A 72,089-nucleotide genomic window follows, 5' to 3' on the forward strand; every position below is an offset into this window, starting at 1 on the left:
ATGAAATCTGAATCTTAAAATAATCTTATAAAATTAATAAATGATTATGATTTAGACTCCTGATTCCACTTACCTACTTGGTTTAACCAATGCAGCTCAGGGTTCGCTTATTTTTACACCTGTAGTACTTGCGTGTTTCTACTACACACATGGTATGGATAGATGGAATTGGTCATTGCACATCTTTTACGCAGATGAGAAAGGCTGCTTCTCATTAAATAACCCTTTTTGCGGTAAAACTAAGGGACGCATGGGGTTCACATACTTTGAAGCAGCACCGTATGTACAGTATATGTGTATATATTTTTGAATGCGCGTGCCTTGACCTAAAGTACTAGACGAGCGCCGCGTTAAGCACACGGCAGTGGTGTAAAAATCAGAGTGTTCTACTTCGGAACGCAGCTCATGTACACGAGTAACAAGCAGAGTCCTGCGAACGGAGGATCCTGCAGAAGCAGCCGAGATCACAGCCTGGGAATAATGCAAGTTGAAGGCACCTTTTCTTTAAAGGCGTGAGAGAGATTAAAATTATGAAATGTGTAGAACATCTTCGAGCCCCCTGACGCTCTGAGATAAACCGTGATGTGCGGAGGGGTGGGGGGGGGGCATGCAAAGCGAGCGACGAGGAAACACACAGACTTGGGTAAATGTGGCCTCTTCAGGATGTTCTGGGCTGGGATACCTTCACTTTGACTGCTCGCCTTTTTTTCGGCGCCTGGTAAGCCTTCAATTAAGCGACGGCTACCTTTTTCAAGTCGCTAATCCTCTTAGCGCGGAGCCTACCCTTTGCCTCGTGCCGGTTTCTGTGCGTGGCAAGAAGCCGAAACTCCGCGAGAGGAATTATCCCCCTCCGCCCTAATGCTGTGGCGTCTCCACCTTCCAGCAGGGTTCACTCTCAGGAATTAAACCGGGCCGGGCCGGCCGGGGCGTACCGCGGGAACGCCAGGTACAGGGTGTACGGTGGACGCGTGGCTTCGACTGAGCCGCCGTCCCGGTGGCGAGGACCCTGTCAACAACGGTCAGTAGGTGGCGCAGCGGTTAAAGGTGCCGCCTTTCCCTCGAAGGGCCCCGGTTGACACCCCACCTCCTGCTCGTACCCCAGTTTACTCCAGTAAAAGTTGCCCAGCTGTATAAATGTAAACGGGTGAGTCATTCCACATCCCTTTCTAGAGAAGCATCAGATGAATGAGTAAATAAATGTTGTCATTTTTGACACCGGGTCATCCCAGTGAGGCCTATGAATGCGCATGCTACACGCTAACTTAGCATTAGCTTAGCGCAAACCGCAGCAGTATTGGGGCTCCTGTGGTCACGATGAGACACTCTTGGGGATATAATTTGTGCTGAGTGTAAGGGAGAGGGTGCAGGGGGATGTGGACGGTGTGGCCGTGCATGGGGTTCCAATCCCGCGGGGCGAACTGTGCGGCTCCCGCCCAATGACCCATGACGCTCCCGCGAGCCCCGCTGCTTCTTGGCGACCGCTCAACAAGAACCGCTTAACGCCGAACCTCACTTGGCCGAACGGCTGCTTTTACACTTTGCTCTAAATTGCCTTTTCACAATTTCCAGTCCTCTGCAATTTAACCAATTTGGCAGAAGAAAACGACCGTTGTTACGTTGCTCATTTCCTTTGATCTTCCGTTAAATGTTTGGTTCCATTTTCTTCTCGTCAAACTCATTATACAAAAGCCGCACACAAAGAATTACAGAAATAGCTACGAAACAGGCTTTCCGTTTCTTTAAAATCAGACAGAAACAAAATTGATAAAAACATGGCAAAACATTTTGTTAGAACCGGTGGAAAATCTGAAATATTTTTTTCCCTAACAATTCAAACCCGTTTATAACTATGCATATCTTAAAAGAATTGTGTGTCTATATGCACATATATAAACAGATATTAATATGTATATGTATGATTATCTGTATATATGCAAACAAATGTTAATATATAAAAGAACAATACACTAGGTTATATATGTACATATATGACAGCTTTTATATGTGTATATATGTAATCCTAGACTTCAAATATTTTAATAATACAAGCAATAATATTATAATAAGTCATCAATCACAATCAGAAAATACACTGGCCATTTTATTACATAAATAAACTGTTTAGTTTGCACAATGAGGGAAGAGGAATGCCTCATCAGGCAATAATTCATTATTTCTAATAGCCTTTTGTCAGCACCATGCACCTTAACACTGATTTGGCTTGAGATCTCTTTTCTTAGCGGTACAAATATCCAAGCAAATAACACCCTGAGCTGCCCAGAGGATGCCGGAGCCGCAGCTCAGTCGCACGGTCCCGAAGGTGTGTGGCATCGGTCATCACCATCCTCCTCATCCTCACTGAGCAGAACTGGGTCTCCTCTCTCTGGAGCTGGGAGTGACGGCAGCAGAATAAAACACCACCGTACACACTGCAATAACAATGCCTCCTCATCTCGGTGACATCATTTGCTTTTCTTTATGTATATGATTCTTTTCTCCAAAGTGACCGACAGCATTAAGCTACTTACATTCATGTACCCATTTATACAGCTGTTTTTTTTTCTTTTTTACTGGAGCAGTTCAGGGTAAGAACCTTTTTCAAAGGTACTACAGTGGGAGGTGAGATTCAAACCTGTGTCCATCAGGTCTGAAGGTGGTAACCACTGTGCTACCTCTCCCCCCCAACCCATCAGCATCCAGGCCCCAAACCATAAGCAATGCCTGCGTGCTCGGAGGAAGATCACAGCTGCAACGAGAATGAGCCACAGTCGGGATCAGAAGAGTCGCGGAGATGCTGGAGTGAGTTGTGAGATGGAGCCACCGAACCAACACCAGGACCCTGAAAGGCATCGCATTGCCGCATCATATCACACACAACCAAATGGACCCAGCAACCCCCCTGTGGCTCACACAGGGCCCAGGGAAGGCAGTGGTGTAAAATGAACCCCAGGACAGTCAATCCCCACAAGCAGAGGGGGTCCGCTGAGCTGGAGACGGAGCAACGAGCAAGAGGGAGACAAGTGTCTCCTCCATGTCAGAGTAAATGATTCCCAGCAGTTTCGAGCTGCAGGAGAACTGCTCTTGGCCGGGGAAGCGGGGGGTGGGGGTTACGGGGCTCGAAGAACAGATGATGCAGACCGAGGGGGGTCGCCCAAGAGCACCTTCACCCGCCCCGCCCTCTCACACCCCCCCACAACCCCTCCACACCCCCCCTCCACCTCCCACACCTTTGAAGGCCACCGTTTCTCTGAAGGTGTTCCGCCTCGGCGTGTGACCCGACGGCCCCCTGCCGCCACGCTGACATTGGGGCAGGACGTGGGACCTGGTGCAGCCGCTGCCCCGCAGCCAAACAGACTTGCACCGCACCGACACGCTACTCTCAGAGTCTCCAAAAAACAACCCAGCGGGAGTCCAGGTTTAGCGCTCCACCGGCTGCACTGGTCAAATATGAGAGATGTAAACCTGACAAAGCGCTATAGTGCAATAACTCACTGTAGACCAGAGGCTCACTGTAGATTCTATTTGTTCACAAATCTGAAAAAAAAACTAACATTACTTACATTACAAACATATACGTCCTCAATGCACAAACACTTTTTCGAGAACAATACATAAACTTTTCATGACTCATCCTACAGCTGTTATGGAAATGGAGTATGAAGCAAATCATGGAAACGAACAACAGAATCGCCTGCTCATATTGAAACTGTATTTGGGATTTAAGCCCATAAATGGATGTGGGGGGGGTGGCATGGAGGTTACTGCATGGGCGTTTCTGTCCTCTAACCTATAGACCATCCAAAAGCACTTTAGGCTCAAGTAAATGTCTGGAAAAGGTGGCACAGCAGGGAGTGCTGGTGCCTCACAGGTTCTAGGCTGTGAATTTGGACATGGGTTCAGCTCCAGCTCAGACTGTGTCATGTTTGCATGTTCTCCCTGTGTTCATGTGGCTTTTCCTCCAGTTTCCCCCCACAGCACAAAGACACATGTTTCAGCTGAATTGATGACTCTAAATTGCCCGTTGTGTGTGTGTGTGTGTGTGTGTGTGTGTGTGTGTGTGTGTGTGTGTGTGAGAGAGATTCCCTTGCAATGGACTGGCTCCCCATCCATGGTGTTCCCTGCCTAGTGCCTTGTGCTTCTGGGATGGGCTCCAGACCACCATGACCCTGTACTTATCAATACTGTACAGACTGATATCTGAGTACCAAGCTGAATGCACCTCCTGTGTTGGCACAGTGAGCAGTGCTGCTGTCTCATAGTGCCTGGGTGGTACGAGAGGGTATAGGTTCAATCCCCGCTCAGTCTGTCTGGAGTTTGCATGTTCTCCCTGTGTCTGTGTGAGTTTCCTCCCACAGTCCAAAGACATGCTGTTCAGGTTCACCCATAGTGTGTGAGTGTCACAGAGAGAGTGTGTTTCACTGATGTATGGATGAGTGACGTAGTGTATCGAGCAGTGTAAGTCACCTTGGTGAATAAGGTGTGTGGGCTGGTAACACTACATAGTATCCATTGGAAGTTGCTTTGGATGGAAGCATCTGCTGAATAAAAAATGTACTCAGTCAAAATGAGTGTGAGGTTATAAACAAATGTTATTGTTGTTATTGTTATTCCTCTGTACAGGTGTGCAGCAGACAAACACCCCCATCATCCACTGCTACATGCAGACAATAGTTTTGATCATCGCAATTGTGCTCGCACCGAACGCAGCCGCTCTCTCGCTCGCTCGCTCACCAGTCGGGCATCATTTTGACTTCTGGACACAAGCGGAACAAAAGGAGGAATCTGCATATTCCAAAAAGCCGTCGCCTTTATCAGCTGGCTGTGTGACACGGGATGTGGGATAGTGGCGCTCGCCGAGGCCCTTCAGAACCGGGCAGTAATTTGTAGTTTTTTAATCAACAAGCTCGCCATCCTGAAGCCAGCAGAGAGATGCTGATGGGTAATGGCTTTCTGTCAACCGCGATTGGCTGTTACAGGACCCTTATTTTCATTACACATCTATTTTTAGCATCCTGTGCCGTGAGAGCAAATGTGATTTGTTTCTTTTTCATTTTTGCTTCAACGTTCCTTGCTTCTCGACCTTATCTGCTTGTTATCTCCGCTGCGCTGTTTATTTCCATTCATTGTATTTATCCTTTTTATTTCCCCCCTTTTTTTTTCATGTTGCACTGTTTTGGAAAGCAATCTTCCCTTAATCCTCCACCCCAACCTGAGCACACCGAAATTATTCCCTTTTCGCAGGCAACACAGATTTGCACGCGCTCAACTTGACTTATTTAAATCGTAAGCGTGCTGGCTCTCATTTAGCTGTGAAAGGGAACGACACAAAGGGTGGATCAGTGCCGTCAGTGCACGCTGGAGCCCGAGGGGGTTGCACAGGGCACGGGGGACAAGTAAAAACACAGTTTACGTGAAGAGAAGTATCTCTCACGGAGTGTGTGGTCACCATGCTGGACCTTTCCTTCCCACAAATAAGGAGGTGCATGGGCCCCGGGGTAACTGAGCGTAGACTTGCACTGCAAGGCACCCTGTGAGCCACTGTGTCCCTCCTGCCTCACATTCATTTATTTATTTAGCAGATGCTTTGTTCAAAGCAACTTCCAATGGACTCTATGTAGTGTTATCAGCCCACACATTTTGTTCACCATGGTGACTTACATCAGTGGAACACACTCTCTCTGTCACTCACACACTAGGGTGAACCTGAACAGCATGTCTTTGGAGTGTGGGAGGAAACCAGAGCACCCGGAGGAAACCCACACAGACACAGGGAGAACATGCAAACTCCACACACACAGAGTGAGGACTGAACCCATCTCCTCTCGCACCACCCAGGTGTTGTGAGACAGCAGTGCTACTCAATGTGCCACCATGCTGCCCTTACCATAAATGATACAGTAAAACATTACCCATCTGTATAAATGTGTAAATCACTGTAGTGACTTAACACTGTAAGTCACTTTGGAGAAAAGCATCAGTTAAATAATTGCATGTATATGTAACTGGGCCTCTGCTTTCAAATCCAGCAGCACCCACTGAGCGCACTGGTTTTGTTGGTTATTCTGATGCCAAAACATGTTTTTTTACATATTAAGAACAGCTTATAAAATATATATTATACCTAAATGAAGAGCTGAGATGAAGGCGACTGACCCACGCAGTACTGGGATATGGTGCACAGAGCATGAAACTGCACCCCATCTGCGTTCCTATTGGCTGTTCCTGTTTGTTCTGCTGACCAATCAGAGGTGAGTGTGGCTGCAAGGAGTGATTATTTCTTGAATACCAGAGTACGATAAATATCAAGGTCCTGCAGGGTCATTACTGTATTTGCTGAGAGGGTGTCTGTCACAGACATAACGCTAGTGTAGATTCTGGCATATATTTCCATCCATCCATCCATTATCAATAACTGCTTGTCCAGGGCTGGGTCAGGGTGGACTTGGGCCTATCCTGGCAGCATAAGGTGTAACACAGGATACACCCTGGACAAGACACCAGTCCATCTCAGGGCAATCACACACAAACACACACACACACACACCCGAAGGGCAATTTAGAGTCACGTGTTCATGTGAAACACATGCCTTTGGACTGCGGGAGGAAACCAGAGCACCTGGAGGAAGCACTCAGGAATATGCAAGCTCCACACAAGCTGAGCAGGATTCGAACCCACAGCCCCAGAGCCGTGTAGCACCATTGCCACACACTCTAGCAGACCTCAGATGTACAGCTATAAATTATACAAGAGACTGCCACAGATCTTGCCCACAGGGCATTATGGGTCCTTGCTGGGGAAAGTGGCTGGCAACACAAACTCCGCAGCGCAGACGCTGTCCTTCAGCTGTTCGTTCTGGACTCTGCTAAACCCGGCAGCCCCGTGCACTCGCTGTCCATCTGGAAAGAGACTGCGAGGGACTGGGACACCTAGTGGCCCTGACATGTAACTGTCCGGACAGAACAGAGAAAACAAAGAAGGGCTGGGACGCTCAGCTGGCCGCTTCCAAAAGTGTCAAATCTGAACACTTAATCATTTGTTAAAGTGCTGTATATTATTTTGGTGCATACTGTACATGAAGTCTTATTTTCCCGACTGTGATTCGCGGAATCGTATACCGCCGGGTTCTCGGCGGGACGGAGATGCGCTCATCCGGTAGTGGCGCAGCTCGTGGGAGGGCAGGAGGGAGGCGTGGAGCGCCCAGGCGGAGGACGGACACGTGTCCGAGGAGTGGTGCTGTTCCAGTTCACACCCTTTTTTCACTCCTAACTGCATCAGCCAGCGGAGCACGGTAGTGATGGACACACGCAGGGACAAGGTGAACCGCACATTAACGCCACTCTTAACCTCTTAAGGACGTTTCGGCCGAACTGTCGCGGTCCTGCAGGCCTTCCGTTTCAGTCATGGTCGTCATGACCCGCTTCGATCAGCGATTGCTGATCGATCCGTTTCAATCCGATGCCCTCCCTCCTGGCCCCGTTGCCGGGGACACCAGAGCGACGGGTTCAGGACGTGGCGCCGCCGCTACGGCCCAGCTCCACAGAGCACTCAAACCCCGGCTGGCACACGCTCGCCGTCTCCTCGGGTCTCATTAAGCACCCCGCCGTTACTTACAACTCAGCGCGCCGCTACATCAATTAACGGCAATTAGCACGAGCCACTCGGCATCTGCGCCGCCGTTCACGGCTAACATCTGGGCTAAGTGAGCTGGAGCGTGCCAGGGGGGTCTGCGCTCTCCGTGTGCCTCCCCTCGGCGACTCGTCGTCTCGGAAACGCGGGTCAGCAGCTCCGGGCTGCGTGCGCATGTCCTCCTCGTCAACAAAGACAATGTGTCACCCAGGTCCGAGCTGGTCTCCATTATGGCCCGTGACCGCAGCGGTCCGAATGCGCTCAGCACGTGGGTCCATAGGGCCAAGTGAACCAGAATCTATCAAGAACACCTGCCTTCTACACACACACACACACACACACACACACACACACACACACACAGACACACATTCACAAGCACACACTGCAAGCAATGAAACACATGCACCTACGCTGAGGAACACGCTGAGATACACTCACACACACCCACCAACACAGTAAAGCACGTGCATCCACATCCACTGAGCCCTACCCACTGACACACAGGGCCACACACACTTCAGCCCACCAGCACAAATACACACATATCCCTACCCTTCAATAAAGAGAAGCACACACTCATGCCCGCCAACTAACACGCTATACCGCCTGAGACAATTCTACAAAGCCCTACACGCTGACACACTCAATCTCACACACACACTTAAATCCACGTAGAAAAATACACACCAACCAAAGGTGACACACAGAACCCCTCGACAGGCCGAAACACACACCTATCCCCCAACGCATTAAAACACAACTACACCCACTAGTGCTGAAACACACATACTCAACTGTACAACAGCAAAACTGCATAAAAACACACACTTGCACCCCTCTTCTCCGCACCCCACACAAATGTGCGAACAGCCCCTCCCAGATATCCTGTGAGTTCAGGCTCAAACAAACACCTGATACAGCAGCAGGGCAGGAAGTAAGACCCCCTGGGTGGTGCAGAAGGACACCTCAGTGAAACACAGATGCTCCTGGTGAGCAGTTGAATCTAATAGGACGGCAGTGTGCGTGTGTGTGCGTGTGTGTGTGTGTGTCAGGGCTGGCCCTCCGCCACCCAGTAGGTCATGGAGAAGAGGGACATTTACTCCCGTACCGTCAATCACTCACTGCTGCATATCGATATTCCGCACCATCCGAGCCAAGCCGTCGTTACGTGATTCAGAGTGGAGCGGCGTGGCCTTATGATCCAATCCCGCCCTGCGCCGGGAAAAGTGCAGAGAAGGCTGGAACACGGTAAAAGTCACATAAACTGGCCAAAAAACGAGAGGGCATAAATAAAGTGTGAGAGGGGTGAGAGCGGCAGAAGTGGTCTTGCATAGAGACGGGTGCGTGAGGGGGGATGGGGGTGGCTGATCAGCCTTGGATCCAAATGTGCCTGGGGGTGGACGGGGAGGGGGGCTGACGACGGCAGGGGGCGAGGGGCCGGGGGGGGTCACGGCGTGTAGCTCAGAGAGGGGCTCGCGCCTCAGCGACACCCCCTAGTAATTACACACTCGAGTGGCTGGGCTGTGCGGGAAATTGAAGGCCCGAGCCGGAGCCCAGCTGCTCGGCGTCCTCTCCATCACGGCGGCCCTGATTGCTGCCCGGTGCAGCCCGGCCGCGCACCCCGCTCCCTCCCAATCCTCCCAGGGAAAGCCGCTCCGTGCCCCGGTAATGAGATTCTCACACACCCAGCCTTATTTACAATCCCAGACATGGGGCAGGGCGGGTGGGTGGGTGCGGGGGCACTGTTGGGGGGGGTAACGTGGAAAGCAAGGGAGAGGGTACTGTACGTAGCCTTATTTCACCTCCCAATTATCAGGAAGGGTGGAATTGAAGGGGTTCTCTGCGTCAGGGGCGTCAAACGGGGAAGGCAGGCGTGGGCTTGCGTCGCGCGGATGCTGTTTCCTTTTGAAAGTTGTCACAGGTCCGGGCAGGTGGCGATGGGGGATGGGGGTTGGGGGGTGGGGTCGCTGGGAATGAGCTAGGTTTATATAGTGTTTCATACAATCATATTAAATTGTTGTGGCTGTTGTGCGACCCGGTGTAGCCCTCTCAGCGGCGGAGCCTTCAGCGCCGGAGCCAGGTCACCAGGGGCCGTGCGACCTCCGGGTTCTCCCCGTGACCCGAGCGTGCGACGAGACACAGGCGGCGAGGCTCCGCCCCCCTCCACCCCCTCTCGCTCGTCGCAGTGTCCTGGAGACGCACACAATTAAACACGTCAGCGTGGGGTACCTGGGCGCCCGGCAGGAGAGCGGGTCACACAACTGGCGACACACTGAGGCTGTGAAAAAAAAAAAAAGAGAAATAAAAAAAAGACGCAGAGGCTCTCGCCGCACACCGGCGCAGCGGGCCGGCAGGAGGCGGCTGATTAAGAAGTTAGTCCGGGTCGGGCACCAAGCAAAGCGTCCAGTTAGTGGTTCGCGAGCAACGGCGAAGGGGCTCCGCCGACGCAACGATGCGCATCGTATAGAATATTGTTGCATGAGCAAAAACACAGCTCACGCCTGGCCTCCGCGTGGCATTCGGCCCAAAGGCCCTTAACCGGCCTTTGCTGCTGACCGACGGACCTGTCTCTCCGGACAAGGTCCCGGGTCGCCCGAAGTCACGAGACCCACGATGGAGGCCGGCGACTCTGTAAGTGGATCGAACCGCGAGGCCGTCCGCGCAAGTCAGCCGAGTGTTTGCTGCACGGCCGGCAGTCGCAGGAGCAATGTTATTCTTGTTTGTAACAGAAACGGAGACGGAATTACCTCTGAGTAGATTATGTGCGAAAAAAAACTCAATTAAATTAACTGTGAAAGGCTATTTATTTTAACCCGAGGATACGTTTTTTTCTCTCTTTTTTTTTCCAAGACATTATGGGAAAACAGCATAACACAGATATTGGCAAGAGAACAAAGGGGGGGGGGGGGAGGTGCAGCCCTGGAAGAGTGGCTGTGTCATACTGCCATCATGTGGTCAGAAGGAGGCACTGCAACCCCTGGAAACACACTTCAGCTTGCTGCATGAGCAGCTTTCCAAGGACACAGTTCACATCCAGATGGCAAAGGAGGACACACCACGCAGAGAGTGGTGCGAATCTAACGATCCTTTAATATTAATAAATTCCGGATAATTTTGGTGTGGCGCTTTTCCGGCGCTCGCCTTTCTGGAATTTGGCCTCCACCCTCGGACGCTTTGAGATCAGGCTCTTCGCCACCAGCTTCATGTGCCTGCGGACCTCGCTGCGGTCCCCGCCGAAGGGGCCAGCGGTCGCCCTGCGAAAAGGATGTCTGACAGCACATCGATACACAGGAAAGGCCATCTTCACCCTGAAAGGGGGGTACCTGACAGGTCTGACATTCAGTGTGGTACATTTGGTAAAACCAGGTATAAATATGAATCATGGTGTGCTGAAGCCCTGCAGAAACCATTGTGTTAACCCCAAGACAGAAGACTGAGCCAGTTCTGTTCTCTGACCTGTGACTGCAAAGTGACTCACCTGCGCGCCAGCCGAACACTGCACCGAATGCCCGTTGTTATCCAGGAACACTGCGGTTCTGGTTCAGGTGAGCGACAGCGAGCGTTTACACCCACGAGGGTGGGCAGAGTGTGAGCCAAGGAGGCTGTGTGACACCTCCCCTCTTCCCATCCGGCTGCCCCCCTGCTGCCTGGGGACCCAACAAAGTGCGGAAGTGACGCTGCTGGAGTACTGATCTTTTGCCGAACGGCCCGTGAACTTCTTCACCCACTCCTGCAGATGGACACACACGCACAGAGTTGCTCATCACACCCATGACTCATAGTGTAAACACGGATGCCTGCAGCACTGGCTTTGACTTGTACGTGGCATACAGATAAGTACCGTGCACCTAGAGCGTGCGTTCTGTCTTTATGTTTCTGATCGCTATTGCTTGTTTGCACCAGGGGCCACTGGAGACCATATGCACTGTTTGTAAAGGAAACGTGGGATCTGTAGGTGTACCGCGGTAGACTAAGCGTCTCTGAGATGCCTGAACTGGGTGAGACATTGGTCCGCGAGGCTGTCACGCTCCTGCCTTTCAGGCTTGCAGTGTGGTCAGTGGTGCATTGTGGGTAGGAGAGGACGCACCTGGTGTTGAAGAAGAGCTCAAGCAGGCAGCAGGTGGTTGCCAGGGCAATGGAGCAGCCGAGGGTGAGGGTGGGGTGGGGTGGTGGTGGTGGGGGGTGGCGGCAACTGGGTGTCCCTGATTATCCCCTCGGCGTTCTGGAACACGCAGCAACTACAGACACAGCAAGAGACGTCGCGCAGCAGACGTGGGACGCAACAGTCCCTTCGGAAATCCCTTTTCCCATTTTCACATTCATCAAAAAACACGTTGGAAATGGTCCCACAGTGACGGAAACGCTGCATCTGAGAACATAAACTTTGAGACAAATAATTCCGCACTGGGTTTTTGTGGAAAAAAGCTCAGCCCTTCAGTTCAGCACAATCACAGACACACGTAATGTCATTTATGGAACGGTATTAAGTGATTTAAAAATGAGGTTTACTTCACCTCAAGCATGTTAATGTTTCTAATCCTGGGATTAAGGGCACATTTTCAAGGTGCAATTATATCACTCAGTGTGGGGATCACCATAATAATGGATTCTCTCCAGCATCTCCACACAGTCCCGCAGGATTTACATGAGCCTGGGTGGTACTTGGCCCTCCCAGCCACTGTACGAGGAGGAAGGCAGCGCAGCAGCGATGTGCGTCCCTTCACCCAGGGCAACAGAGCGCCACCCTTTGTGCCTTCTTTGAAAAACACGCCGGAGCCGTCTGATGAGTGACCTACATAGCTCGATCACGTGACCGTGAGCCCCACAGTGCCATTCTCCATGTTCGAGCATCCCAGCGCTAGCTATTCGACCCTGCTTGTTACCCTAGCAACTGGCCCACCAACATAAACACACAGTGGCGGTGAGGAGGTTCTGGCAGATGGGTCTGTGAGTCTCTGAGGCTGCAGAGCAGAGAGCTCCTGGGTATTTTACACAGCTGATAGCAGGGCTCCAGTAGAGATCCCCTCCACACACAGACACCCTGACTCGCCTGCAGCTGGGTGGTAGACAGGCCGTTTCCATGCAGCGATGGTCCACCTGTACGCAGGAGTTCGCTTCTGGAAAACGGGGGCCAACATCTCAGCTGCAAGCGCTGGTACGACTCCTCATCTTAGAGAGCATGTAGACTCAGAGCTGCCAAACGCGAAGAGCAGAAGTCAAGACACTGGGGTACTGTTCTGTGGGATCCCTTTCATATAAAACAAATTTCAGAGGTGCTCCACATGTGAGGAAGCTGGAGAGATACAGATTTAGAACAACATTTAGTTTAGACTAGTTAAAGCCAGGTGGATTCCATACCTTCTCCATTTTTTCAGCCACCCTTGAGGTGGTGATGGTGATGCAAGCTTCCTCACTGGCAGCAGAGTGCCTACATTCATCCATTTATCTGACGCTTTTCTCGAAAGCAACATACAATTTTAAGCTACAAACACCGATTTACCCATTTAGACAGCTGGATAATTTTTACTGGAGCTATTCAGGGTAAGTACTTGATTCAAGAGCCCTACAACAGAAGGTGGGATTCAAACCTTGGACCTTTGAGTGGAAAACCATGCTTCATTGTTTCACCATTCATTGTGATCAATGGACAGGATAATGTTGAATAACAAAAACAATACCCATGTGCAGTAGATCCATAACTTAGTGCATCGTGCTGACAGCCCAAGCCTTGTGCTTTATGTCAGGTCAAGCCCAACAGTACAGGCTGAGACAAGTTGGGCCTGCAGGAGATCCCTGGGTCCCGGGTCTGATTGTTTTAACACAGTCTGCTTGTTCTCCACCAGCAAATGCTCCGTCAGCGTCTTGTACAATGGGATTTCGGGCACTGAGCACTCACACGGTGCACAGCAATGCCCTGCACTGGCACTCAGTTCCAAAGGGTTATCATGAAGCTGAATTGGATAATGCTGTCCTCCAGGAAAATCCAAGACGTGTCGTAATGCATATCTAATCAGAGCAATGATGAACTGAAGAGGACGGAGATGTCAGCAAAATGACAAAGGTGACGGCAGTCAAACGCAACTACAGAAATGTTTAAATCTAAACACACCTACCTCCTGATCCAAACTCAACAGCCGCAGCATAAACTCATCAAAGACAATGACCAAAATGCTATCAAGATCTCAACAGTATCTAGTAAGATTTTTCTTGACCACTCATGAGAGCTCACCCTTCTGTCCTTCTCAGCTGTAACTGGCACCTGGATGTGTGTCAGACTCCATGGCGTCACGATAGCGAAATCCTTCTGCAGGTCGACACTATATGGGTTTGGCCCGGGTAGGTCCGACAAGGCAGAACACAGGACATGTATGTTGAGTTTGTTCTGGTTGGATATTCCAAGCATCTAGCTATAGATACCATAGTGGCACAGCAGATAGCACTAGTGCCTCATGGCACCTGCGTTGTGGTTTTGCATCTGGGGTTCAATCCCCACTCAGTCTGAGCATATCTGGAATGTTCTGCCCATATTCACATGGGTTTTCTCCCACGTTCCAAAGACGTGCAGAAAAAGGTCTTGTTTGAACCATTTCCCTACCCTCCCTTATCTTGGAAACCATGTAAGTGGTCTCCATGAGTCAACGTCAACTCAGTAGCACCTACCATGCTGTAGGTATGGACTGAGAATGTCGGGGGGGGGGCTGGTCCATTCAACTTTCAGAAGGGCATCTGTCCTTCCCACATTTTTCAGAACAGATAGGTGCTCCGTGACTTGTGCTCCCTCACCACACACATTTTGATAAGTGAGCTACCTTGGCTTCATGCATCCACTTTATCAGAGGAAGGAGCCAGAACCAATTTGCGTTCCCCTTGCAGCAGCAACAACATGTTATATAATAATGAAAACATTGTCCTATGAATCTGCCGCGGAGAGGAGAGCGTGAAGCATTCGAGCAGCGCGTGCAGACTGGAGACCGCAGCCAGTCACGATCCGCGTCACCTTGTCCTCAAAGTGCAGCTCGTCTGATAGTGTCAGCAAGGGCCGCGTTCCTCAAACTCACGTTGATGTCAGGGGATGAAAATGCGAAGAAAAAAAAGTTTGCTGCTGGCCGCTCTTTCTCCAGCCATGCATTTGACAGCTCACGCTAAACTCAATCTCATTTCTGTCAACTTACCTCAGCATCCCCGTAGCACTTTGCCTCACATCCTGTAGACAAATTGAGTCCTAATGCCACCAGACAGTGCTAAGAGGGCGATCAGAGTAAGTAATGACAGATCAGGGCATCCCAGGTGAGGCAGCGTACCTGCCAAGTGTTAGACATCCTCGCTTCTCATTAAAACTATATCTGCTCCAGCAGAACAGGCCTTTTCAGCATTCCAGTTGATGAGAGAAGAGCAGCCAAATGCTGAAGAAAAAACATGAAACAGCAGTGTGTTGTCTTTCACTGTGACATGAATTCAGTGCACAGAGGGGAAAATTCTCCAGAAATCCATGTATGTCAGCTAAACGGTTGTTTATCAGATCAACATGCATGCATGTTTTTGCTCTCTCTTCATCATCCACTCATCCCTTATCAATAATTGTCCAGTCTAAAGTCGCAGTGGTCCAAGGTGTATCGAGGGCCGCACGCGGTGTGAGGCAGGGTATTCCCTGGATGGGACACTAGGGTAATCATACTAACATACTCACACGCTGAGGGCCATTGAGAGTTGCCATTTCATCTTAAACACATGTCTTTGGTGTGTGGGAAGAAACCTAGGCAAACACAAGGAGAACATGCAACTCTGAGGCCATGCTGCCTTCCCTGTTAATGAACCTAATATCATACCATCATGTATCACTGACAATACAGAGCAAATCTGCACCTCTCTACACATAAAAGTTACATCCATATAAGGATTACATCTGCATGCTGGCTCACATTTTCTTAAACAGAGGGACACCTAGGGACAGTTGGTAGTGTAGTGGTTACAGCTACTGCCTTTGGATCCAGAGGCCAGAGGTTAGATCCCCTCCACTGGCTGTAGTACCCTTGGGCAAGGTACTTACCCTAAATTGTTCTGGAATTACTCAACTGTGTAAATGAGTGAATAATTATAACCTTAACATTGTAAGTTGCTTTGGAGAAAAATTTCAGGGGAATGAGTAAATGTAGGTGACTATGTGAAATGAGGAAGTTTCATTGGATACTGTTGAGGGGGCATGCTAGAATCCTTGTCTAGCCTGCCTGTTTACCATGTTTCATATGTTCTCTCAGCACAGTGTGACATCACAGTTGTGCAGCCTCATGGGTGTCCCAGAGAGTGAGTGCAACAAGGAACTGTGGGTGTGCATTTATGTGGTGATGGTTGTGCAATGGTAGGTGGCTGGCTGGCTGACTTCCAAGTGTATTTTAACAGCTCAGGACTAAAAACAAACAACACCAGTGAAAAACCTCACACTTTACCTGCTGTGTAGGAGCAGCATCCAAACTATCCTTCTGTTCCAGTCAAATGTGATGGGAAACACACACACACACACACACATTTTCAGAACCGCTTGTCCCTTACGGGGTCACAGGGAACCGGAGCCTACCCGGCAACACAGGGCGTAAGGCCAGAGGGGGAAGGGGACACACCCAGGACGGGACGCCAGTCCGTCGCAAGGCACCCCAAGCGGGACTTGAACCCCAGACCCACCGGAGAGCAGGACTGCGGTTCAACCCACTGCGCCACCGCACCCCTTCGTGATGGGAAACAGTGTCCTGTAATATTATGACAAGTTGCATGTAGTAACATTTTGGAAATTGATTTTTACACTAGAGCAGTAATGTTGACATTATTAAGTATAGAATTAAATACTTTGAGTTACATTTAGACTTTAGGTCTAAAAAATTTCAGCCAGTAAGTTTCAGCTGGGGTGACACAGCGAGTAGTGTTGCTGTCTCATAGCACCTGGGTGGTGCGAGAGGACATGGGTTCAATCCCCCCTCAGTCTGTGGGGAGTTTGCATGTTCTCCCCATGTCTGCAGGGGTTTCCTCCCACACTCTAAAGACATGCGGCTCAGGTTCCCCCATAGTGTGTGAGTGACACAGAGAGAGAGAGTGTGTGTTCCACTGATGTATGGATGAGTAGCCCATTGTAAGTAGTGTATCTAGCAGTGTAAGTCACCTTGGTGAATAAGGTATGTGGGCTGATAACACTACATAGAGTTTGTTGGAAGTTGCTTTGGAGAAAAGCGTCTGCAAAATAAATAAATGTAAATGACACGTCACATTTTGTATATTGATTTTTACACTGGAGCAGTAATGTCGACATCATGAAGTACAGCATTATTTGAAATACGTTGAGTTGGATTTAGACTGCAAGTCTAAACTTCAGCTGGGAAGGTAGAAAGCAACCTCCCGCAGACCTCACATTAGGCAGGTGAGTACCATTCTGCTCAAAGCCCAGTTGGAGCCAGCTGTCAGTGGTGCTGGAGGTGGGTGACAGCAACTGCCCTTCATGAACAGATCTTCTTTCCCAAACTCCCACCCTCCCGAATGTGGACAATGATGACACAGTGGGAGCCTAGGGCTGTGCTCACAGGCAGCTCCATGTCACGAGTGACTTTTCTCTGTCATGGCAGGAAAATCCAGTGGGATGGATGACTGACATGATTGAGAAGATCTGCAGGGACCTCAGAATTCCCTCACACTAGAACCAAGGCCATGGTTCATGAGCTCAGAAGAGCAGAGGAAGGGCCAAAGCCCCCCCACCCCTTCTCTGCATGGTCCACCAAGCTGCTGAAGGAGGGGGTCTCTGCCAGCGTCAAACGTCCAGATGTTTTTCTGTGACCTCCCTTGTCCTCGAGTGGCAAAAAAATGTATGATAAGCTGTGTAGCTGGGGCCACTGTAAAACAAACTGTCTAAAAATACATTTCATAATGTTCAACAATTTTGAATTTTGCAAGCATTTTCTTATACTTTTTTTACCACAAAGTTTACATCTATTAGCTAAAATCCTTTTTTACATATTTCCTCTGTATTTACCCATTTATACACAATGAATATTTGCAGAAATAATGTACTTCGGGCCCTAAGTAACAGAAGAAACATGCTTTTCACCGTTTTCATGTCCTCTTTGGCCCTAAACTGCTTTTTAGTGTTTGTAATAGCAGTTTTCCTGTTTTAATGACTTGCCAACTGTAGCCAAAAATTATATGTTGGGCAAAATATAGAAACAAAGAAATATTTCTGAATCATATCAATTAAAAAAAAGAAAAACTTAAAAACGATCCAAAGTGAAGTCTTATTGGCTTTTAGTAAGAATATTTGTGATTGGCTGGGGTTCGGGAGCTTCTGTTACCTTGCTCTCTTCTTCTTTTTTATTGGTTGGTAGAAGTTCTTTGCATGGCGGGAATCTGCTTTACTCTTGTGTGTTTATATTCTTAGTTTCGTGTGTAGTTGAAGGTAAGTATGAGTTTAAAAATGAATTTTCCTTTAACATTGATAAAGTATATCAAGAAAATATAAGCTTTAAGTGTTCTATAGCTGTAGCATGCTAGCTAAGTAAACAGTCTGATAGACAGACAACCCGAGTTACTTCTGTCTCTCTGTGTTCTGAGGTAAAAAAAACATCATGACAGTGTGTGTTCCGATTTTCTTCGAACATGATAAGATTATCATATGATATATATGTCATCTGTGTATGAATTGTAATTTATTGGTTCTTTGTGTAACTACATACACTTTGTCACGTTTGTGTACAAATTCATACCAGCTCGTATGTGTATGGTATGTCCACCAACAACAACAAGTCGTCGAAATGTCAATGAAATGTGTGATTTGAATGATGAAATCGGATAATTTCACTTCTAGAAAAAACACCTTGGATTTACACTTTTCTCTCCATTCACTCACCTTTAGTTTAATACACTGTTTTGAAATCATGGGCTGCAAGCGGAATTATAAATTTTATAAAGTCAAGTACTATGACGTTTATGAAACTTGAAAGTAGTCATTTTTCAGATTCAGTGGAATTATTTTTCTCAGTATTTATTTGTGGGCATTAAGTTGAAGAAGTCCTTAGATTTCATCAGATTCTTAGGGGACCATGGCCTACAAAAGGTTAAGAACCTCTGAATTAAGCCTTAAGGTCACACATTGTAAGAAAACTGGATTTTCCTAGCTGGTAAAAAGCTTTGAAAGAAAACAGGGCTAGATGCAGAGAAACATATAAAGTATATGGTGATAAATCTTGAAATGTAATAAGGATTTTTTTGCTCAATAGTTGCTGATAATACAGTTGTTCACCCATGTTTTTCCTCAGCCCCGAAGGTAGGACCCCATGGCTGCTACTGCCGTCGAGTACACCATAGGAGGTGTGAAGATCCAGTTTCCTTGCAAGGCCTACCCCTCTCAGCTGGCAATGATGAATTCAGTAAGCACTCAGATTGTGCCTTGGCTTGTGACTTCACACCCTGCTGATGAACAATATCATCCGTACCACTGTGACATTTAATTATACTGAATGAAACATAATTAATTGCTCTGGCCAACTGCTCTTTAAAGACTGGCTTGACTGTAAACTATGCGGTACAGTAGGTAACGCTGGTGTTGCACGGTGTTTGGGCTGTGGGATGATGTGGGTTTGAATCCGGCTCAGTCTGTGTGGAATTTACATGTTTGTTTGGGTTTCTGTCCACAGTCCAGAAATGTGTTTCAGGTGAATTGGTGACTTAATTGGCACTAATAGTAGCACTGTAGTGTGTGACTTTGAGTGTGTGTTGCATTGTTCTGTTGTGTAGATGAGTGAATACTTATAAGTAGCTTAGTGTAGTGTGTTTAACATTGTAAATCACATTGAACAAAGGTGTCAGCTAATACAAATTAATAATAATATTCACTGCCCATTGTACAGAAGACTTTCCACTTGCAACATGTTGGTCGGCTCTACTTTTTTGCCATTGCCCATTTAATAGAAGATATGCAGATTCTACATTTTGGTCCCTTGATTTGCACCCTCTGTGTCCACTGAACACTAGTGGAGCTTGTTTCTCATACAGCATAGACTACGGAGGCCACATATTTGTTTGAGTTCAAACAAAATAGGAAAATAAAGCGACATTAATTCACAAAAAGCGCTGAAGTATTTTTCTGGACCTCAACAGATCGTGCGTGGCCTGAACCATGGTCACCATTGCCTGCTGGAGAGCCCCACCGGCAGTGGCAAGAGCCTCGCTCTGCTCTGCTCAGCCCTAGCTTGGCAACAGGCTCAATACGGTACGCCCATCAGTCAGTGCATATTTAACTTTTCATATCCGTGTTTCAATATTTTTTTTAATGTTACTGAAAGTATGTCCTATGGGTTTGACTGCGTGCATGTCTCTGTTGGTATGAAATTGCAAATGTTCTCTGGTGCCTTTAGCAAAAGTATGTTTGTGTGCTGTGTCTTTTCAGCTAAGGCAGAGAAGGAGGGAATGTCTCATAATGAGTTCAAGAAGCCAGAGGTCACTACACCCTGTCAGTGTGCCTGCCATGCTTCGAGAGGGCACAGTATGCCCAGATCTGGTGTTACAGAGGGGTCAGTAACCCCCATTGTGGATCTTACAGGCCTGGACACAGTGACACAGCACACACATCCTCCTGTCACAGGTGACTGTCCTTTCCATTTGGATGTGGCCTGTAGGATTGGACTGAGATTAACAGAGTGTTTTGCTGTCAGCAAGGAGGGCAGTGAATCTAAAAGTATGGTATTAAGCACGTTAACAGTGTAACAGTATGTTATTACTTTTGCTTCAGACAACTACAGGCCCAGGAGCAGCACCCTGGCCTCCCGGCTCTCAGAGAAACGGCAAGCTTCCCTCAGTGCAAACGCTGATGATGACTTCATGCCAGATAGGAAGCGAATCCGCAGTCTTGTTGTTGATCAAAAGGTACTGCTACATTCTTTTCTACCAGTGGTCAGCATCCACCCCTTGTAGGAGAACTGCAACTCTTTGCTCTTGTGAACCACCTGTTGTGAATCCTTAGGAGAGGAAGAGGAGATGTCTTGAGCAGGGAGTGATCATCATCAGTGATGATCTTCAGGGTGAGACGCCAATAACAGAGGCCTGCACCAGTACAATAGAGGTGAGAGGAGGCTACTGACTGTGAATTTTTGTCTTGTGGTCAGATAGTATTCATCAGTTCCTCAGGTTTTTTTTATTATTATTTTGAGGCTTTTATTTTTAAATGAGGCTTAAGCACACACTGTAATTTGCAAAAAAAAAAAAAAAAATTCTTTCATCTTTACATTAGGTGAGCATTTTGTGTGTAATACTAACTTTGTTACACTGGGTGGCAATAGAACCTTCCTAACAGCATGGTGGTGATTTAGCCACGTTATTTGTTTTACTGCTTGCGTTTAGAGAGACTGTGAGTAAGCTCCTGGCAGCTTGTTCTCCTCATTCTGATAATTTGTGAGAGAAACATTAATGAAAGTAGGAATAACATACTGTTTGCTGACATGTACGGATCCCGTTTAAGCCAGTTATGTGAAATTGCTTTTACTTTATTATTATGGTGTTCTGACTTGTAGACTTTTTATATATATATATTCTGCATGTTGTATTCCCTGGCCATCATCCACAGCTGTGAAAAATGACTAATAAAGTAATGCTCTTCTGGTCTTACTGGAAATGTGACTATCAGGGGAATTAGAAACAGGGTTACATTGACATACTTGTACTACAACACACTTCTTTAAGGGGTTAGTTCTGGGTGATGACAAAGCGTTTTTTTTTTTTTTTTAAAGGAAGGTACTTTAAGCTGTGTCCATAACTTTGAGCTAAGCTAATGACAACTTTAGATGTTGCAGCTTGCTCGGCTTCTGTGGAATTTTTAATTCCAGGCCACCTGCGGTCACTGCCATGCGTCTGTTCATTTGTTGTTGAGCTCGTCTCTAACCCTGGGGTACTACATCACCGGCTGGGCTAGGTGTCATTTATAATGTTGAAAAACATTCTCTGGTTCAGTCACCCACCTTCGACGCGATCTGCTGAGAGCTCCACCAAAATCAGATGCATTGTAACAAACACCTTGGGTATCGGGGACCCCACAGTGAAAAGAATCTGTGTTAATGTGCTTGCCCGTCTCACAGAGGAACATATTGCTTACAACCCCTACAATGGGCTGGGAGTAACTTCTGTTACACGTTCCTGGAGACTGGCAGACTGTTACAATGGGGTCCTGGGTCGGGCCGCTGGGGCCAGCTCCCTTTCAGCTCTGACGGGGGGGAAAGTGGGCAGCTCGGGTTTCGCACCCCCACCTGACACCGCTCTCCATGCCGTACTCGCTGACGGACATCTTGAATGGACCCTTTGAAGCAAGCTCCAGTTTAATTAAAAGGTTTGCCTTGCCTCGCAGTGATCTGTGAAGCCTGGGATAAATATTGAATGGGGTTCACCCGCTGGTTACTGTGTGGGGTGGGGTGGATAAACAGGTGCTTTTCAAATGTGAAGGGGGGCTCTGGAGAGATTGGGGGTCCAAAAGGTGCAGCAAAATGACCCCCCCCCATCCCCTAAGTTCCTTCATAGAGACCCTGTATTGGGAGTATGTTGGGAGTCGGCTGGCAGCAGCGATAGATCCGCTCTCCTACTGTGCTGCTGGCCGTGTGAGATTTCACTCTCTCAGGTGTCTGCTACAGTGCTGGGAAGCCGAGAGGGCTGGCAGGGGTGACTCACCCCCCACCCCCACCTACAGAGCTGTAATATCGGGCTACCTGTGCAGCCAGGAACAAGGCACCAGCACATCTCACTCCGCAGGGTTCTTTGTCCAGGTTTTACACCACATCCTGAAGTATTTCCATACATCATTATGTCCTAAAGACTGTCCATTCCACATCAGGGGGTTGGTATGCAAAGCAGTAACATGCTAATAAAAGTCAAAGAGCGGCGGCATTATTGCTGTTGATTAGTCCTGGCTTTCTCTGCATTTTTAAAATTTTTATGATATACTTAGTTGACGCCTTTGTACAAGATGACTTTTAATGTTAGGGTTGTGCACTAAGCTATTTATAATCTTTATACAGCTGGGTAATTTGTCCTGTATCAATTCAGAATAAGTACTTTGATAAAGTGTACTACAATAGTAGTAGGCGTTTGAACCTAGGCCCTCTGATTGCAAGGCAACAGTCTGAAGCACTGTGCTGTCTCCTAGCCTGTTTAAAGTGGTAAACGTTCTCCTTTACTGCATGTATGGCTTTATTGTGGTTTCCAGGTTTTTTTATTAGCCAATTGATGTCCCATTAGCAAATTGAGTGGAATGTTTTTTTGTTAATATGTATTTAGTATAAATACTACTATTACAGCTTGAGAGGGTGGTGGAGGGGGTCCTGGGTTTTGCGCAATGCTCGGTTGCCTTGTTCAAGCTGAGTACCGGTAAGTACAGATCTCTGGGGCAAATTTTAAGGCTACACCGCTATGATGGAGGTGCTTAAGATGAGGTAGAGGAGAGTGACATTGAACAGATTTTTATATAAGTTCTCATTAAAAAAAAAAATAAAATTTCCATGTGTAGTGTGTGGTGATTTGCTACAGTCCTGTTGGGTTCTTGCTTGCAGTCATGTTTTTATGAATACGGATTGTTCAGAGACATGTGGAACAGGAGTTTGTGTGGGTTTGTGTGTTTCCTTGTGGTGCAGTTTCTAGTGGAAGGAATGGGGGTGGTAACCACTGGTTGCTCTTATCTGCATTCCTGGGTTTGTTTCCCCTGCTGCCTAGAGCCAAGCAGAGCCAAGAACGTGGGCATCTCACAGCGTGTAACGGATACTCTTGTGTCAGCTGTTTCCTGCGCTGCCTCTGACAGGGGTCCTCATTCACAACTCCCCCCTCACCCTCAATGAATAAGTAATTATTCCATACAGAAGGCAGGATATTTGGACCTGCCTATTTAATGTGGCAGCAGTGGGTAAAACGATCCTCACTCAACCGCCCCCCCCCAACCAAGGCAACCGGAGCCTGTTCATGTAACCGTCCCACCAGGAGTGTCACCCTACCCGATTCCTGAGCCCCGTTTGCTGGACACATCAGCACGCCCTTTATGCTGTTGAGTGACAGCTCGGCAAGACCTCGCGTCCGCCCCATTCTACCATGCATTGTAATATTTAATGGCAAACAAGGCTGAGAAGGGCCTGCGGGTAACCTGAGCTGCCCCCGCACAGAAAACGGAGGGTAAGAGACAGCTTGATCCCTGGTATTGTGGCCTAACATGCTGTGGCTTAGCGATTGTTTATCAGGGATAATCTTACCGATCACAGTTAGCCAGGGAAAGGACAGAAAGGGACAGGGTCTGAGAGTGTCAAGGGTTTATTATTAGGGCTTGTACGGTATTAGACAGCCACTTTCTTGCAGAGGCCTGGCACTTCTGTTTGAAAAGGTTAGGTTACATATTGTAGAGGGAGCAGCATTTTACCTGAATTCTTACCATCGGTAGGACTGTTGTGAAAACCCAAAAATATTGACCACTAAGCTTTCATCGTGTTCCAGTACTCATGGGGCAACAGAGAGCAATGTGGGTGATGATTGGTGTGGCATGTTTATTACTCAGGTGTTGAACACCACAGAACTGGGACATTTTGAGAATTGAGGTCTCAGTTTCAGAAATGTCATAGGCTTTGCTTCCCAGATTTGAATTATAAGTACTTCTAGTTCAGTGAAGCAGCCCAGTGTTTATAGTGCAACAAAAATATTACTTTCTGAAACGAACCACAGACGTGGCTTTCTGTTGACACAGAAGATACATAGATGAAAACTTTATTGATCCCGAAGGACACTGCTCAAAGCTATAGTAGAACACAATTCTGCAATGTGAGAAAACACAAGTACGACATGTGCAAATAAACTGTGCATACATATAAAAAGCAGCAATGATGGCTGAACTTGACCAGTCCACCCCTGAAAAAGCCCCAGGAGACAACAGTGGGTGCTCTAGGCTCTTCGGTCTATAGGACAGAGAGGAATGAGGGCTTCAGACTTTACATTGTTAAAAATACTTTTATCATTTATTACGTAGTAATTATGCAGTTGTACAGTAATGAACTGTCATTCTGTATGGGTATCATGTGGTCTGAAATGGTGCCATGTCTGTAACAGAGGTCAAACTAGATCTTTATGGTATTGATAATTTTAAACCGTGCAGCTGATCTTTCCCTCTCATTTTCTCTGGCAGTCTCCCTCTAGCTGCTTCCTATGCCCATGTGACGGGGTCAAAAGGGGGGCAAAGGCAGCTGAAAAGACGAAAGACAAGGATAAAGCTAATAATGGTGGCAGTTGTAAGAAGGCGGTTCCCAAGATCTTCTTCGGCACACGAACTCACAAGCAGATTGCACAGATTGCCCACGAACTGAAACGCACCTTCTACACCAGCACACCGATGACCATCTTGTCCAGCCGGGACCATACCTGCGTGCATCCGGAGGTCATTCAGCACACCAACCGTAACGAGCGCTGCAAGGAACTTCTGGAGGGCAAGAATGTGAGTGAGGGAATTTAGAGAGGCTTGTGTGTGTACAGGAACTTTGAGCAAAATTAAATAATTATCTCTACAAGTAAACGGGTGTGGCATGAAACAGTGGAATCTGTCATCACTGCCACAGTTCTCACACTTTATGCTGTTTAAACTTAGAGTGACTGACATTTCTTTTCAAAACCGTGACTACCATAGCTGAAATAATCATTACTTGATATTGGAAATATTTTTACCTTAATTTTGGTTGTATTATTTTATTCCACAGAAATGTTGCTGCATTCTAAATGAATGATTATTTTCCATTGTGTTGTTTTCAGCTGTATGCATACAACTTTATGATGCGTTGTGACATACTGTACTGTCCGCACACCCTCCTATCCATGTCAGGTTCACTAATGAGGCTACTATAAGGTGCATTTGAGCTTTTTTTCCTGTAGGGTGCCACCTTGGCAGTACACTGCCTTCACTGGAGTTTGTGGATTTGAAAGTGACCTGCTTGAGGCTGAGAAGCATTGCCTTGTTTCCCAAGGCATATCGTTTTTATCTGACAGCATTGTGGGTGGTTGCTAATTTAAAGCTTTTCTCTCTTTGAGAGAGTCATACAGATGGAGAGCACTAACCTGCTGCTGGCTATAGCTGGCCACTGCAGCAGTAACATAAACCCTCCATTTAGGGGTTTTCCCAAACAAAATCTTTTACAGTAGCTGTGGGCGACAATTATCGACAATAATACTCGCGATCAGTCATTGGGGGGCTCTTTGTTTTGCTGCCTTGTTGGGGGCTTCAAGGGGGCTTTGTGCTGCTGGATAGGATGTATTGTTCCTGCTGGAGCTCGGGGCCCAAGAGTGAGTCGACTCCTCTGATGACCCTCAATTAGATTGTCCCCAGAGGTGTATGCTAGGGGCCTAGCTGTGTCTCTCCCCCACCACTGTGAAAGTACACTTGGGTAACAGTCTTAATACCAGATGAGGGTGTGGGGAGGGCATTCTTGGAGAAGACAGTTCTGCCGTTATTTACCTGTGCCATATCTTTGCAGCCTGCCCTGCAAGCCCTCCTGTAGGCACTTTTTGGTGTCTTCTGACTACCTCCTTCCTTTGGCTCATATTTTAATGGAGCCTTGATGAAAACCCCCTCCCATTCCCCAGGCGTTGCTTGATGCTTGGAGAGTGTTCTCCATTCAGACACTTTCAGACACTTGTTCTGAGTGTGTTCAATGACTGGGAGGGTAAGCTGTTGTCACTGTCGTAAGACACGAAGGTTGCATGAAAGCAGCGGCACATAGACTTGGATAATCCCCCACTCCCTCTCACCTTCTCCCTCATTCCATTAACCTCCTGGCCTATGAGAAGCCTGCTTGATAGAGTGGGAGCTAAAAAGTGACAGAGGTTGTCCTCTTACTCTGCTGGAAAATGATATAGACATGGAGTCTAAAAAGTAATCATAATAAGTGCAAGCTTATAACTCTTATAAAATGGCACCAAATTGAGTATTTGAAAATGTTTAATTCCTAACTCTTTAAATCCTTCAGCAATAATGTTATGTGTCCTAGTCTTGTATTGGTGCAGTTCAGTGGATGCTGATGTTGTGTCTGTGTTTCTGAGGGATGATCCTTCAGTGTTTGTTGAGATTGTTGTGAAAGTGGTGCAGAACATGCTGCTTTGATATTCTGTTAATCTGCTGTGCTGTCTGTTAATATGTGCTGGTTTTGACTTGTGCTACACATGATCAGGGCCAGACATGCCGGTACTACCACAATGTGCATAAGATGCGGGATCAGGGAACGTTGCAGTGGGTCCATGGGCTGCAGCAGGCTTGGGACATCGAGGAGCTGGTGCGGCTGGGCAGTCGGCTGCGCTGTTGCTCCTACTTTGCTGCTCGTGAGCTCATGCAAGAGGCACACATTGTCTTCTGCCCGTACAACTACCTGCTAGATCCACTCATCCGTGAAAGTGTGAGTATGGCCTCACTCTCCAACCTTGTCCACTTTGGATCAGTCTGTTTAAATTAGTCTGGGTCCATTTTGCATAGAGGTTATTGTTCTGCTGTTTGAAACACCCAGCCTATGTTGAAAACAATGTGTCTTCTGAAGATGAGGTTTCCTCTAAATTAATTGCATTTAGAATTATCTGTGTAATGCCATCATACAATTCCTGTAGCTATAAAGAGATGGTTGTTGCTCTGTCTTTTGTATTTACAGACAGACTTGGTGACGCAGAGTAATGTGTCTCTTAACCCGGTCTTTACAGATGGAGATCAATCTGAAGGGCCAGGTGGTGGTGTTGGATGAGGCCCACAACATTGAGGACTGTGCCCGTGACAGTGCCAGTTACACGCTCAGCCAGACCCAGCTGCTTGCTGCTCGCAACGAGATTGATGGCATGGTGTACCACAACATCCGGCCGATTCACCACGGGCCTCTGGGAGCCTTCTGCTGCAGCCTTCTCAAGTGTGATTCTGGGCGCCCCCTCCACCACTTAATTGCAGCACAATGATGTGACACTTCAGACCATTAGCCAAAGAGATGCACAGTTTTTACATCTTCACTCACCTGTTCTACTTCATACAGTAGGGAGCGAGGTTTTCTCCAACCTTCTGAACACTTCAGAACACTTCAACTTGATAACATTTTCATGTCATAAATAAAGCACAAAACAGTGAAACATGGCACTAGTACCTCACATAGCCAAGACTTTGGGTTTGGATGCAGGTTCGAATCCAGCTTAGTTTGTATGGAGTTTGAATGTTCTTCACATGTTTGTGGGGGCTTATTCTGGGTTTTCTGTTTTCCTCCCACAGTCAAAAGACATGTTATAAGTGAAGTGATAACTATAGTATATGTGTTTGTGACAGAATGATTGCGTGTTTGACGGCCATACTGTGGATTAGTGTGCTGCCCAGGGTGTAGCCTCACCATATCCTTTCATGATCAGCTCTGGGCCTGCATTGAACAATTCGTTATTGATAATGAATGAGTGGATGAAAATAGTGGAATACATTACAGTACAGGTTGCAGTGTTATGCAGACTTGAAATTTATGTCCCACAATGCAGCTGGATACAAGAGAGCTGCGGTGCCCTGTCAGAGAGAGATTACGAGACATCTTGCAAGGTTTGGACAGGGGCAGAGGTGCTTGTCATCTTCCATGGTCTAGGCATCACTGCTGACACCTTCTCAGTGCTACAGGTGAGTTGTGTAAATTGGGGAGCAGGTGAGCTATGATCTCTGCAATTTAGTTGTCCCTGGCTGACTTGAGTTCACCCTCACAGCTCTCAATATGTGTTGCTCTATAGAAGCACCTGGCAGCCGTACTAGAAAAGGAGGAGAGAGTCGGCCTCGTGAATGGACAGGAGGACATGGTGGAGGTGCCCACCCTCAGCGCACCCACTCAGACTGTGCTCAAGAGCCTTTTCATGGTGCTTGATTTCCTCTACAGAAATAACTGCAGGTGTGTGCCTTATAGGCAATTGACAATACAGATTTTGTGAGATCTTGGTGGTTCTACATTCTTTTTGATAATGTATTGAGCAGTATTGTATTGACTTGCTGCGTGTGAACTGATGTTGATGGTGACAACGATGAACAATAGTTCTCTCCCACCAGTTTCGCTGAGGACTACCGCGTGGCCCTCCAGCAGACCTATGTCTGGACTACCCAGAATGACCCACCTGACTTGCCAGATGCCCAGGGCTTCTTTGCCCGTAGACACCGTCGCCGTCAGGGGGCTCGCACAAAGACTCTGGTGTACACTCTGAGCTTCTGGTGTCTAAATCCAGCTGTGGTCAGTTCACTCTGACCTGTTGTGGGGGGGGACATAGATTTATGTAGTAATGACTTGTAACAATGGCCAGGGGGGAGGGCACGTCATGCATTTCCATGCTCCAGATCTTTTCCATGTTTCTGCAGGCCTTTACAGACCTGAGTGGCTCCGTCCGAACCATTGTCCTGACATCTGGCACGCTGTCACCCATGGGCTCCTTCTCTTCAGAGCTAGGGGTCAACTTCTCCATCCAACTGGAAGCCAGTCATGTCATCAGCAAGTCCCAGGTCAGTGGTCAGAACTTGATTGCACTTATCATTCTAGATCCATGAAACAGTCAATGTGAACTGAGTCTGCAGTCTTATGTCCTGTGGTGGTCCAACTATACAGGTGTGGGTGGGCACCCTGGGAAACGGCCCCCAGGGAAGGAAACTGTGCGCCACCTTCCAGCATGCAGAGACATTCGCCTTCCAGGATGAGGTTGGCGCCCTTCTCGTGAGAATCTGCCAAGCGGTGGCACGAGGCGTGCTCTGCTTCCTACCATCCTACAAGGTGGGCTGACCTCGCACACAGGTTACTGTCTGAATTCAGAGGAGCTTGTAATTATTTCTGCATTCATTTCAAAAGCTAGATGTTACCTGAAGCAGTAGAGGTTCAGTGACTTACCTAAACAAACAATGACACTTTCCTTGGCAGCAGGTGGCTACTTACAGTTATTTACCTGTTTGCACTGCAGGGTAATTTTTTACTGGAGCAACTTAAGGTAAGTACTTTACTCAAGGGCTTTACAGCAGTAGGTGATATTCGAACCTGTGACCTCCAGATCCAAAGGTGGTGGCTCTAAACTCCATGCTAATAGTTGTCCCCAATTTGTTTACACCTGAAAACCCATTTTTCTCCTCTGTAACCTGTAAGTTAAATACCCATGAGATGTATCTGTACTGCAGAGGAAAAATGAGCTCTTCCAGCTCTGTGCATTTACGCTCACCCTGTTGCATGCTGAAGCCACTAGATGGCTTTAGAGACCATGGTTTTGTTTTTATGGAGCCTCTATTAAGATAAAAAATTTTAAGTATAGCTTTGGGGGATTGTTCATTGTTGTGCTTGAACATGGTTGATCAAACAGGAATGCTGAATGGTCAAGATGAAGCAGGGAGCAGGAAAAGTAATGTGGAAAATGTTAATGGTGTCTTCATGCCAAGTGGTTGTATTCCTAACAGTCAACTAACGCAAGTCATCTGTAATGTATTAGTGAACAAACTATGGAGCCCATCATCATTTTCTTTTCCTTAGATCCTCTTGCAGCCTGCAAATGTGCTTATAGGGTGGACCTCACTGATAAATACTTAATCCTCTTCTGTTTTTTACGCATTTGTCATAAATCACTTATTGTTGTTCTAGCTGTCTGTCAAGACAACAGTTTGTGGAACTAGGTTGCCAACTTGAGAATCCGTGTGCATGTGTGTTTGCGTGTGTGTTTATTTCATGGGCATGATCTGTTTGACTGTCTGGGAATAGAGACCTATTCACATAAAGTTCCCATGACGTACTTCTTCTGAGACAGCTTACAGTACAGCCAGATATCAACTAAAAGTGTGAAGTCAAAGCTGATTGCTTGTTAATATTTACTCACAGCCAATGCAGTCTTTTAGTCTGGGTCCGTACGAGTTACGCTGGTCTCGATTTGATTTCAAAAAGGCCAGTGATTTTGTTGACAGGTTGAACACACGGTGGCGCCCTCCATGAGGCTGGCTCAGGAAGTGCTGACGCTGTTTGTCTTGGGGTTATACAGCAGGAAGTATGGCTTTCCACTCACGTTGCAGGAGAACCAGTCCATACTCTGACAGTGTCCATTATTAATGTCTATGTAAGAATTATGTGGTAGCACATTAATATTTAATCTGCAGTTGTCCTGTAAGAGATGAGAGGATGGAGCATTTAATTGGACCCTTTCGGGGTCCTGGAGCCTGAGAGTCCCATCTTGGGGTGCATGATAGAAAATATCAAGATTTCCCTGACACCCACCTCTGTGTCTGTACGATCCTTATCTAGCCTGTGAGATGAGAATGTGGAGTGTGTGTGTTTAGACGCATAGCTGCTGCTTTGTGTGTGTCCCTATGTGCACTGCAGACAGCTCCCACAGTGCCCTGATTTTGTGGTTTATAGCACTTGTGGCCAAAGGGCCCCTGAATGGGTGCTACTGAAACCACCGCTGTGCTCGGTGTCTGGCCTGATTGCAAAAGACAGAGCTGAGAAATGAAGGGCTGCTGCAGCATGGGGGAGGGGGGATGCTTATTAAAAGTGAATTTGTGAAGGTGAAGAGATCTCTGGGAAAGGCAAGATGCTTTTAAAGCAGATTAAGATAAGGGCCATTAGGGGTGGTGTCGCCGGGCTGTCTGTGTGAAGAGGCACTGGGGCTGGCGCCGGTCGGGGGGTGGGTGGGTGTCTGTCCAGCGTGTGTCGTATCAAAGTCAGAGCATGCCTGAGGGAGAGCGGGCATTGTCCGTCTGTCAGTGTGCTGCCTATGCTCCCAGTATTTCTGCAGTGAACAGTTTGTGTACATGTGTAAGAGCATCTCTAAGTGTGTCTGTCTCTCTTCTGGTCACTTTATTCTGACCAGCACCCTGACTCTCTATAAGTGTTCTGCCGTAAAGTGGCAGGTTTTCTGCCAGATAAAGCACCCAGCCCACCCAGAACAGGCCAGGCACACTGCGGTGCAAGTTCTGCTCCTCTGGCCACCAGCAACACTATGCTTTGACATTGTGCCGTGGCAGGAAGACTTGTGGGCTGGCCTGGTTCTGGGTCAGGAGCTCCTTATGTTGTTTTTGGATAAATGACTTCCTTTAAAGAAATCATTTTATTATTTCCATGTGTATTCCTCTGTTATATAATTTCTGTATATATACTGTATGTAGTATAAATCTTTTCATGAAAGTTATAATTTAGCTAATGCTATTTTCCAAAGTGTCATACAATATTAGGTCTGCACAGATTTATTCATTTATACAGCACAATAATTTTTACAATATCAGTTCACGGTAATTGCCTTGTGAAAAGTGGGTGCAAGATAAAAATATGTATGTACTCTTTATGGAAACTCCTGCCATAAACATACCCATTCTTCTTTCAGTCCATAAGGAAAGAGAGTCAGCACCCTCTGTTGTGGTACAGGATTTTGGTTTTGTCAGTTTCCGGCAAAGGTAGCAGGACCTGTACACCTGGCTGTGTAGTGGATGGTGCAGTGAAAGGGTCCCGTTCCTGCCTCCTGGGTTTCACTGTTCTTCGTGCTCATGAAAAGCTCTATTACTAGCCTGTACTGCGCACCCGCGATTGGGGCTGTGGCCAGACCAGGGCGATGGCGTGAGGCTTGTTCTGTAGTTTAAGTTCCTGCACTGGAGGAGCTGATGCGTCTCCCACAAACACCTTACATGTGACCAGGGACAGAGGAGGTGCTTTCTTTGGCTGTAAGTGACACCAAGCAGCATCCAGCATTGTAGTTTGTGTGTGTGTGTGTTTGTGTGTGTCTGTGTTTGTGTGTGTGTGTGTGTGTGTGTGTGTGTGTGTGTGTGTCTGTTTTAGTCATATAGACCCCTGGCACTTTTTTCCATGTCATGGGCGGTTGGTGGTGTGTTTAAATGGCATGGCTGAACTAACCTTAGCTCCGCTAACCTTCTGCTCTTTTACTTTTGAGAGCATTAAATCCTCTTTTTTTCTATACTTGGTTCTTTTGGTTCGTTTCACTCTTTAAGGGAACATGGCCAGATTTTGCGCCCTGGTTGCACCTCAGATTGCTTTGTTCAACTGCAAGTATCTTATTTCTCTGCAAGTCTTGATGCCATGGACCTCGGGCTTCCAGCTCGCAGCGTTTCACCCTTCAGTGGCGCTAGGCCTCGCAGCAGCCAACATGATCATCGCCACCAAGCTCGCCCACTGCATTATTCATCACCACTACACACATCTTCCACTGCTGTCAGCGGCCACTCCATGTTTCATTTATGCTGTTGAGTGCCAAGTGCCTTTCATTATTCAACGATTGTTTTAGAGAAAAAAAACAGACAACAAGTAAAAAGGAGCATTTTGCTACCTTGCGGAGGAAAAGGTGAGAGTGGAAGCTCAGTTCTGTGGCTCCCAGTCGCTCTTAATTGGCATCCCACGCCAAAGGGAAGCTCTGTTGAGCTGTTGTGGCATGTCAGAAGAAGCTGAGCAACGCATGCATTTTGCCTGGCAAAGGTGCTAAATAATTTACTTTCCGTTGTGCCTCTGAAAACTCGCTAAATCAATTCCTTTCTTAGATATTACACAGTTTTTGTTGATAATGTTAAGTCTTTCAAGTGAAGCACACACCCAGAAACAAGGGTCCTTTGGAAAACCAGAGGTCAGGAGATAGTTGGACAGGTTTTACCAGTTGTTCAGCCTTGGGGAGTAGAGAGAGGGGAAAAGCCCTGTGGAACACCTGCTTCTGACCTCTGCATGGTGGGAGCTGCCCTTAGCAGCTTTGGAGCGCCAGATGCCAGTTCCTCTGTAAACGGGCACAACTCTTAGGTGACCAGTGCACACCTCCACCACCGCCATCATCACTAAGCCCGTAAGGTTCTGGCTTGCTTGTAATAAAATGCCAGTAGGCCCATAAATAAGCTATGAAGCAGAGCTACTGGCGCCCTCTGCCCCCAAACTGCAGGGAATGTGAGAAGTACTGGCTGTCATGTGGAAGACTGTTGTTCGTCACACACACACACAGACACACACACAGACACACACACCCCCCAGCAGCTGCCCCATGTGTGCATACCCCTGTACACTGTCTCTTAATGTGTCACACACATAAACACACTTTCTTTTCAGAGTGAAAGGAGTGTGTCCCATAATTCTGTATGTTGTGTGCATACTGCAAGGTTGCTTTATGTGACTTACCCTGGTGACTGCACTATTTTTCTCCTGCTGGTGTGTGCACCTGAGCATCAGCCAAGTGTGAGATTGACATTTCCCCTCCCCACCTGGGGCTGGCCTGGCCCCTAAGGAAGGGGAGGTACCTCCCATTGCCTTTTCTTCCAGAACATTCTTCTGAATTAGTAATGAAGCCTTTGTGCTGGACTACTTCTTCATCCCAGCCACTCCACCGTACCCTGACACCGGGGTCCATCATTGGGGAGCGTGTCACACTCTGCATGCCAGCTGTGCACTTAAAAGAGCCTCATTGCACACTTCCATGCCATCTGGGCAAGATTTGGCAATGTAACCATGCCATGCAGCCTTGTACTGCTTTAGGAGCAGGTGGGTTCAGTGCCTGGAGAAGTGAAGACCGGGGATAGGGAGTACGCATGGGGTTCAACCTCACAGGAGCCAAGGACTCCAGCCACGTTGGGCCACAGCTCATATCGTTGCCTTTGAACTGGGCTGCACTCTGTCAAGATGAAGGATATGGAAAATGTGCACGTAATTAAATGGCTGTATTGAGGGAGACACAGGTTGATGTTTACTCACAGTGTCTGCGAGATAAAAGCATTAGGGCCATTACTGTGCTAGCCAAAGGCCCCTGGAGTGGCAGTGGATTATATTTCTTCTGCTTTTATATGGCTTTACAAATTACAGCACGGGGAATATAAACAACAAGCTTATACAAGGAGTCTTTGTGCTGTATGTATGTCCTCATCCTTTAAAGGGCCAGAGTTCTACTATTGACTCACGCTCAGATTATTATCAGGTTACGCTTTGCTTACTGCAGGAATTAATAACGGCCGCGCAGCAACAATTTCGCATAGTGAGGTGCTGTTTGCTCTATCATGTCTAGTTCTGAGAAAATAATAAAGTTTCTCCTTCCATTGCCGTTCTCATCTGTTCTCCATCTTGATTTTCTTACAAGAATCACGTTTTTCCAAAGCTTAGTCTTGCAGATAATTGCTGTTTTGTTCAGTAGCGGATTTTGTAGGGAGTAAATTCTCCCACTCCATTGCGTGAATAATTTACCCTGTGCCACTGCTGCATTGGAAAGCGTTTGTGGGACAAATACTTTGCCTTGAGTCTGTAAATGTGGACAAAAGAGCCCGTTGTCGCTGTAGTGTTGCCGCTCCGCAAAGTTTGATGTTTTATTGATGAAAACTTTCCGGCCTGCACATCCCTGCTGCCACCAACCTGATGAAACTCAGCCATGCTTCAATTCACAACTGCAGGCGAATACTCTTTTGTGCATATCTTGAGGCTGCCTCAACACCATGCCTGGCAGAATGGCATGGGCTCGTCTTTTTGACCCCTGCTGCTTGTACTGGTCAGTTCTTGCGTGGTACTCTGTACTTGTGGCACAAGGTTTCAGATAACCAGCATTAAAGGGAAGACCATGCTTAGCGTCCCCATCCAATTCCCCCTTGCTCGCTATCCCAGCAGCCCCACAGCCACACCCTGCCGTGATAAGTTTTCCACTGACTGCAAGAAGAACTTCTGCTTGACCCTTCCAACACATTTCCAAACCAGTGAAGATGTTCGTCAGTTGTGAAGCCATGCTTATTCAAGAGTAAAATCCACACAGCAGAGACACGGGTAGCGCTCAACAAGAGAGAGAGCTGGGCTTTTAGATCAATGTTCATCCCCAGAGAATGGCTGACTTTTTGCACAAGCACTGTGCAGTAACAGTGATTTTTTTTTATTATTATTATTTTTTTTTATTATTAAGAGAAGGAGTTTTAACACACCAACTTTCAGCCCCTTAGCAACAGCAAACAAGGGATGTGAGGTAGAACAAGTCGTGCAGCAGGTCACCCGGTCTGTGTCAGACCTTCATCTTCTCATGCTATATCAAAATGCCATGCCAGGCCGAGCTTGGAAAGGCTGAAGCTGCGGATGACGGCTCTGCATCCTGTGGTTTTCCTGTTCTAGCTCCTTAGTGACCGTTAATGTGAACCAGACCGAAGCAAATTCTTACCACAACGTTTCCTCAGTCATGCAAAGGCTCTCCATTTGTTGGCTTGGTTAGCTTTATTTAAACATTAAAAATGTTGCCCTGCTGCCTGCTTTCTATTGCTCCTGTGCTCCTTCCATATTGTGGTCTTCCCCCTACATGTACCGCAGAGTGGAACTGATGGCTACCCCTGGTTGAGATTGTTGGGTACTGGTACCATTGCATCATAGTGGGAAGGGAAACAGCAGAATCGCTTCTGTGTCCCAAGTGCCATTTACAACACAAATGATCATGTTTCCTCTTGCTTTCTCTCACTTTCACTGCAGCTCCTCAAAGGAACTAAAAGCATTGTCTGTCTGTACATGTGCTTACATCTGGCAGATGTTGGACAAGTTACGGGAGCGCTGGACAAACACGGGCCTGTGGGAGCAGATTGAGCAGAGGAAGATTATTGTCACAGAGCCCAGGGGTGGGGCCAGAAGTGACTTTGATGAGCTGCTACAGAGTTACTATGATGCCATCAAGGACCCGGGACATAGAGGTAGGCTAGGAGGAGCCCCAGGTGAGGGCTCAAGTTGAGCCTGCAGCAGTGTACCTTCTTACTAGCATCCTGTTTTGTGATAATAGTTTATGTTCAGTTTGGGTGGTTAAAGAAACAGCCATAAGATATAGGGCAAGACATAAAAATTTTGCCTTTAAAATTTTGCTGTTCTGTTTTGAATGGCAGTATAAATCAATGTGGGAATGTGGTAGTGATGGAGATTGTGTCACGATGTTTGCAGATGGCGCACTGCTGATTGCTGTATGCAGGGGAAAAGTGAGCGAGGGACTAGACTTCACTGATGACAACGCCAGGGCTGTGGTCACCATTGGGATCCCCTTCCCCAACATCAAGGACCTACAGGTAACAGGTGCTGCTCTGCTATGGAAGAGCTTGCTGGTCAACACAAGCTATAAGTGTGACACTATAGCTTTAAATGATCTTTTTGCATTAGTTAACAGCTGCTATGGGTGGTCTGAGAACCATAGGCAGCAGGTCAGTTGTCATTATTCTGTAAACCTGACCTACAGAACAAGTAACAAGTTCTGCAACGTAGAAGTAGCAGAATCACTGTGGCATCATTGCTCCTAGTCTGTAGGAACAATCGTTTTAGTAGTATAAGATGGAGGCAACAGGGCATGGTTGGTTGGATGAGGGAAGCCATGTGTTATATCTGCTAAGCAGAAGTGGGGTCTCAATTAGTTATTTCCAGATCGCCCCACCGATGATCACTCTGTGTGTGTGTGTGTGTGTGTGTGTGTGTGTGTGTGTGTGTGTCTGTGCATGAGTGAGCATGGGTCCACTCCTGGAGGAAAGGTCAGTCTAGCTATAAGTCACGGTCACCTAACAAACTCCCTGAGTCTTGAAGGTTGGGCATTTTATATATGTTCAGTTTTAAAGAAAATGGGCCACAGAGAAAAGGGGCCTTTTTTGTGATCCGTAAAAAAGTGAAGTGATTTTGCCGTGTGTGCCCTGTCCTAAACAGATGCATCTGACCTTTTCAAGTATTTTTTTTCCTTCTTCTTTTCTACCTTGCTGTCAAAGTATGTTGAAGGTTTCCTAACTAGGTCTGTCACCGTGGGATATGTGCGGATGATTGACGCTTCCCACTCCTTCACCTTAATGTAGCTGTTGATGCGGCAGTTCTGGTACCTCTGGGGGGGAGGGGCTTTGATTTTTTTCACTTCTGCTCCACTGGAAACCGATTGGTGGAAAGCACCTGCCGTTTGGACAGCGAGGGTGCAGGGAGTTCGTATTGCATTAGGTTCTAATCACGCAGCTTGTTCACGGTCCCTCTGAGCGCGCCGGCCGGGAGATGAGTAGATGGGCTGGGGGTTGGGCAGAGGGTGCCGAGCGGGCGAGCTGGCCAACCGTGAAGGCTCTCCGTGTCTTCAAATGCCACATACGGTGGTCAGCAGCACTGACGCTGTTAGTCTGTGGCCTCTGAGATAATCCCCAGACTATTCTGGTATCTGCCAGAATGGTGCTTCTTCAACGTATCTCCTTCAGGGTTGAAAGACAAGGTCATTCGTGCACAGTCCTTGAAGTGGCCCTTTGCACATCTGTGTTCCTGTAGTCCGGTTTTCGTAAGTGTTTAAATCAGGAATGGGAATTTGTGTCCTGTGACACCTCCTAGGTTTGTAGATTTCCGTGCTCTTCTGCCAATAAACGTCATTTAAGTCACTGTTTCCATGTAACATAAAATGAGTCTAGTCTTTTCTACTTCTGAATGATGTACTAATTTATTTCCATTTTAAGTCTGCCTTTAATTTTTACCTTCAAAAAGTAGGTGAAGTTGTTCTTTCTTTAAATGATAACTGTAATCAAATTACTCAAGTTGTTGCATGTAGGTAAAACTCACAAACACTCTGCCTCTTGTGGGCAGTTTCCACCTGGATCAAATTGGTGTAATTTTCTTTTGTACTGCTGTAGTCTTTCACTGATGAAACCATATTGCTGTACCCTTTTGTCCAGTTAACATTTTAGCCTAGAATGCAAAGACATTTAAGTTATATTTATTCATTTAGCTGATGCTTTTCTCCAAAGAGACTTACAATGTTAAGGTCACAATTATTACATGCTTACAATCGTTTACCCATTTATACAGCTGGGTAATTTTACTGGATCAATTTAGGGTAAGTACCTTGCTCAAGGGTACTACAGCCGGAGGTGGGGATCAAACCTGCGACCTTTGGGTCCAAAGGCAGTAGTTCTAAAAACTACGCTACTAGCTGGCCCATTTGTGTAATAGGAAACAGTTGACAGATGAAAATCAGAGGGACTTGGTGCCGTTTCCTTTTTGCTTTGTCTTGTATCAGTGCGGCCTGCAGAGCATCAGTCACATGGTACAGCTCAAGGAACCAAGTTGCGGCTTAGCCATGCCCTGGGGACCACAAGGTGACCCCATTAGCGCTGCAGGGGACAGGACTGTTGTGCTAACGGCTGTCAGAGACAGGTGCCTAGCTGGCCCACTCCTAGGGTGATGACATGCCAGGAGCTGACTAGTGGGCCATCGAGGTGGGATTGGAGGGGTTCAGTTTAAGGGGTTTCTCAGCCACACAGATATGTCAATGGGAAAGGCAGACACACAGACTGAATAACGGGCATCTATACACACCACACACACTCCCACAGTCATCTTAACCCCCTCCCACCAATCACAGTTATGATAAGAAGTTTATGGGAGCACTAGGCTGCCTTCCTGAGCTGTAAAGGTTTGCTGTAGGCCTCCACCTAAACAGGGATCATTCTTTTAATGGCTCTGTTATGGTGGTTTGGGGTCAGAGGTCAACTTTAAGTGGGTGAAGGAAAAGGAAGGAGTCTCTGCTAGTCGTTTAAACAATTAAAGATTTAAAAGGCCAGTAAAAAGACACTTAGAGCACATATTGCATCTCTGTTTGCCTCACACTGTGCTGTAAATCTTTTTGTCTAATCCTGGGAGGCATCATTTTAAACACTACTGGCTGCTGTGCTTGATGGTCTGTACCCACCCTGCCGAAATGACGTTTCCAGACGTATACAGCGTGAGTATCAGTGTGTAGCAGCAGTGAGTGGCTCTGTATATGGTGTGCCTGAATTTTCTGGATGGAACTAAGTGTAGTTAAATGTGCCATCTACACAGAAATATGTTTTGTCTATCTTTTTATATGTGTTATGATTTTGTTACAGATAAACGTTTACATAAATAGAGGGATTTGAAGTTACTCCAGTCATTTCCTTTATTGTGGTGTAAGTGGATGTGGATGGCTGAAGAATGGATTGGTAAACGGTGTTTTGATGAATGTCCTGTTACCGGTGATTTATTAGACTTGTGTGATTAGACATTTGTAAACAGTGCTAGAGAGAAGTGCTTCAAAGAGTAATTAGTAGGTATGTCTCAAAAGTTTGATAAGTAATGTGAGAAGTGTTTGGAAGTTATATGGGTCATGTTGTAGTTCGGGTTGCAGTTCGGATTATTTTGTATAGCGCTCCTTTCAACAGGTGCCTTACGTAGGGCAGTGCTCAAAGGGCAAAGTGACATCCAGCCGTATTAGTAAAAATGGTAATGATACATTGTGAAAATATGCTCTTCACACATATAAGCTGTGTGCTTTAGGTGTGTATGCAGTGGGTATCATAGCTGGTTCCCTACTGCAGGGCAGGTATGTACACTTAGGTGTGTCACGGTAGATTCTCTTTGGTATGGTTTCTGTGTACATTGTGTCTGAGGGCAGGTTCTCTTTTGTTGGCTAAGTGTGTATACTTGTTGTCTGCCTAGTTAAACAACAGGTTTACAGGTACTCCTCGGAGTATGTGATTTATGACGACCCAGACTTGCAACTGCAGTCCCATCAACCTTACGGAGTCCTGACGTTCGGCTGTAACGTCTAATGATGAGCGCTTCATCTGCTGTACAGTAACATCGACTATTGCACTGCCATATTTGTTATTGACTCAGCCAGTGTGTCTACCAGCAGCTGCATTTTGTATGCAAAAACTTTTTTATTTATAGAACATTTCAGATGTGATTGCATTCAAGTGAAGGAAAACACATTTGGAAATGAAGGGGAAAATAGAGCCACATGGATACTGTACCATATTTATTATTCTATATTAGTAATATTTTAAAACTGGACAGCTGGTAACATAGTAGTTAGAGCTGCTGCCTTTGGACCCAAAGGTTGCAGGTTCAGTTCCCACCTCCAGCTATAGTACCATTGAGCATGGTATTTACCCTAAATTGGGCCAGTAAAAATTACCCAGCTGTGTAAATGGGTAAATAATTGTAAGTCACTTTGGAGAAAAGTGTCAGCTAAATGAAATAATCTATATGTAATTTAAATTTTGTGAAATAAATAAATATAATAAAGTCATATTAATCAATCTAGCATTCATTCTTATTGTTTATACTATATCCTTATGGTTTAAATAATATGTATTATAAGGGGATTTGTGACTTACGACAAGGTCATAGGGTGTTATAAAGTTTTTTTTTTTTTATTATAGATTTGTCTAAGGTTTTTACAGAACATAATCAATTAAAAATTTGAGGGATATCTGTTTTGTTTACTGTAATTATATACTGTATTCTTAAGTTTTGCTCGTTGTGATTTGGTAGTAAAATTGGGGACAACTGGTAGCATAGTGCTTAAAGCTGCTGTCTTTGGAGCACAGGTCACAGGTTTGATCCCCACCTCTGGGTGTAGTACCCCTGGCTGTAGGTACTTCTCCTAAATTGCTCCAGTAAAATTACCCGGCTGTATAAATGGGTGAATAATTGTAGTAAACTAACATTGTCACTTTGGAGAAAAGCATCAGCTAAATGAACAAATTGTTACTCGCAGAGTTCCAGTCCCAATTGTGTTTGCAAGTTAAGGAACCAGTGTACTTACGATAGCTCTGAAAATATCAGAATGTATTACCTGAATCAAGTATGAATAACATGGTGTAATTTTACTTAGCACAATGGGCTGTTCTGAATTTCACATTTGCAAGAATACACTCAAAATGAAAAGACTAGAAAACCATCTTTATCACACTAAACTGCCTTCTGAAATACTTTATTTTTGTATAATTCCTGCTGCACAGTTTCAGATTTTCTGTGGAAAATGTGCTTTGAAACCCGCCTTAGGTGTGTGCAACTCGATTTCTGTGATCTCCACTCCGCTGTGATGCCGGAACGCCTGAGGGGAGTAAGCGTGGAAGCAGAGAGGCTTGCAGACCTCACTGGCATCTCCACGATAGCCACATGATGGCAGGGACCGCCAGGGGCTCACAAGCCACTGCTCGGCTGAGCCAGTTGCTTGCGAAGCTTGCCTTGTGGCCAGATGTGTGTTTTTAAGGATGAACAGGTAGAGCAAAGAGGAAGCAGGGGGAAAAAAGTCTCTTGACATTTTAACTAATCCCTTCTACCTTGTGCTTTCTTGCACATTTAGGAGATTTGCTAGCAGCGAGAATTGGCTTTTTCACATATGCAACCTGTCAAGTTGGATTGAGTGCTGACGCGGAGCTGGCTAGTGGAGCGCTGCATGCTGAAATGGACTCCGAACGGCTGTAGATGACATTGGCAGCCCGGGGCTACTGCCCTTTCCTTTGACAGCTGGGGCCTGTGACTGGATGCCTCAGTGCTCCTGGTGTCACTGAGACGGATACATCTCGGCAGGGAGCTGACGAGATGAATGCGTGTCTGTCCCTTGCTGTGTTCTGGGATGGGGGGTGGCGAGAGGACAGTTTCACTCTTGGCATTCATCTATCAAGCTTGGGGCTGTAACTTCGCTGTGTATTTTTTACTTTCACATTGCTCACAACCAAAGACATGGCCTCTCTGGAGTCAGCCGCTGATGCTGACGGGGGAAGTGGATCTGGTGGTGCCCTCCACACCAGTGTGCCACATGCAGCACCAAGATTTAAAGCGATAACTTGCAGTTTGGCAGGGTCTGTGTGCAGCCTCACATGGCAAGGGGCTGATGGGAGGTAGGGGCTGCAGGGAGAGCTAGCGTACCTAGCGCGTGCCACCACACCGGCCCCAAGCTTACCATACCTGTCAGAAACGGTTAGGGGCCTCTAGCCCACCTGTCCTGTAGCATGGCCTGTCAGATGCAAGATGAACTTATCACATGTCAATCTAGAAAGGTTAGCGCCGCAATGTGGAGCGATGGGTGAAAACTGATGGATGCTTTCATGGCATTTTTGCAGGAAGGTAGATGCTGGTTCTGTCCCCCCCCCCCCGCCAACAGCCTCCACACATACACCCAGCCCTCTTTCCTCCTTCAGAACAGATCTGTCCATGGGGGCATGTGAGTAAAAACCTCTTCGGGCTCTGGGTGTCATCAGCGGGATCACCCCACCCTGCACCAGTCTCTTGTCCGCCTTCGCACTCCCCAGGCCAGACGCGTCTACTTAGTTTTTCATCAATGACCGTGACAGGTGGGGAGCCCCTCAGGAAAGCAGTGGTGGTGGCCGCAGCCCAGGTGAAACTCTACCGCCTTCTGGATTGTTGGGATGGCTGAACAGACATCAACAGGAGTTTCAGGGATTTTTTTTTTTTTTTTTAAATCTAGCAAAAAAAAAAAGAGAAAAGGTCAGGAATTGTTGTTGCTTGTCTGTCAGAACAAAGCCAACTTGATGGGCAGCATCAGGTTCATTTTAGTGGCTGTTTTCAGAAAAGAATCACAACATCATCTCAGATCTGAATCAAGGCTTATTAAGCCCCTGTGTTACATTTCATATATATACTCAGTTTTCCAAGAGAAATATGCTGAAGTCCATAAAAACTGAACAGATTTAGATTACACAAGTGAAACAACCATAAAATCTGTTTTATCAGTGTAATAATAATAATTGTAATTTTGCGTTTAAAAAAAAATGTCATTTTGAGATTGTTTCAATAGTTTCCCCATACTTTGTTTCACAACAAGGCAGCAGCTTGTCATACTGTAAATAATCTCACACACGCACATTGTCTGAAACCGCTTGTCCCAAGCGGGGTCATGGCAAGCCGGAGCTTAACCCGGCAACACAGGGCGCAAGGCTGGAGGGGAAGGGGACACACCTAGCATGGGATGCCAGTCCATTTCAAGGCTCCCCAAGCAGGACTCGAACCCCAGACCCACTGGAGAGCAGACCCAGGCCAAACCTGCTGTGCCACCACACCCCCTCACTGTAAATAATATTGTCATCAGTAAAGCCTCTGTAAAGTGACTTTTTTTTAATAAATCAAAATTGATTTAAATTGCATCAGCCTTTCCTCATCCCTCAAAAGTGCTTGATTGTGTTGACAGCTTCAAAAACAGAAAATATAACTTCACTGTTATAAAACACTTATTGTATGTTTTTGAAGCTGTCAACACAATCAAGCACTGCTGTAAAACTAGGAGGCGCGGCAAGTTTCCTCTGTACCCGCTGTGTGGCAGGTCTGGGGTTTGAGCTCTGCTTGGGGTGTCTTGAGGTGGACTGGTGTCCTATCCAGGGTGTGTCCTCTCCCCCTTCGGCCTTGTGTCTTGTGTTGCCAGGTAGGCTCCGGCTCGCCGTGACCCCTCTTAGGACAAGTGGTTGTAGACATTGTGTGTGTTGTAAAACATTTAATAGGTGTGGCATGTTGCTTTCTTTGGGCTTTGCTCCTTCCTGATGCTCCCCTCAGCCTTGCATGTCCTCTTTCAGTGGTTGTTTTGTTTTCTACAGGTGGAGCTCAAGATGAAGTACAATGACCAGCACTCAAAAACCCGTGGCCTCCTGTCCGGTAGCCACTGGTATGAGATCCAGGCCTACCGTGCCCTCAACCAAGCCCTGGGCAGGTGCGCAAAATGGTTTCCCACCAGCAATCCACACAGTGTCTCAGCAAGTCCAGGTGAAGAGAAAATTGACTCCCTCAATGTTGCACTCTCGCTTCCGCAGGTGCATCCGGCACAGGAACGACTGGGGGGCGCTGATTCTAGTGGATGATCGCTTCAGGTGTAACCCTAACAAGTATATCACAGGTGAGGAGCACAACTTCAGTGGGTTCTTGTGGCTGGTCATTTAATTAATATAAACTAGACATAGTACTCATTGTGTTTCTAAATAAACATCCAAGTGTGGTTACACATTCTTAACACTAGGTGACAGTCCTTGCCTGTGACTGACTTGAGACTTTCTTAGAATTAGACTTTCTATTTGTTGTGAAAAATGAAAAAAGAATTATTTTTATCTCCCTGAATATATGTTTATGTTGCTGAAAATGTATTTATTTTCCAGATTACATGTTTATGTGTGTGCTTGGACAGAGATGGACAGAGATGCCCACACATGCTGTTTATTTCTTCCCACAGGCCTTTCGAAGTGGGTGCGTCAGCTTGTGCAGCATCATAACACCTTTGGTGGCGCCATGCAGTCGTTGGTCACCTTCTCTGAGAACCAGCAGGGGGCAGCGACAGCCCGTGCAAATGGCTCCTGCCCACCCGAGCAGACGGAGCCTACAAAATGGCTCCCATCCCCCTCCACTCTGTCCTTGCTGCTCCCTTCCACAAATCCTACTGAGAAAGCAACTGAGGACCCACCCCAGGATTTCACACCACGGCCGGTGCAACAGGTGTCTGGCCAGAGGGTTTTGGATCCGCCCATCCCTGAAGCTACCACCAGCTACAAAAGTCAGAGTGACACACAAGGTAGACACATGACATGTGAGGACAGCCTCCAGTGCTCACAAAGAAATTGTGTCTTCATAATGGTCTGACTGGCTCTCTTTCATATGCCGGATCAACATGTGTAATGTGGGTAAGTTTACCCCTCTGTATCTGCAAGCAATTCTGCAGATGATTTTGGTTTGTAAAAACCTACAAATAATGCCATCAACTGTGATCCCATGTATAGTAAACAACACTCTTTATGGAATCTTAAATGAATCCACATTAGACATGGTCCGTATTGTGACAGTACATCCAAAGAGACAGGAAACTGTACAACGTAATTTGATTTTTACTGAAGAGGATACAGCGTGACATTACACTGTACATAATGTCACACTGGAACATTGGCAGCGTACAGCTGAGAATTTTTCCAGTTTTTAGCACTTCTGCAAATGGAAGTTCACGTGTGTGAAGAATCACTTTTTCCACATTAGTTCCTGTACGATTTTCTTTCTTGATGTTGTAAGTTCATCGGTGCCATGTGATGAGGGAGAGCTGGAGACACAGGTGTGATTGTGAGGACCTGACCCTGTGCCCGCTGTGCTTCAGGCTCATCTCAGCACTCTGCCATGCCTCTGTGGCCTTCATGTTTTATTGAAGGTCAAACTGTAGTGCATGGAGTAGCAGCACATGAAACTGGGAGAACCCAGGAGGATTCCCTAGCTGCAGCACAATTAATAAATAAAGTGCCCATTACAATATGCTCATCCTATTGCATCTGGGCTGTTGTATGTGTGTGGTTTTTTTTGTTTTTTTTTTTTAAAAAAACTTCCCCTGGCTACTATTCTCCTATAGCACTTCTGAATGTCTCATGTTTTCAGAAGTTGGCACACAAACTTTGACAGTTTCTTCAGTGTAAGCACCAATATTTGCAATAAATGAAAAAGTATGCATAGTTTCACTGTCAGTTGTTTAAGTAACACCATTTCTGATATTTATTCAAATTAGGTTGCTAATTTGTGAATTCCAAACCTAAATTTTGTGTCTTTATATGCCAGTTTATTATTACAGTCCATGGTCCTGTGCTCTGATCCACAGCTTTGGCCTGTTAGCCCTTTTCAGCTGTTGTTGACTCTATACTGTGTAACTCTGAAGGTGTATTGTGAAGATAAGGACCAGCAAGTAGTATAGTAATTACAGCCATTGCCTTTCATTCAAGGAGCACAGATTTGAATCCTGTTCCTTGTGTAATATCCCTGACAAAGTTACTTAGCCTGCATTGATAGAACAAAAAATACCTATGTCTTTAAATGGTTAAATATATATAAATAGCTTTGTAATAATTGTAACATTGTAAGATGATTTGGAGAACAGCGTGAGATAAGTGAGTAACGGTATTGAAAAGCAGGATGAAAGTGCACACACTAAGAAACTGATATGGGCTTTGTTCACACGTGAGCCCTTTCTTTAAATCTGAAGTGTCGATATATACTTGTCAGCAGCTATCTGCACTCTGAGGTCTATGGCATTACCACATTTTTTGGCTATTCTGACATTTTCAAAAAAAAAAAAGATGTAGCTACAAGGGTTGTCTCGTATTCTCAGGTCACCGTGCATTTGAACCTCGTGCTGCCATGTAGTGTTTCTTCCAGGTAAATCTCATGGCCTCAAGTTGTTCATTTCAAGAATTTGTCTATACTGTTTCAGTGTTTTTTCCTCAAGACCAATAAGAAGTTTGCTTGTGCTCATATGGTTTATTTGTGAAATTAATTTTTTAAGCTAAACTTCCCTCGCTAGACAGCTGGTTATTCTGTAATATATTTTTTTCAGTCTCATTTATTGGAGTTTGCTTGCTTAATCTTGACATTTGTTCCTTGTTTGGTAAGTGAACACGCATAATGGCATATTGCCATTGTGACATTGTTTGGAAGTTGCAGTGGTCTCTTGGGTGCATTGGGGTTTGGGGGGATGGCTGGGGTACCTCATTACCATGCTCCACACCCTGGGGGCTCTGCTCAAGTGAGACGCAGAGGGATGAGCAGATGTTTGACTGTTGCTTTTAATTAAATCGTGTTGACCTTTGTTTGGGGTAGATTGAGCATGTATGTTTCCTCTCCTCTTAGGGTGACAGCAGAGTAGAGGGGAGCCCTAAGGCCCAAGGAGGTGTCTCTGAGGTCCTCTGAGTTGAAACAGTCAGAGCAAAACCACAGCATTGTGTGTTTCTGGGAAATTATTAGCCTGGGTTGCCAGGTTCTTTCAGGAGCTGGTGCAGCGAGTGAACCTCAGAATTGTTGAGAGTGTAACCTTATGACCTGTAGAACCCCAGACACAATCACAGATGCTACTATGTGGATCGGCAGAACTTTTCATATTTTTTTTGATTTAGCATTGTGTCTGATGGCATTGTGTTGTGTCTTGGACAGACGGCTGCAAACCTGTGACGCAGCAGCCTTGGCGTTCGGCTGATGCCCCCCAGTACTACGGCAGGGACATCTGCGCCCTCTCTTCGCCACAGCCATTAAATCCTTTCTTCACCTCCACTCCTGTGACCAGCCACTTAAGGATGCCCATCTTCCAGACAAGTGACCATCACAGGGAGGCCAACTGGGAGCCTGCCCTGGAGGAGAGTGTTGAGACCCTAGCATTTCATGTGCCTATTACGGAAGTGGAGCTCCCTCTGAATGCAGTCATTGACAGCTTAGGACAGGAGGAGAGCTTGGTCCACTCTCTTAGAAAGGACCCTGAACTCTCCCCTGAGGGGTTCACGTCGGCATGTAATGCCCCTGTTGATGTACAAACTTCACCACCTGAGGACGAGGATGAACAGGAGGAAGATCAGACCATCTTCTTCACACCAGAGCTTTTTGAGACTGAAGATTGCGATGAAGATAGGGGAGTGTCACCACAGGGGACAGCATGTTGTGTAGAACTGGGCACCAAGGGTGACCTTCTTCTCTGCAAGGCAGCAGCTGAAGTGCTGTCTGAGGACCTTTTTGGGTCTGAACAGGGCTGTAGAACATTGAATCCTGCTCCCTGTGATGGCCAGGAGGGTGGCACTCACTCACCTCTCAAGCCACTTGTAATAACAGACTATGAGCATATGGCATGTAATTCAGACAGTAAGGATGGGGCTATGCAGAAGGCAGAGGGCCAGCTGGACAACAGACAGGGCAGGAACTGGGCAAATAGGCTCTCTAGGTCTAAGCAGAAGGGGCCCCAGACATCAGCAGGTAAACTTACATCTTTCTTTCCCTTTAATTCCCATGATAAAAGCCCCCCATCCCTCAAAACTGATTAGGCCTTAAGATATAGGTTATGATCATTGATGGTGTGATGTCATTGTAGGCATTGTTTATATCTATTTAAAAATTTTTGTCGAAAATAAAAGTGATCAGAGAAAAACCATCTTTTTGCTTTGAATAAGAACTTTTTTGGCCCCATGCAGTGCTTCTACTGGATGCTGTAGAATAAAGGCAGTTCTGTTTTTTCCTGTATTGGTCTTCATGGAGCACACATTACTTGTGATGTGTACTGGAAACATACAGCCTCGCAGAGCTGTAAACAATCTCAGGAAGTTCGCACCATACGTTTCACACCTGCTTAAAGCTTATATAAATGTGACCTTTCCAGGCAGGCTACATGTCTTCGAAAAATAATGCCTAATGTCTTTAGTGTCTCTCTTAAACAAAGTTCTGTGAGACAGTTCTATTCTTTGGGTGTTGCTGGAGATGAGGTGGAATTGAAGGTTGTTGACTCAGCCAGTTGCTGTGTCTGAAGGTAAGCAGTCCTTAGTGCTGTTGGAACTAGGACATATGTGCATGGTAACCCCTTCTGTGACCATCCTCACCAAAGAGCTGTCTGCACGATGGCTTGATGGTCCATGACCTCTGGGCTGTGTTTCTGCCCAAGGAAGTCTGCTGGAAGGTAATTCTGCAGATGGTTTTGTGATTGTCACGTATATGTGACAGTTTGCCCAACAAATCATGAACATGACAGTGAAACTATATAATGAACATGTGAAATGTGTGCATTTGATTGCTGATGCATTTTCAGTGCCTATTACATGAAAATTAATTTCTGTTCATTTACGGTGTATTAATTCTCAAAAAATGAAGCTCTGCTTTCATTGTAATGCTTAATAGTTTTTTTTAAATTTCAGGAGACAAAAGGGGTCATAAGTGCCATAGCAGCATGAGTTGTCAAGACTGTGCTGGGAGATGTTGTAGTTAAATTATTTCAACTGAGGAGCTAGACAGTGGGGCGAGGCAGGAGGGGTCAGTCAAATTAGCCGCCATTAAGTTGACAAGTTTTGTCTCGTTAGGGGAGCGGTGAATGGTTAACTGTGTTAATGTGTCCTGTACTGAGGAGCTGTCAGAACAGGAGTAGAGAAGTCTAATTTAAAATAAATTTGTCTTCATCAGTGGACGGCTAGTGCTTTTACTGTGGTAATTGGATAGCAAGATGCGATTTTCCCCATTAATATCAATATGAATAAGCAGGCTTCATGAGGAGAGAGAAAGTGGGCTTGTTTAATGCCTCCTAATAAGCAGTCCAAAGTAATGCAAGGTGTCCACCTTGGATCTCCATTTGTTTCACTGTTTATTATTTAATTAGATGATTTAAGCGCTTTGTATGTTCCGGTTATGCCTAGATGAGAGTGGTGAAGCTAAAAATGCTGCAACTGTACTCTTTTCAACTTAATGTTGATGTGTGTTCTCTGACTGTCCTGTGTAATGATGGTAATGTGCTTCAACCGGCAGGTCGAGCTGCAGAGAGGGTCACAGCCCAGGTTGTGGTCAAATGCTCTGACAGAAACACAAGCAGGACAGGATGCGTTATTCAGGGCCTTGCTGACCCGACTCAGGGAGAGGGGGGATTCCCATGGGAATCTGGAACCAGACAGAATAAGGACAGGGAGAGCTTGGACAGTGTTATGATGGTGGTTGCAAAGAACCAGCGTTTGTCTGGGTCTGTTGCCAACGGCAGATTGGTCAGTCTGCTTGGCCCCCTGTGCAGAAAGGCACAACCCAGAATGATAGGTAGACTGGCAAAGTCACGGGCCCGAGTCCAGGACTGCATTCCATCAGGCAGTGACACAGCTGAGAAAATGAATTCCGCTGTTATTGTGGACAGTGAGGTCAACACTCCTAAGCAGGACACAGTGGAGGAAAGTGATCCTTCTTGCTTCAGGCTGGGTGCCACGTCTAGGCAGCAGGAAGGCTTGCACCAAGGTAAGGGGAGTGACAGTGTTGACCTAAAAGATGAAAGTCTACCAAAAATTGTGATGTGTATTTACATTTCTAACATATCTATAAAAATGTGCAAAAATGAATATATGGAAATCCAAACACAAGCATTTAATCTGTTGCAGTGTATTTATTTTTTAAATTTACTTTGTCCATTTATCAGCCTCTTTTCTCCCAAGCACTATACAACTCATAGTAAGCTTTCATCTTTCAGAAAATATAAAAAATATAGATACATACACACACACACACACACACACACACACACTTTCAGAACCGCTTGTCCCATACGGGGTCGCGGGGAACCGGAGGCTACCCGGTAACACAGGGCGTAAGGCCGGAGGGGGAAGGGACACACCCAGGACGGGACACCAGTCCGTCGCAAGGCACCCCAAGCGGGACTCTAACCCCAGACCCACCGGAGAGCAGGACTGTGGTCCAACCCACTGCACCACCACACCCCCTTAGATACAGACAACACACGACTATCCAAGCACAAATTGTTTCAGACCAAATTTTTCAAGGCATGGATTCAACAACTCACCTTTTCTGGGCCCATTTCACCCAAGATCTCTCCAGCTCATGTACGGTGTAAATGTTCATGCACCATAACTTCATGAGCATCCGCAGATGAGCCTTTATTCAGCTGCTTCTCTGCATTGTATGTGATCGTTTGTGTATCTTATAATATTAAAAAAAAAAAAAAATTGGTATGAGGGTATCAGGTTTTGTCTATCCAGTGTTTTATGCACCTAAGGACACCATCCCCAACACTTTGGACCCACTGCAGCTTGCCTACCTCCACAACAGATCCACTGAAGATGCAATATCACACACACTTCACACCATTCTGTCTCACCTGGATAACAAAAACTGCTATGCAAGGCTATTATTTGTGGACTATAGCTCAGCATTTAACACTGTCATCCCAACCAAGCTGATCCACAAACTACTAGGACTGGGACTGAGTGCCATGTATTACATCCTGGGGTGGCAGCTGCTCCACACAGGACAAGAAAGCCCTACAGAGGGTGGTCAAAACAGCTCAGTGAATCATCGGCACACAGCTACCAGCAGTCTAGGACACCTACACCACATGCTGCCTCAGAAGGATGATGCGCATCATGAAAGATCATAGTCACCCCACACGAGCACTTTTCTCTTCTCTGCCATCTGCAAAGCGGCTCAGGTCTATTCGAACCCGCACTGCTAGGTACGGGAACAGCTTTTACCCCACTGCTGTAAGAGTATACAACACTCACCAATGTGCCACCTTTAGTAATTAGAGTTGGACTGCTCCTTCCAAGCACATTGGTACATTACACTGTCACATTAAGGATTCTCATGTTTTGAGTTCTCTGGCTGTCTACTGTTATTTATTGTTGTTATTGTTACTGTTATTTATTCTTATTAGCATTACTCATTGTCATTGTTTTGTTTGTGCAGTATTTCTGTTGTCTGTCTTTGTCCATAGTCTGTGGAGAAGCATTCAGGAAGAATTTCATGGTACTTGTACCTATGACAATAAACTTGAACTTAATTGAATGATGAACATCGATGCAGGAAGTGAAAGGAAACAAACTAGGTTTACTTGAGTCACATGTCTGCAGCCATGTCTCTCTCTCTTAATGTAATGCACAAATTGTACTTTTGCTGAGATGTACATCGCTTTCGACAAAAGCATCTGCTAAATGAATAAATGTAAATGTAACAAGATGCTGACTTGATCCTTCATTTTCACTTGATAGCATCATGTTGTTGTCTGCAGGTTTCAGTCACATGCTCATACTGCGAACCTCTTGTTACACTTCATCCCAAAGATGCTCAATTGGGTTGAGATCTAGGGCCTGTGCAGGCCATTGGAGTAAGCTGAAATCACATTCACATTTCTGGGACTTCTACTACTACTATCAGCATGTGGCCATACAAATCGAGATCCATTAATCCAGGCTTTGTTTCTCCACTCTTCAGTCATACATTTGGTGATCATGTTCCCATTTTAGTGTCATCATCTTGTTCATAGCTGACAGGAGTAGAATTTGGTATGGTCGTCTGCTGCTGTAGTACATTCTTTTCAAAGTTTTACAAGTTATGCCTTCAGAAATGCCTTCTTGTACACCACTGTTGAACTGAGCTGTTTTTTTTTTTACCCCCACTAGCCACCTTTCTGGTAGTTTTTACAAGGAGCAGGTGTATCTAAAAAAGTGGCCACCGAGTATAATTCGGCGGCAGTTCCGCAGAGTGAGTTTTTGAAGCATCTGACAGTAACTTTGTTACATTAAGGTCCTCCAAGTACATTTACATTTATTCATTTAGCAGATGCTCTTCTCCAAAGCGATGTAAATCTCATAGAAAATACAATGTGTGCATTGCATTAGCAGAAAGAGACTTAGATGCAGACGGGTAATTCTTAAGTACATTTTTATTTCCAGCATATGAACTAATGTATATCACATGAGTAGCTGCCTAAAACTTTATCCAAATATCATAAAACTTTATCCGAACATCAGCTAAATATTGGATATCAATAAATATTGTATAAAACGTGTATAATGTTATACAGCTGTATTGCTATTTGAAATATAAAATTTTTAATTTTTGGGTTAAATTATATGCTGTATGGTCGTATGTATAAATAAAAGCCATCTGAACATGCCAGGTCATGTTTATGTAGACACTTGGGCGTGTGCCGCTCCTCATTCCATTCCTTGTGATTTATTACACGGATCATTTGGAAAGCCCTTCAGTAAATTGGTGAAGAAGCAGGTTGCCTGGCTGGAGGAGGGAGCTGAGTGGGACTGATTGATGGACAGGGAGCAGGTCGCCAGGCCGTTGCTTGCACGGGTCACGACTGCTGATCTGTGTTGACAGGTCAAGTGAGAGGCTGCCTCGAGCCCCTGCAGGCGCTGCCGCTCATCCCGTCTCCCACCTCTCGGCCTGTGCTGTCCCAGTTGGGGGAGAGTCCCAGGCCACGCTGTCTTCTCATTACAGTTCTTTTCTGTTTCATTTTACCCCTCTTTGAATCCTGTTGCTTGTGGCTCATGGCTGCACCCTATTCTTGTTCCTGCAGGTATTCGAGTGCAGAGATTGCAGAGAGGGAGGCGTAGGAGGCCCAGGTATTCTCAGCTAGAGGTAAGTGGGTGAGGTGTGGAGTGGAGTATAAGATTTGCGGTCTCCAGGCCAGAAACCTGTCTCCCATTTTTACTGTAGAGCCGTTCAAGGATCAGGGGCCCCTCTGAGGCAGAGATTTATTGTGTCGGAGGAACTCCTACCATGTGCTGAAGGCTCAGGTTTACATTACATTTACTCACTTAGCTGATGCTTTTCTCCAAAGCAAATTACAATGTTAAGCTACTTACAGTTGTTTACCCATTTATATAGATGAGTCATTTTTTTACCCAGCTGTAAAAAATGTGATTTTCTTATAAAGGTGACACCTTGTATGTGTTTTAGGTTTGATCTGTGTGTCATTGTTCTGCGTGATGTTTCATTTGTCATTGTCATGCACAATAGACCCATTACAGAATGTTGCAGGTAACAGGAAGGGGCTGGCCTGTTTGAAGGGAAGTTATGCTGTGAGGGTCAAGGCTTGGACCCAGAGTTCCTGTATCTCTCCATCACACACCAGTGCCAATGTGCTCCTCAGTCAGTGTGCTTCTGCTCTCCAGGCCCTGTGCCACTCCCTGCAGCCATACAGAGATGGCGACGCCCTGGGTGGGTGGAGCTCGGGGGCACTTTAATCCTGAAAGAAACCTGTGAGCTCCTTTACCTCCCTTGTTGGTGGAAAAACACAACTGTGTGAAAGGATTCCAGAGTCTGAAAGGCTTTGTGGAATTAGGCCAAATGACTTTAACAACAAAGAAGGCCAAAGATTTCTGTAGCTCTTCGTTTTCTCGTTCACTTTTATTAATGTGTCAGTTTAAAGCACTGCTTTCTGCAGCCCATTTTATTGGGGGCAGTTAATGTGAATGTACTGCAAAATATTTTTTTGTTTTTCTTGCATGGTATAGTTCACCTCTGCCTGTTTCATTTCTCAGTCCTTCATCCTGAGCATCGCATGGGTAAAGAAGTGCTCTCCGTTAGCCGTGCTCACAAAAGCGTTAAACCAACACACTTTTTGTGGGATTAGGGTGTTTGGTTTTGCCCTGCTGAGCTGCCAGCGACCGTCAAGAGGCTCACTCAGCACCCGCCGGGTTTTCCCTTTGAAGCACCTGGGTCTGTTTCATGTCGGTTGCTGCATGTGAAATGGAGCGATTGCTGTGGTGGGATTAGCTCCTTGTTCTGTTTGTTGGGGGAGGGCTCCTCTCCGTTGGTGGCTGACTCTCCCGATCCCGCACAGGTCTGAGCACAGGTCCGAGCACAGGTCCCTTCTACAACTCCCCATGGGACCCAGACGAGCGTTTGGTGATCCAGTTGCGGCTCTGTGCCTCTTGTGTGGCCCAAGACCCCTTTTCTAATGTACGAGTGCACCAAGGTGCTCAACCTACAGGACCCGTTTGCAGCTCAGGTAGTGCCACCCCCCACAAAACCCCCTTCCACCAACCCCAGGTAAACCCAGGTGTTACTTACCCTAGAGGTGTGGTTCCCTCACTTACAAGTGGGAGCCAGGGAATAAACTCTGCGGCTTGGGTGTGAGACTGCCAAGTACGTGAACAGGTGTGCTTAAACTAAATTCTGTTTAAGCAGACTTGTTTTTTTCCCCTTTTGTTTTACAGTTTAATCCTCACATTTTGAGCATTGTGGTGAAATTTTGATTTCACTGCATGATAATGCAAAGCCTTAAGTGATTTGTGGATGATGGTTTGCACTCAATTTGACATGGGAAAACCAGTAGAAAACCTGCAGAATAGCAGTTTGTTATGCTTATATGGCTGGAAAAATTAGTTTGGTCTACCTGATTTGATCAAGGAGTTTCTGTAAGTTGTTGTGTTTAGGTTTGATGCCTTATTTTCCAAGTCCCATAGGTAACATCTCCCTGAAAAAATTATGTGGATGCAGAAATAACTGCTTTTATGACTTCTCACCACTGTAGTATTTTTGATTATCCTTCCAGAACAGTTATGTAGCCTGCAGCAGACATATGTAGTACTGCAGTTTAAGCACAAGTGATCATACCACAAAATAAAAACACAACCAGTAGTTTTAGTGAGATGTTTTCTTAATTGTCCCTTTAGACATTATGCTCACAAGAGATCCTCTTGTCACATGACTGCAGGTTACTCTTTACTGCTGCCAAGACGGTTTAGTAAAACATGGGTTACTTTGGCCCGTCTGCCCTCCCGTGTCTTTTCTATGTATACAGTCATGTTTGTCTTCCTGAGCCCCAGTGCCAGTGCTTGACATGTGTTCAGTTCTGTGACAGAATTCACAGGTGAAATTCACATTGACATTGACATTTCAACCGTGACATTTAGGGCAAGCCTCGCAGAGCAGGCAGCGATGATTATCGAGACACTGATACATGGCAGTGAGAGACCCCCTTATCCATACTAGGATTGAGTGTCAGCAGTGCGTGGTGGTAGACGCCAGGTCCATCCTATTACTTTACTAGCTTTTCAAAGGTTAAGGAGAGTTCACCTCTGTTTGAATAGGAGTTGCCCCTTGTCAGTGGCAGCAGTGAGTGGAGAGTGTTTTTTGTTTTTATGGCACTGTCTAGCAAACACTTCTGGACCCCAGTCGGATTGTCTGAAGGTACCTTGTTTTTTTTTTTCTTCCCCTTTTTTTTGTATTTTTTTTTGGCGGGGGGTGATATATACTTAAAAGGATGGATATTTTGGCCTGGGGGTTGTTTAATCTATGGGGGGGTCCAGTTTAATTCTGTCGCCCTTAAGCTGTCTGGCATTGGTAACCTGGGACCTAGCTAAGTCCAGCCTCAGGAGCCCAGAAACTGAGCTGGAATTAGGCCGCTTATCTTCTTTTTATTCCAGCGATGTCCCATCAGATGAAACACACTTTGGCCTTCTCAGACAGGACAATTACTGAGCACAATTTTTTTCTTTAATGTAAGCATTTGTGTCTTACGGGCAAACATTTAGTCTTCACTTGCATTTGTTTTTGCTAGCTGTTGACCATTACAAGCTTTTTGTACTTTTCTTAGCATTTCTCATCGCTGGATTGCAGCGTGTGAGCAAACATGAGCAGTGCTCAAGATCAGGGTTAACTTGAGTGCATTCAGCTGTGCTTTTTCATTTAAAGGGAACTGAGGAAACAGCAGAGTGCATTTTTTTGCATGTGTAATGTTACAATTTGTGTACACTTTAACCTCTTGTGTTTACTTCTCAGCTTATCTAAAGGGTTGTAAACAAATCCCTGCAGTGCCTCTCATTCTTTGTATTCGGTCTATTAATGTATAATTGGTTTCAAAGTATATATTGTTTATTTGCCCTGCAGAAGTTGACTTTCTTGAGACATGAATCATTGTTACAGGAACGTATTGTAGTTATATATACACTTTCTCATACACACTTTGAATCTTCGGACTTTACATGGATTTCCTGTCAGGTGCTGTAACAGTATTTCCTTTAGAGTATGAATGACTGAAGTAGATCACAGTGTGTTTTGGTTTGTGTTTCTCATTTGCCCTGATTTGCCCTTTGTTGCTTGATGGCTAAAATGGCTTTAACCTGGACTGACTAGTCAACTCAGGCCAAATTGCTGCTGTTTCCATTACACATCTCAGAAGAGCAGGAAAAGCCTGAGAGTTTGTTCCTTCTTCTAGACACACATATACAGCATCATTGTCTGTGAGAACTCCATTTTCTTTTCCTTCCATCCAACCATCCATCCATCGTCAGTAGCTATTTGTCCAGTACCGGGTCACGGACACACCATTGAAAAAACACCAGTCCATTGCAGGATACAACATGACACACACATCCATTCACGTTCAACCCAATATGTCTTCATGACTTTACACTATGGCAGGAAACCAGAGTAATTGGAAGAAATCAGTGCAAACACAGAGAGAATATGTAACTCTGCACACACTGAGCCAGAGTCTAACCCACATCTGAATCTTCAGCCCAGGACGTGTGATGCACCACCATAACCGACTGTGTCACCATGCCATCTTTCTTCTTCTTTTACAATACAAAATTAAAATGAATGTATAAAAAAAAATCCTAAAATTGCTACCAAATACCTATCAGTCACACTTTGTACAGGTTTAGTCAAATTGGATGAGTTTCTTATTAGCTTTGTGACATGAATTCACCAAATTACAGTATAAGAAGTAAGAGTGAAAGGAGTATTGTCCTAAAAAGCAGTATAACTATGAGAGTCAGATTATCAATTTATATGCTACACTATCATTATCCAGCACTTAATGTAAACTACCTTCCAAAATCCTGCCAGCCTAGTTATGCAGTGAGCCTCAAGTGTGCAGGTCACTATATCTGTGCTTCCCTGGGGGGCTGTCAGTCAACAGTAATACTGTTAGATGTGCTAAGGTGTGCTTTGGAACACCACATTGCAACGTTTAGCACAGCTTTGATTCAGTGGGCGCTCCTCACAAACCAGCATGAACCAGTTTTTTGCAGATGCTTTCGTTGTTCCTACTCCGCGACTCCTCGACAGCATTTCCACATTAATCCCATATCTCTGCGTACAAGAAAATATTTAGATCAAAAATGATGTCCCTCCTGTCTAGCCTATTGGTGTGGATTAAGTCACTGGAGATTGTGGGCACATTTTACATTGCACGTCGCTAACCTCATGGAATGTTTTCATTATCATTGTTTTTGCTTGCTTGGAGATGAGAGATTGATACACTGCCGACAAACATGAGGGGAAATGTCAAAATCTGTTATTACAAAAAATTGTCCTACTGTAAGACTTCATGCTTTGTGCTGATCTGAATTTGATCACTTGGGAAGACAAGGGATATCCTATAAATGCTTAGATTTAAAACCATAAACAACTTTTTGTTGTTGTTTTTAAGTCAGCCATCTTTTTCTTTTTTCTGTGTAATTGTTGTGTAAATGTGGTACCTCTTGCACACACTGAGCCTACAGTCACAGATTTGCAAAATTAAATATTTCTGGATGGGTGGGTACTGTAAACAGATGAGATTTTTTATTTGCCTAATTACAATTTCTTCCACAGAAATATTGCAATTTATTCAATCTGCTGTATGTTAGTATTTCTGATACAACTGTTAAATGTGACTTTGCCAACCAATATTATACTTTTCATTGCCACAGTCTGTGTCACCACTGACACATATTACGGATATACAAAATTGAAAATTTTAACATTTAAAATGTTAAAAATCCTTCCACTGAATAGTATTTAATCTTCAAAATAAAAGTTCATTATGCTACTGAAATTTCAGGGGGAAATGTGTTATTTGAAGTTTTATGTTGTGTTGGATTGGGACAGGGAAGGGGTGTCACTTGGGGCAGGTGGACTTGCTATACCCACCAAGCTGGTGGTCATGGAGGGGGTGGGATGTGGGGTTGTGGCAGTTGAGGAAGAGGAGTTTTTTTATGGCAACCAGCTAAGCTGGGGGTCAGTGTTTTTTTTCTTTTTTTTTTTTTTGTCCCCCTAAAGTTTATACCCTACAAAGGAATAAGCTGTTATTAAAGGTGCAAATGGCCAATCCCAATTTTCCATAATCCGTTTGTGTTGAATGCCATAAGGAAGAAGGATTTTTACAGCCCCGATGCACAAAGGAGATGGAGAGAAAAGAAGCCCTTTATCGGCTAATATGGCTCCTTTAGAGAATTAGACCATTGATCTTCCATCCACAAGATTAACAGCATGCAAACGTACACAAGAAAAAATTCTTCTTTTTTTATTTCTTTTCTGGCAAATGTACAAATTCAAGCTAAAATAGTTATAAAAACTGGCTTCCTAAAACAATAAATGGAGATGTGCTTTATTTACCAGAGTCTTCTGAACAGCCCATACTCACGGATGTAAGTTGAAGGATTTCATAAAACGTTATGTTTTGGTAACCTTTAAGGTGTTTATTGGCTGTATTTTTTCCCCATTACCTGCAAAATGATTTCCGTAAATGTTTATTATTTTTTTGCTTGCTGAGGCATCTATCAGTTGTACCTCAAAGGAATTGGTAAATAATTGGTGTCTTTACTGAGCAATCCCGGGCCTTGGGTATTGCAGCAGCACCTATTTTTTCTCATGTTAATAAGTGTCTGCAATTGTGTTAAAAACACATTATTCCTTGTAGTTTAGTTTTGCAAACTGTGCAAAATTCAGTTAGTTATACAAAATTCCATCCACAAAATTTAGTCTTTTTTTTTTTTTTTAAGATAACCAATTTTTAACTAGACGGGTTAATTGTTAAAAGGTCAAGTCACAGAAGAGCAATACTTCATTGAACCATGACGAGAACACAATGCATTAAACCGCAGCGAGAGGATCAATCACAGCCAATACCCTCAGTATCGTGGTATGTGGATACGTGTAAACGTCCACAGCTCATGCAAGTCCACACTTTGGCTGCTTTTATATGTCTTTCCAGTCAGATGAGCACACTTTATTTTGTATAAGATTTAATGTTGTGCAGTGTTAGTTCTGGCTAATGAGCCAGGGTGTGGGCTGGGCTGAGGGCTCACTGGGGGGCTTCTGCTGCCTGTGTAGGGAGGCCTGTGAGAAAGCAGCTTTGCCTGTAATCAGGTCTGATTTGATCATATTAACTCGCTGAGCATCTTGTGCAATCTGTCTGCGTCTGCAGCTGTTACATCTTGGCTTGGGTCACAATTTTGATGCCCATCGGACACTAAAACCGGATTTCTTTAAGAGCTTCCCTGGGAATTAGACGCATAATCAGCCTTCGCCTTCTTCATAAGCGACCACATCTCGGCACCGACATTGGAAGTTTCCACTTATCTGTGCTTGTTTTTTACTAACGCTCCTAATAAATTAGCCTTTATCAGGGCTCTCATCCTCGCACTGCGGATGAGCCCGAAACCTTACAAATTACTGCAACTCTGCTTCTCAGCATTAATTCTTCACCTGTTCAGCATTTTTACTGGTGTGTGTGTGTGTGTGTGTGTGTGTGTGTGTGTGTGTGTGTGTGTGTGTGTGTGTGTGTGTGTGTGTGTGTAAGAACAGAAGGTCATAACCCAGCTTTGTACATGATTTTGATCTCAATTTAATAACTGTTTTTATCATTTTTAGTTCTTGTTACGCAATAATGCTTCCCACCCACATTATTATCATGCTCACATTCAAATGTTTCATTGATAGGCTCCAGACCACCACTACCCTGTTTCAGACAAACGTTGATAATTGTGGACGGATGGATTATGCAATAACTGAGAATTTTGGTGTTTTATTTTCACGTTACACTGAAATATTAAATACTTGATGTATCTAATTTAACAGGCTGCAGATGTGACCTTGTGTGTGTCAGTACAGTATGGGCTGTAATGTTATAATGATTGTGCAGTTTTTCCCACACAAGTTGCATTGTAATGGCTGATGGCTATATCTGTTGGTTATGAGTAAAAATAATGATGCTGAATCAGGGTGTAAAATCTTCTCAGCTGTTATTGGGAGGACCAAAAAATACTATCATTAGTACTCATGTAGGTGGGAAATTAGGCTTACACTGGAGAGACATGTCCCTCATATACATCATTCATACACCAACTGTATGTGTTGAGGAATTTTGTACAGTATTTTTCAGTGTGGCAGCAAAATTCATAAATCCAAGAAATTATTGTTCAAGTGAGAATAATTACTTAATTCTCCTACTTGCTGTATGTGTTTTATAAATTGCTTTTCAAGTCGCTGTGTAGAAAACTAAATATGGGAGTAAAAATGTGGCAATAGCTCTGATGCTGTGCTCGAGCGATTCTTATTTATGTTTAAAATTGCCACATTTGTTGGTGTTATTCAGCAAATGTAATATTTGTTGTATGATATATTTATATTTGTTTATATTATTTATGGTCGGTCTGGGATTCGAGTCCCGCTTGAGGTGCCTTGCGACGGCCTGGCGTCCCTGTCCAGAGTGTGTCCCCTTCCTTCGGCCTTGCGCCCTGTGTTGCCGGGTTAGTCTCTGGTTCACCACGACCACGCTTGGGACAAGCGGTTTTGGACTGTGTGTGCGTGCAGTATATTATACAAACCTTTTTTTCGATAGGGGAGCACTGCTCTTTGCTCCTCTTGAAACTGCTGTTCATGGATCCACGCCATCACTGATTAGGAGACTCGTTGGACCCCCCCATATCGCAATTGTGGGTGTCATATTTTCTGTAGTTTTCAGTGACACCTGAGTGACACATTGCTGCTCCTGCGGCCCCTCTGACAAATGGCCCCTCCAGACTTCACAGAGCTGACCTTGGGGCCGGTCAGGACAAGGCCCATCCTTGAGCTTTCTGTGCATTCTTGAGAAAGGATCACAAGCTAAACATATGACTATTTCTTTTTTTTTATTGCTGTGTAAATAAAATAAAGCTACTCAAGATGTTGCTGCCAGCGATGACATGTTTACCTTAGTGATCTGTGCTCTTTTAAAATCTCTCCATGTTTCCTTTTCAAAAAGTCAGTTTCAAAGAGTAAATGTTTACACAATAAATTGGAATTTCCATAAACACGTGCATCCACATGCGTGTGATTGTATAATCTCGCGGCGTCAGTTTTGCAGTAATGTGTATTGGCTCATTAATTTATTCAAAAGCTGAGATCGCGCCGACCTGACGGAACACTTTCCTGAGAGACGAACAAAAAGTTTTGGAAAGGAGCCCGCTTGTCGCTTCTCCAGGTCCCCACCCCCTTAGTGGGGTGTTGTTCATAACGTAAAATCTCAAAGATTCTCAAGGCTTGAGTGTCACTTGTCACTTGTATGCATGTATAGCTGTATTGTAGTCCTTTTATGCTGAGTGCAGATGATGGTGGAGAATGGGTCCAGTCAAAGTGACATCTCCCTGGCTCTCCTCTCAGCTCCCCGGAGCCCATCCCTGCAAAACATATGCTTCTGATTTGCCGGTCGCTTTCGGCTGAAGGCTCCTGTGGTTCACATCTGGGGGATCTTTCTCCCAGGGTGCAGTGCGTGCAGCGGTTATTTACTGTTTTGTCTGTGGCTGAGATTACTGAAGGTATGTTCATTGCAGGATGCTGAGCCCCTCTGCGAGACGGTCATCTGCTACCATCTGCACACTGGATGGTTCTTACTGCAAAACAGTGCGGCTCCCAGGCCAGTAAATCTGCAGCATGTAATATATATTTGCTTCCTATTTACCCCAGCCCCCCTCCCTGGTCCTTCTTTGTACATTTCTCTTCTCATTAGCAGCTCCCTGGCAGACTCCCGTGGTAGACGGTTTGGACCGGATCTTTGGCTCTTTTCCCTCTTTCTTCCTGAGGTTATGGATCTAGTTGTGTTTTGGCACTGTTAGAAAGGAGAAGGCTGTTCAGAGGAGAACTTTGGGCAACCCACTCTGAGAGTTATACCCTGCTTATGATGTTGCTGCAGTCATTCTTTGTTCAGCTTAAGCACTTAGTGCTCCAGGCTCCTCGGATGAGTTTAATTCACTGTGTCGATGCCGTGTAGTTTGAAGGGATGCAACTCAAGGAGCTGTTATTACAGATAAGGAGAACCTGAACCCCTTATCTCCTGCAGGGTTGGGAGAGCTTATTGAGAAAGGCTGCCATCGGCTTTCCCTGAATGGCCGGTTTTGTGCGGCGCTCCTGGGACGGTGAAACATGAGCCAGGTTTGTGCTGCCGTTCCTTCGTCACGGGCATCTTCCTGGATGCCGTCACGTGCCACCCAGGGGTGCTCTCTCTTCTCGCGTGCCCGTGGTTAGCGGTTCTCAGCCTTGTCTGTACTGAAGGGAAGCAAAACGCAGCTCCAGAACGGCACCCCTGGGTCGGGCCCTGTGTAGAGTCAGAGGTGCTGTGCTCGCTGTTGCTGATACAGGCGCCCCCTGCTGTCCACCCCTTGAACAGCAGGCGTGGGTCTGGGCCATGGTTATGGTGAAGTTGAATGAATGCTTTACCAAAGGGGTTCCAGTCTGTTTATTGCGCGTCACAGAGAGGACCAGCAGGATGGCAAGTCCAGTGTGCGGGGAGTGGCCTAATGACGCAATGGAGAATACTCGATGGCGTGGAGCTGCTGCTGGTTTCTCTACTGTGCATCCCAACAGCTCTACATCTTCTCCATCTGCAGTCAGCAGCCTGGTTTGATGGGTGGCCACTTTTGAGCAAACCTATGATGGAGAAGAGAGCGAAAGGTGTAAATTCAAAACTGAAGAAATGTATTCCGATGAAAGAGTATGTGCATGTGTATGTGTTGGGGAAGAACAGAGCTGGGGTTCGACCTGGGTGGTCCTCCACTGTGTAAATATTGAAAGTGCTGCAAATGCGGTGTGTCAAAACATGCAGGGCTCAGAGTGCTCTGCTAATGAATGGCGTCCACATGTAAAGTGCCACTGCGGTTTGTTTAAGCAAATGAGGGCCGCTGACAGACGGGCCTCCTAACGTGCAGGCCACAACAGCTCCGCAGCACCGCTCTCACTCGCATTCCTCCACGTGTGTGTCTGTGTGAGAGAGGAGTGAGTGTGGGCGCGGGCATGCGCTCTCTCGGAGGTGTCGGGGTGAGGTCAGGCCGTGCTGGGACACCAGGGGGAGTCCGGCGGACCCCTCGGGGGTGGGGGTCGGTGGTGGAGGGGCATGGGGGTGGTGACAGAAGGACTGTGTTTGGCGACAGGAGCTCAATGAAGTTTTACATGCCTGCTCACACCCTACAGCGACTGTATTGACTCACTAGAGATTAAACAAGACCCAGACAGGTCCCATCGCGGGCACGCCCCAAACCCCCCCCCAGACCCCAGACACCCACATGCTGCACTCCTCCCTCTGCTCTCTCACTGTGAACTGCTGCTGTGTGTGTACCTTGGCCTCAGTGTCACAGCAGTTAGGTGTGCAAAGGGCAGTGCTCATACCCTCCAAAATGAATGGTACCACTGGACAGACGGACACTCACAGTCCCTCATGGTCTCTCACCACACACACCTCCCCCCCTGCCCCCAACTGTGGGTTAGAATTTGAGTTTGAATCCAGTTCAGTCTCTGTGGAGTTTACATGTTCACCCCATGTCTGCTGGGGTGTCCTCCATGTAATCTGGCTTCTTCCCGCAGTCCAAAGACACGTGTTTCAAGTAGTCACTCTAAATTGCCCAGTGTGTATGTGTGTGAATGAAGGTGTGTAATTGCCCATTGATGGACCGATGTCCCGTCCAGAGTGTACACTGCCCCACCCTATGTTTCCAGGCTAGGCTCTGGACCTCCACGCCCCTTCGTTAGACAAGCGGTTATTGATGATGAGTGTATAGTACGGGACTGGCACTGAACGCCAGCAGATGGGGGCACTGCACACAGTAGCACCGTTTCCACTCGTGCCTCTGATACGTTACTGACTGAAATATGCTTTTTCTGTCATCCAGGTGTTGAAGAGCTCTTCTCTGCCACAGGCATGTTGCGGCAGAGTGGGGCGGATCCCTCAGCGCACTCATCACGTCTCCTCACACGCGGGCTCTGGGTGCGGCCGACGCTGACATCACCGCCACACCCGCAAGCCAATGGTAGCCTGTGCCCGCGAGTACGTCATGAGGCCCGCCCCTCCGGCCCCCGTTTGTCCTCCAGGCCGCCGAGACCCAGGGATACCTGGAAAATGAGCACACTCCACTGATCTCACCGCTTCAATTAGCCCAGGGAGAGAAAAGGCGCTTAGTGCCTGAAAGGATCTCCAGTCTGCGGTTAGCACGTCCTGCCAGCTGAGGGATTACCCCGTGAAAGGGGAAGGGCAGAGGCAAGCAGGGGGTGGGGAGGCCCGCGCAGGTGTAGGTCTGTGGTTCGACACTGGCTGGGCGCCACAGTGCCCCACTCCCAGGGCATTGGGTTCGTGTCAGCACACAATGGCCCATGGCCATCACTACAATGGGAAGTGGCTCTGGCGGACGGGTGAACACCTCCAAAGCAAACAGCCTGTGCCTCCTCACAGGCCCAAGGGAAAGCGCGGCGCTCTCCGGAGGCAGCCCTTTGTCTGCCCCTGGGGGCACTTTGTGGGGACAATCGCCTGGAGATCGGGGGCAGGTGTCGGACAAAGCCCTTGGCTTCCGTGCCTTCTGCTGTGTTTGCCTTCTCTGAGGCCTTTGTGCCGGCAGCCTGATGTTCCCAATCACGGCCGTCGAAACAATGCGTGTTTGTGCGCTTCCTCTCACTGGAGGGATTGTCGACTGAGAGTTTGTATGCCCTTTGTTTCATCATGCAGGAAATTGTGCACACTCTTCTTGCTCGTGCTCTGCCAGCATGCTTCCCTTGCTCTGGGTTCAACACACCTCTGGTTTGCCTGCAGGTACCATAAAAGTTGGCGGTGTTACCCTGCAGTCAAAGAGCCTGGTTTCAAATGCCTACTCCTGCTGTCATACCCTTGATCAAGGTTCTTACCCTGAACTGACAGTAAAAATTGTCATGCTGTATAAATAAGTGCATTATTGTAGGAATTCCAATGTACTAACCTGGTACTGTAAGTCACTTTGAAGAATCAGGGACATGAAAACATAATAGTAATAATTCCCAGTGATTAATGGAATAATAATCTTCTGTGTAAAATTGTTCCCTGGAGGACCTCTGTAAGCTGAACCTGGGAACACGCCAGGGTTCTGTTCTGCTCAACGAAGGTTCTCCTTCCATGCTGGACAGGTGAGCAGCCCGAGAACAGCTGTGTGTGCCTCCTGCCATCGTCCAGCAGATGTCAGTGTTGTCCGCGGTAGGCTGGGCATGGGGTATGGGAATGGTGTTCTTGCCTCCTCCTGTGTGTGACAGCTGCTCCTCCCGTGTACCTGAAGGCTCTCCTCTGTGTCCTGCTTGATCTCTTTCAGCAACACTCTTAGTTTTTGACCCAGTTCCCCCCTGGCCAGGTTTCCCATGTAGGTTAGTGCCACAAAACAACGCCATCCCCCTCTGAGCATTTAGTTGTGTAATCTGGGAAGGGTTACCCAGAGCCTGTTGGCATGTTTGACCTCCTGATCCCCCCTCTCCCCACCCTAGTGTTTGTTTGCCCTCAGGCTTGGGGCAGTGCCACTCACCGCTTCAGCAACGCCTCTGACTGCAGCGCGTGAGAACAAAGCCTGGGGCTCGTGGACACGCCAGCTGCCTCCCACCCAGGTCTGCCGTGCCCTTTTACACAGAGTCAGAAGGAATGAATATGGAGGTTTGTGTGTGTGTGTGTGTGTGTGTGTGTGTGTGTGTGTGTGTGTGTGTGTGTGTGTGTGTGTGTGTTTGTTTTACCCCTGTAATCTTACTGCCATTTCAGTAACTGCACAGAAGGTCTTTACACACCAGTGCTGGGCCGTTTAGAGGTGGTTGTACATCTGGGAGTTTGAACCTCTCACCCAACTGATCTGATGTTTCCCCATTGGCCCTGCAAACATAGGAATGAGACCCCCCCTCCCCCAACCTCTGTACTTTTTTCCCTCTGTTTACCTCAGTACGGTGTAGCTGAAGGACAGGTCCAGCAAGGGCTACTCACGAGAACTGGAAGAAGCCATGTGGGGACCTGCCAGGAACTGGGCTGCTGTCACTTTAAAGGGGCCATGCATCATCTCGCAGGCCGCCCAGCGCAACGAGCGCGAACTCAGGGCTGCTAAAGCTCAGGGATAATGAGAAGGCAAACAGGATTATTGACAGAGAGACAATGGGAGTTTTTAAGGGTGTTCTCAGCCAGCTGTGTGAACGGAACATGCACTCACCACCTTCAGAGGCGTGGAGGTGCAGTGAGAGCTTCAATAAAAAAATGAAATTAAATGAAAAACTGCCTTAAGGTAGCTCCCTCCACCCTCGGCTCGACACGCAGGGGGCAGCTGGCAAGACGCTTCAGCTGACATCAAAGCAGCTGTGATGGACGTTCTACAATGAGCCGCACCGTGTCTCCACTTTCATGAACTGTGTATTGTTTCATGGCTTTTTATTGCTCTGCATCAGGGCTCTTTTCAGTGGGGCATTATGTCTCGTCTTAAATGGAGAAAACAAATCGGTGGCTTCAGTGTGTGAAAGTCACCTAGGGGCTGGTAGTATTGAAAAAGTGAGGCTGTGTGTGTTTGTGTGTGTGGCCCCATCTTCGCTGCCGTTAATTGGCATTTAGGTCGTGACCCAGTTTTGCATGCGACCCAGCACACCCTGCACATAGGCCCCGGCGACCCCGTCTGACAGTCCTGCCCCTCGAGGTGTCGAGTACGAGCTCACCTCACCCAAGCATCCCTGTCCTTATTGCTCAGCATCACGGGGGACGTGGCCCCCTCCCCATCCCGTGTCCTCATCGGGGGTGTCCTACCACCCCCCTTTCTTCCCCCTAAATATAAAAATCTGACATTTCTTCTTGAAGAAATGCCAATGAAATTTCCACAAAATGCCAATTAAACGCTCAGATGCATTTCATTTGGCTCCTCCGCAGATCTGAGCGACATCAGAGCAGAACGAGTTGTGTGTTTTCGTTTCTTCTGCGAGACTAAAAGTAGATTTCCCGGTATTTCACCAAATGGAGCCCTTCATTGCGAAAACGTGCGATGCAGAGGCTGCTAGATGGCAGAGTGCCGCCCTCATGATAGACAGCTAAAAGCAGCGTGCCTCTCAGCACAGCAATTTTCTCTTAGTCACTGCTCCTTCCCCTCCCTTTCTGGACTTTTCCCTGGTTCCCCCCCGCCAAAACATTTTGGTCTTCCGGTCCTTTCCAGCAGCCACTGGAAAGGGGCTCGGTTACACGCCTGTTTCTTTTCTGCCAAGCAGATAAGCATGAGCTTGAGATGTAATGTGCTCTCATTCAGGGCACTCGAGCGATGTGGTTTGTTCCTGTTGGTGACATCGCTTGCCAGCAGGGCCATTGCTGCGGATCAGCAGGGGGCAGTGTTTCCCCATGACACGCAGCACCCGGTCTCCGGCATGGCCTGTTCTCCCACGCGATCCAGCGTGCTTCATGGTTGAACGTTGGAGCGTAGGCCACTCGGTTTCAGCGGCGCTTCCACGTCACTTAATTCTTTAGCTGGGTTCGACTGTGTCAACTCATTTCGCATATAACCCCGTTTAGGGCTTCGCAAGAACTTAATGTGACCTTCCTGTACAGCTCAAGATTTAACGTGCAGCTGCCTATCTCTTCTGATCTCTATGAAGTTATTTTGTCCGAAACTGAGTTATTATTTTTAAGGTGCCGACGAATTAGGTGTTTCAGAACCAAGGCCATCTGTTGGACTCCGGCGACCATGCAGGGGCCTTAAAACAACACGAATTCCCAGGAGTCGGAGCACACCGAGTCGATGAGCGTATCGCTGCGCCACCCTTCCACGGCACACTGATCCTTGACTGGGCTGGCGGAGCCTGCGGCGACAAGTTCACCATTAACTATTGTGGCACTCGGCGTGGCCATGTCGGCAGAGACATGTTTCTAGGATTTGAGGCAGAGCATCTGGTTTGTACAGGCTCGCTCGAGCGACAAGTGCCTGACAAGTTTACTTAGAACAATAAAAAAGGGGGGAAAATAATGGCAGCACTCCCCCCACCCTTTCTACATGGTTGACTTTCCTGACAAAAGTTCAAATGATGTTGACCTGCACCAAACTGTTTGCTGATTCGCTCTCGACCACCAGCAGCGGTCCTGTCACGCAGGCGTGGCTGTGCTGCTCCGGCACTTCGGTGGCCCGTTTACGGCTACCGTCGTGTCAATATTAGACCTGCGGTCAAAACCGCATCCTGTACCGGGAGACCTGGGACACACGTTTTCACACTGGATCCCCAGGTTTGATTTGGCCGATGAAGCGACGGGCGTTAACGCCAACCACACGGAAAAAACAAAAACCCCGAGATTTCCCATCCCCCGGCCACCCTCTTGCACGAAGGGCCCGAAGCTCTCCTACGTCCTCGCCGTTCCGCACAGGAGCTACAAGAATGATCCCCAGAGCAAACAAGGGAGTGGAGCGCTGACGCCGTGATGCAGGAACCTGCGAGGCGAAGAACTGTTAAGACTAATGCCAGCGTCTTTCACCCCGTTTTGTATGTGCCTGTTTGTTTTGCTCACTGTTTGTTCTGTCAACATGCTTACACTGACTGCCACCACTCAGTTTAACCTGTTGAAAAGCCTATTTAAAAGCACCTCGCTCTGACCTAATGGAAAAGTAGTTGTCGATGGTGGAGATGGTTGCCAAGTACCTAAACAACAGCAGTTGGGTCACAATTAGGCCGTCGGAATGCAATCGATAATTCCCGCAATGCTCGTCTGCTCAGATACACATCTGTGTGCAGGCGCTGACTTTGTTCAGTCTGATTTCACTCACTTCAATAGATGTAATTTCAACTTTTTGCTATGTACTTATTTGTAATTTTTCTCTATTTTTCTATGTCCCCCTCTTCCTGCTGGGTGATGCATCCTGTTGTACATGGATTTTCTGCCTGCTCTGCAGTGATGGACACCGTGCTCTCCTGCATCCTCTGAGCATCAGTCCTCGAGGCCCCCTTTGCTCTGCACCTTCATGGAATCAGTGGTCCGGCACTGTGGTCCTGGATACAATACCTCAGAGGCGCCCAACCTCGATGTTTTATCAAGGACGTGTGATTGGCGCCGTCCGGTTTGTGTTGCCTGTGATGAACAGGGACGTTCGGTGATTGAATGAGATGGGCAGTTACCTCCATGGGGGGCCACTCACACAGGGTTGGTTCACGATGGCATCCTGCACCGATGAGGAAGCTGGTTTGTTACCATCCAGAGATTTAATCTGGCCGGTGTGCGGGGGGAGCTGGAGGTGGGGTGGGGGTTACAAACCAGCATTTGGAGCAGTTGTGCAACAACTCTATTTCTAATGGGACCCTTTTCAGGAGTGTGTCACCGTGACACTTGAGCAGGGAACAGCTTTGTCACTGTGGCCAGAGAACAGCGTTACCCACAATTCCCGGCAGCCCTGGCATTGGTGCGCAAGCCGTGAAACTGCAGAGAATGCAGGTGGCGTTGGCTTGATGTAAACATTGAGAAATGAGAAGCATGCTGCTCCGAGGATGTGTCGCAAGCGGCACTCTTGAGCTTCAGATCGGACGCCTTGATGCACCAGATGCCCAGCCGCCTTTCCAGGATGGCACTCCTTCAGAGCCATTGGACACTCTGTCACCTCTCTGTATCTCTGCATTCCAGCTGCCGTCAGATTGCGGCCTTCCCCAGCGCTCTGCGCCCTGACACGCTCGGAGGTGGAGATGCGATAAAGAGCTGCCAGAGAGCAGTGGTCAATGACTTCTCCACCCTCTCCATGCCGCCAAGTAGGCCTCAAGTGAGCACTGGGCCGGCTGTGGATTGCGGACAGATACAATCCCTGTGTGGGAAGCCCATCCCTTTGCCTAGCTGTGTCCCAGCATCCCCCGGTTTGGGAATGTGGGAACTGGAGGTGGTGGTCCGATAACAGGCTGGATGAGATCTCAAGAGGGAGATTGTCATCTGGGCCATCAAACAAATTGTCCCTAAATGCCGCCGCCGTCGAGCAGCAAAGGAAGGGGTCACAAAGTGTCCTCAACTCCTTCACGAGCTTCTCTTTGTTTGGTTCCAATTCCAGCTCGCCGTAGTCCGCGACATGCCTCTGCGCTTCATACCATGCTGTGATAGGGCACCTAAATCTCAATTCCTGCTTACATCGTAAACTTGCGCTTCACATAACCCTCTGCAGTCCTTGTGTTTTACGGAGAGGTTTTTGTTTTGTTGCGTTCCGTTTTGTTTTGGACGTTAGTCATGTCAGTGGATGTGTGGAAGGACGCTTTCTTGGCATCTGTCTTGTTTGTCCCAGACGGCAAATGTGCAGAGGCCCCCTCCCGGCCATCTCCGGGCTCAGCGGGGGACCTCCGTGCGAGCCGGGTGCTGGTAGGGGCACGGCGAAACGGCGATGAGCCGGAGAATGCAGACAGCCCGAGTTTGTCTGCCAGGCCTCCTTATCCCCCCTGCTATCTCCTCTCTCAGTCAGACAGATATCAGCACCATCGAGAGCTGGGGCAGGCCTGGCACCTTACACCCCCTCCCCTGTGATGAATACACTGTCTGCATTCTGCACCCATATCCACTTCCTGCACTCCCCCCCAAACACCACACACAGACAAGACATGCAGGCTCGCTCGCAATCACAGACACATCGTTTTGTTAATTTCCTGATGCCTTAATTATATTATGAGATTGTTTGTGCCTTCTGAGATTTTCCGGCATTCTGAGGCCAACGTGTTTGTGTGATGAACGCTGGTGATACACAGCCTGTCTCGCTGCCTTCTCTATCTGAGGCATCGTAGATTAGCACTGTGCCACACACACACACACACACACACACATACACACACTCGAGGTTGTTTTCTTGTTCTAGTAAGGGCTTTGTATTGATCTCCTTTTTTGTTGTGTTTTCTTTCTTCAATGTTTGTAACGATAACTCTGGGGTGGTGAAGGAAAATGTTCAGTCTCAGGTCTGACTGAGTGAATGTAGTCTGTAAACAAAGGTACTTTTTGGTGGTTTATTTTTCCCTCACCCCATGAGTCATGTTTTTCCCTGTTTGATCTCACTCGTGCTGTTGGTTCTCTCTCTTTTTTCTTTTTTTTTGGGGGGGGGGGGTCTTAGGTAATATCGTGATACAGATGTCGTGCGGGTGTTTGTTTCCCTGCTGTCGTGATGAAAATGTTGCCCGTAAACAAGCGACGCGGCTTCGCTCTGCGGATGTTTTGAAAGCCAGAGGGACGACAGAGATGCTATCCCACCAATTAGCTGCAATTTAGCTCATCTGGAGCAGGGAGGCTCTCCATCTGTGGGTGCGTTGAGGAAAGGGAGGTGTTGTGCTCTCACTCTTCGTGCTGGGAGAGTGCACCAGATGAACGGGCTGGACACTCCCTTCCTGCCCCGTCGATGGCAATCTGCGAGTTTGTTTTCATTCCTCTCTTCCATGCCAGCCACTGAGGACAAAATGAGGAACCCAAAACAAACACTTTTGAGGCGATGAAGACAACTGGCGTT

General features: G+C 46.7%; 1 protein-coding gene across 1 annotated transcript; it reads left to right on the forward strand.

The window, feature by feature from the left end:
- Positions 1-17,987: 17,987 nt before the first annotated feature.
- Positions 17,988-48,257, forward strand: brip1 (BRCA1 interacting helicase 1). The gene is made up of 20 exons (XM_018748367.2): positions 17,988-18,059; positions 18,919-19,029; positions 19,760-19,871; positions 20,049-20,243; positions 20,391-20,524; positions 20,622-20,720; positions 24,798-25,103; positions 26,827-27,048; positions 27,344-27,543; positions 28,148-28,280; positions 28,388-28,542; positions 28,698-28,875; positions 29,001-29,141; positions 29,245-29,406; positions 36,125-36,284; positions 36,526-36,647; positions 43,944-44,056; positions 44,157-44,239; positions 44,570-44,905; positions 47,290-48,257. The coding sequence occupies exons 2-20, from the start codon at positions 18,937-18,939 to the stop codon at positions 48,162-48,164; spliced, it is 3,819 nt and encodes a 1,272-aa protein (XP_018603883.2). The 5' UTR covers positions 17,988-18,059; positions 18,919-18,936; the 3' UTR covers positions 48,165-48,257.
- Positions 48,258-72,089: the final 23,832 nt, after the last annotated feature.

The sequence above is a fragment of the Scleropages formosus genome, chromosome 10 (genome assembly GCF_900964775.1).
Source record: "Scleropages formosus chromosome 10, fSclFor1.1, whole genome shotgun sequence".
Classification (NCBI taxonomy): domain Eukaryota; kingdom Metazoa; phylum Chordata; class Actinopteri; order Osteoglossiformes; family Osteoglossidae; genus Scleropages; species Scleropages formosus.

Bases quoted from the DNA above. Each gene is read 5' to 3' on its own strand.
- brip1 (XM_018748367.2), top strand. From the start codon at position 18,937: ATGGCTGCTACTGCCGTCGAGTACACCATAGGAGGTGTGAAGATCCAG. The intron at 29,142-29,244 runs GTCAGTGGTCAG...CCAACTATACAG, and splicing joins ATGTCATCAGCAAGTCCCAG to GTGTGGGTGGGCACCCTGGG. The intron at 29,407-36,124 runs GTGGGCTGACCT...TACATCTGGCAG, and splicing joins GCTTCCTACCATCCTACAAG to ATGTTGGACAAGTTACGGGA.